This window comes from Hakea prostrata, chromosome 7 (genome assembly GCF_041222555.1).
Source record: "Hakea prostrata isolate BN-2017 chromosome 7, UWA_Hpros_2, whole genome shotgun sequence".
In the NCBI taxonomy this organism is placed as follows: Eukaryota; Viridiplantae; Streptophyta; class Magnoliopsida; order Proteales; family Proteaceae; genus Hakea; species Hakea prostrata.
This window is the reverse complement of record NC_142606.1, coordinates 68,854,804-68,926,892: the sequence shown is the minus strand read 5'-3', so window position 1 is coordinate 68,926,892 and position 72,089 is coordinate 68,854,804. Positions and strand designations below refer to the sequence as shown.

The following is a 72,089-nucleotide window of genomic DNA, read 5'->3' as shown; positions in this document are numbered from 1 at the left end:
GACTTCTCCTTTTGAAATGGTTCCCAAAGTCTTTGGAGCTGCCTTCACTTGTGGCCATTCTTACAAACTTTCTGATCAAATCCCGAAGTTGTTACACTTCTCTTCACGGGAACCTGGCTCTGATACCAATTGTTATTCCCAGATTGACACTGAGAGGGGGGTGAATCAGTGTCTTCAAAAATTCATCACAATGTGGCTGGGTCTACCAGACAGTGTACCACCACTCTGCAATCAAGGCACTCCAATATGTGCAACAAAGAAAAATAAACAAAAATGCAATGCACCAGAGTTTACGTGGTTCGGCCAAATTGCCTACATCCACGGAATAATACCCTACCTAGGGTTTCGTATATTACTCAATACACTCTTAGATATTTTGACTGCTACAACAATCCAGGAACACCAATCCCTGTTATAGTCTAAAATGCAATTCAGAAAAGGGCACCAACCCCAACCCCCTAGACAAGCTCCAACTTGCTAGGTCACACTATTTTGATCCCTCCACGCAACGACACCAATCCCTGTTATAGTCTAAAATGCAATTCAGACAAAGGCACCAACCCCAACCCCCTAGACAAGCTCCAACTTGCTAGGTCACAATGTAAACCAATAATTCAAGTTCCCCAAATTACATTCATGAGATAGATTCTTCATCACTAAACATAACCTCGAAAATAATAGACAATCACTTGTGAATACGGGTTACCTCAACTTGTGTAAGATGCATGGTAACAATACTTGTTTCTCTTTTTCTCCAACTCTTTTTTTTTTTTTTCTTTTCAATCTTTTTCAGTTTTCTCTCTTTAAAAAAGCCATACAACCATGTTCCCTTCTTTTCTTCTGCTGCTTCTCTTTTCTTCTCTTTCACTTTCTTTCTTGTTCAGCAAAACAAAAGACTTCTTATTCCCAAGCTTCAGATCTCCATAGCCAACCAACGTCTTCTGGTTCGACCTCCACGCTATTCCCAAGCTCCTCAAAACGTTCTCTTTTCTGCTGGAGTTTGTTCTCCTTTTATAGATTAATTAAACTCAGAGTTTGAATCAAACTCAGAGTTCCTATCTGACTTAAACAAGGAGTGTTTTGACGTACAAATCGGACTAACTTAGAGATCTCCAATGAACAATCCCACCGTTGGATTTGAAGTTCAAGAAGTCTTGAAGCTCTCCTCCAAAAATCGGCTCAATCGGACACTGGATGATCATCCGATGAAGAGGTTGATCAGAACTGGACTCAGAGTTTGAATCAAACTCAGAGTTCCTATCTGACTTAAACAAGGAGTGTTTTGACGTACAAATCGGACTAACTTAGAGATCTCCAATGAACAATTCCACCGTTGGATTTGAAGATCAAGAAGTCGTGAAGCTCTCCTCCAAAAATCGGCTCAATCGAACACTGGATAACCATCCGATGAAGAGGTTGATCAAAACTGGACAGAGACCCTAAAAAACGGGATTCTTGAGTTTTCTTTATTTGAATTGGATTCTTTCTCTTGGAACCTTTTTGTGTGTTGCTGTACCATATCAAAGCCCACTTAAGTTGCCAACAATGACAACACCTTCATTTTAGGCCCCCCCCCCCCCCCCCCCCCCCCCCCTTCCTCCCCCCCGTTTTTTTTTTTTCCTGTTGCCCCGCTCCCCGCCCCCCCCCCCCCCCCCCTTTCGTTCTTTTGTTTTCCCCCCCCCCCCCCCCCCCCCCCGGTGGTTTGGGGCCCTAAATCTTTCGTTAATGAAGTAGTCAAACAAGGAAAATGGGATTTTAAAGGGGATACCAATGCAATGTGGAATGAGATGGCTATGTGTATTAAGAAGATGGCTAAAGATGTCCTAGGTGAATCAAAGGGAAAGCTCCATTCTTATAGAGAGATGTGGTGGTGGGATAGTGATGTTCAAGCTGCTATTAGGAATAAAAAAGCTAGTTTTAAGACATGGCAAAGAACTAAGGATGTTGAGGATCTTCAAAGGTATAGGTTGGATGGAAATGAGGCTAAGAAAGTTGCTGGAAAAGCAAGGGAAAAGAAGTATAAAGAGTTATACGATAAGTTGGGCACGAAGGAAGGGGAAAAAATCTATTTATAAGATAGCTAAGATGAGGGATAGGAAGAGTAGAGATCTTGACCATGTTAGATGTATTAAAAATGGAGATAGTAAAGTATTAGTTAGTGAGGAGGACATTAAGAAAAGATGGGAAAACTATTTCTCTAGTTTACTAAATGAGCATTCTTCAAGCACTTATGATTCAGACGATTACACCTTTCACCATGGCACTAATGTCCGAACTTATATACGTAGAATTTCGATGTCCGAAGTAAAAGAAGCTTTAAGGAGGATGAAACTCTGCAAGACACAAGGCCCTGATAAAATCCCAATTGAAGTATGGAAGAGCTTAGGAACCCATGGACTAGTTTGGTTGACTAAGTTGTTTAATAAGATTATGAGCACAGGGAAAATGCTAGATGAATGGAGGAGAAGCGTCGTGGTTCCAATTTGCAAAAATAAAGGAGATATTCAGAGTTGTAATAACTATAGGCATTAAATTGATGAGCCATACGATGAAATTATGGGAGAGAATAATTAAAACCCGTTTGAGACACTTAACTATAGTTACGGAGAACTAATTTGGGTTTATGCCGGGAAGATCTACAACGGAGGCTATTTACCTAATTAGGAGACTTATGGAAAGGTATAGAGAATGTAGGAAAGACCTTCATATGGTATTTATTGACCTAGAAAAAGCTTATGATAGGGTCCCTAGAGCGTTAATTTGGCAAGTACTAGAGAAAAGAAGTGTTGCAAGTAAATATGTAGATATAGTTAAGGATATGTATGATGGTTTGGTGATTAGTGTTAGAACAGTGGGGGGACAAAGTAATGAATTCCCGATAACAGTTGGGCTACATCAAGGGTCAACTTTAAGCCCATATCTATTTGCACTGGTAATGGATGAATTAACCAAAGACATTCAAGATGAGGTCCCCTAGTGTATGCTTTTTGCGGATGATATTGTGTTGATTGATGAGACCCAAGTGGGGATTAATACCAAATTAGAATCATGGAGAGTAGCTTTAGAATGAAAAGGCTTTAAACTTAGTAGATCGAAGACAGAATATCTAGTTTGTAACTTTAGTCATGATCGGACAGATGATGAGGTGGTGATACTTGGCGATAAAGAGATTCCTCAGAGTGATTGCTTTAGTTATCTATGTTCAATCATAAGTAAAAGATGTGATTTAGAGGATGAGGTTTCCCAAAGAATTAAAATAGGGTGGATGAAGTGGAGATGTGCGTCCGGGGTCTTGTGTGATCAGCGTATTCCATTAAAGCTTAAAGGAAAATTTATAGGACAGTTGTTCGACTAGCTATGATGTACGGTGCAGAGTGTTGGGCTGTTAAAAAGAGTCATATAGATAAACTCAATGTAGCAGAAATGAGGATGTTAAGATGGATGAGTGGTAAAGCTAGGATGGATTAGATAAGAAATGATCACATTAGAGTTGGTCTGGGAGTTGCTCCCATAAGTGATAAGCTTCGAGAAAGTCATTTGAGGTGGCACAACCACGTTCAACGGAGACCTATAAATGCCCTTGTACGGAGAAGTGATATAATCCATATTGAAGGAACTAAAAGAGCTAGGGGTAGACCTAAGATAACCTTAGGAGAAGTGGTGAGAAATGATATGTATAGCTTAGGTCTTGTATTTAGCATGGCCTCAAACAGAACTAATTGGAGGGCAAGAATCCATGTAGCCGACCCCATTTAGTTGGGACAAGGCTTATTGTTGTATGGCATTAAATGGTGAATTTAATGGCTTGATTGACGTTTGGATAAAGATGCGCTCGAATCCCCTTACAACGTTACTTTTGCCGAGACATAGCTTCTCGGGCGCCAGACAAGGGGAATATCTGAGAAGTCCAGTGCGCTAGGTGGCAATCACAGAGACATGTCCTTTTGATCAAGCATCCTTCCGAAAAGTAATCTTTAGAGAAGCTATGCCGGGAAGTGGTGGACATACCCAACAAACCGGATTCGAGCCAAATGAGATGGCTTGTGCAGTTCACCCTGGTCCAAAGGGTTGGAATGCCACATCTATAACATTAGCCCCCTAGTTTTTGTAGCAAATCTTGGTACAAAGAATAAGTTATTGGGAGCCAACTGAATGTCACATCCACTCAGCCGGTACCCTACCTGGCATACCCGAGTGTGTGATCCACACCCTGAAGATCCAAGGATTCGAGTAAACCATCCTCCCATATTTACAATAATATAATCATGAACAGACTAAATCGAATGTTATACCACAATAATCAAAGAAGTCAAGATAATATGCAAGTAGCAATATAATCAGAGTGCGGAAAGAATGATACCAATATAATAATCAAAATATAGAGTGTGCGGAAAAGTCACTCCACAACTATAGCGGAATAGTAGATCGAAAGTCAAACTAAGCTATACATCTGGGAAACAAAAGCTAAAAGAAAGAGGAAGATTGTTTTATCAACTAAACTAAGGTCTCTTCTAACTTATAAAGAATTTCTTCATATACATAAACTTTAGAAACCAAGCACGGCCGCTTCCACTCCAAGATAGGGCTAATCCTGGTACGCAGCATGATCACACAAGGAATCTTCACCGTAATCTTCGTAACCGCTAGCACCTTGGGAGTAGTATGCATCATTGACTTGCGCTTCGTAGTATGGCCTTCATACTCGTCAGTACTGCAGGGATAATCTAACAAAGATATTTGCAAAAAGAAGTGATTGAAAAATGAGTGATTTCAAAAGAACTCAGCAAAGCAAGTTATTCCATAACAACACAAATAACATGATAGCAGAACATAACATGATGCAAGATGATCTGAAACAGACAATGCATGTATGAATCTAATTCTATGTATGCTGGTCTCCATTGGCAGACATGCTTTAAGTCATAGCACCATACTCCTCTGGGTAGGGTCCAAATCACTCTCCCTCAACCATCTTGGTATCTTGGGTTCTCCGGTTGGCAATGGGTCCCGCATCCCTCTTGGATATTCCATGGCTAGGGTTTAGGTCAACACTCTCTCACGTTTCTGTTTGGTCTCAGTATTGGCGCATGCCAAGGTCAAACCTAGCCAAATGCAAGTCTTCTACTTAGTTATATCAAGTCGAGTCAGATATTTCCATTCCTCCCCTCTCGGGGTCCTTTCTGGTATCCTTTTCACTAGAGTCAGTGTATACTATGGCTACAACCAACTCGGACTACGGACTCATCAACCCTATTGGTCATCTACAAATAATAAACGGGAAGCTCTCATGTCCTCTCATGGGTTGGCTATCGGTCTTGAGCGCCAATGGGCCCAAGTCTACTACTTGCGACCCTACCAATGAATGGCTCCTCACAATGTGATCCATGTCCTCTCACGGGCCGGTTTTGAGCGCCCACAAACCCACATTGCTGCCACGGGTTACTCGGTCTCAATACCCTTCCGAATCGGGTCTGATATAACAGGGACATCCTAGCCAAACACCACTAGACAAGCCCTAGGTATGACAACCAATAATCTGGGAAAGCGTTAAAAGGCACCATAGGAAATGTCCCATACCACTTCCATTGATGTCCAAGGACATAAATGTCAAAAGGACGTTCCCCAATTCCAAATCATACCTAATCAATCACATTCCCAATTCAATCATAACACACACAACTGATCTTTCCATATATAAAGAGATAAGCATATACATATGATCAATTGAAATAAGAAAATCATATGAATATGACCTACTGTACTTGAAGTACTTACAACAGTAATATCATAATAAAAGAATATAAGAACAGTAGTAAATCTATGAAATTCCCAATTTAGAAACTAAGATTCATGCAATCTATGTTAATGTGGAAACAACTGTCCTTAACCTTAATTAGCTTCGATGAATATCCGAATATCAAAGAGAATAGGTCCAAGGTTAGCAAACAAACCCTAAACAATCATAAATACATCATTATGAATAAACCCTAGAAGATTAGAGGTCAAACGGATCAAATCGGATGAAGAAAACCAATATTGTCAGCCTTGGTCGATTGCTTGGCAGCTTGGTCCAATCGACCAAGTAGTTGACCAAGTGAATAGTACGCAGCAGAAATCAGAGTTTTGATCCGAAACTCATCTTCCGGAATTCAAAACACTCCAACATTTTAAGGGAACATTAGGAACAATAATCTAAGACTAACTAGTATAGATTAGACACCAACAATGATAAAAAACAATACTTACTAATTTGATCAAAAACATGGTTTTCAATGAAAACAAACTATGAACTCAAGAGAGGAACTAGAGATGATGTGATCTCATTCTAGTAGAACATTAACAGTAGATCAGGGATAAGAACAACCAAGAAGATGGATCTAACATACTTGAAATTCTAAAACTATAAGATTAAATCATGCTTTCATGAAGAATACCATGATCTCTTTAAAAATCAAATATGGAGATCATAGCACCATTGGAATGAATGGAGATTCGTTCTCAGCATGGAGATTGTAGAAGAGGTATTCGCAAAGATGCAGTACCTTCTTCATAATCACAGCAATAAGAATTAGATCATGGCAAGAGTAAATTCGATAAGAAGTATAGAAGATAACCTTGATTGAAGAATGAGAGATGAACACTTCAGAGTTTGTAAGTAGATCTTCCACAACACCAAGAGAGGCTTTGAGAGGGGTTTTCCATGTTCTTTAAGGGTTTTGGAAACAAGAGGGGCTAAGAAGCATGTAGTAGAGGATCTTCACAGATTCTGTCTTTGTTGGTCGATTGGCTGGTCGATTGGCCTAATCGACCAGGCATGACAGCAAGGCCAAAATAGGGACTTCAAGGTCCAGACCTCATCCAAATCAAATGGGCTTCTCCCAACTCAACAAATGGCATATCTAGCATAGAGGAATGTCTTTAAATCATGTCCAACTATGCTTTAGATCCATCAACAAAGCTCTTCATCATCAAGGTGCAGTTTCATTTCCAAACTTGCCAAAGTTTACAAGTATGGAACACCATCATCAATTTCCATGGGTTTTGGGTCGAACACCATGTCTCCCACTGAGATGGCCCATAGTTGACTTCTTCCTTCACTTCGGGTCTTCGGACCTACAACAACAGGGTTTTCGGGTCAAGGTTAGGGCTAGATTTCACACTGAAGAAGTGCAAGAATTTGCCGAGAAGTAGAATCGCCTCCGAGAAGTAAGAGAGTCTTGATAAGCATATGTTTAAACCATTAATTTCTTTGACAGCTGTGTCAATTAATTGTGTACCCTACAATGATGTGCATGATGCTCAAAACGCCCAACATGTTGTCATGTACCTTGGGTACTGTAACGTTAAGGAAGTGAGAGCATTACCCACTGATGACTTTTGATCCAAGGAGATCTAAGCCGTGCATTTCAAATATATGCTACCTATAAATTTAACAACTTCGTCTTAATTATCCTGTTTTCTTTGCTTACTGCAATCTGCAAATTCTGAACTTCTTTGTTTAAAAAGGTTCTTGCGAAGTCTTCTTCTTCCTCAAAATCTCGTATGTTGTCTTTTGTTCAGTTGTTATCATGGGTAGAAAGTTGGTGAAGAACTGTGATTCTTATGGAAACTCAAACTCTAGAGTTCCCAACGAACCTTGGAAGGAGGTAGGGATTGGATGATATCCTTTCGAAGGTAGGTTCGCACCATCTTCTCCTGACCTAGCTTGTGGTTCAAGTAATGAACAGAGAGAAACTTTGCACGAAAGTGCAGCCTCTGGAAATTCCGCTGAAGGAGATGTAATCTTCGCAACAGATTTTGAAACCCCACTAGACAGTAGGTGTCACACCCCACCTAGCCGGATCCGGTCATACCCGAATGCCCGTGGGGGTGATACACCGCAAGATCTAGGTTCAATGACAAATCCATACAAAACATGATATAGCATAATTAAATGGACAAGAATAAATCAAGTTTCTCATATAAAGTTATCAAAACTGAAATAATGGTTACAATCATCCATTACTTCAAAATAAAAGGTATAACATTAGAGTTTTTTGAAAAGAAAAGAGAGTACTTTTATTCGCAGCGGAAAAATAAACTAAAATAGTTCTCTAATGGAATCCAATCCAAAAGAACAGTCTTGATACTGGCATGAAGCTCTATGTGCGTCCACTTCTTCTTCCATCACTCCTTCAAGAAGACATATTGGTAACGCATCCTCCATTTGGAAGAAGTCCTCATAACCTGCAGCATAATCTAATAGAAAAAAGACATATAAAAGGAATGAGTTCAACAGAACTCAGTGAGGTCAACTCAACATCATATCACACATTCATTCTCAAGATTCCACACCACACATATAACATGAATATCAATAATGTAATTAATGACAATGATATGATATTTGAATGATTATGCTCCTAACTCTATCATGAAGTCTCTATGGTAGACACACATTAAGTCATACACTAGTCTTCTTTGGGCGGTCTCATCACTCTTCCCTCACGGCTCTGATGCACGTCTGTTGGGTTCTCCGCGGTTGTTGTGTAAAGTCCTGTCAAGCCATGGTTGGGGATTAGGTCACCACTCTCTCACATCACCATTGGTATAAGATCTGGCGCGTATCAAGGATAATCCTAGGCCCAATGCAAAGTCATATGGTCTCGTACTACATATGGTCCGGATATCTCCCCTCACGCCTAGTGCTCTGTTGGTTCAATACCTTCCCACCTATGAATGGAATCCTCAATGGAGGCATCTGTTGGACCCCATTCATTAACCCAGTGGTCATCCACATATAATGGACAGGATGATCTCCATGTCCTCTCATGGGTCATTTCACCGGTCTTGAGTGTCAATGAGCCCTTATCTATTATATGCAACCCTACCTCTCTATGATGATAGTGGGCCTGCTTGACATACAGGACCCAGCCACTAACATCATGAGTTAACCGGCTTCAATACCCCTGCCGAAAGGGTAGTAGTACTCATGAGGTCACCTAACCAAAGACTTCTAGACATGCCCTAAATATGTAAATTAGTAATCGGGAAAGAGCCAAGGGCACCATAAGAATGCGTCCCATACCACCTCCTTTGGTATCCTATGGCAGAAATGCCCAAAGGGAATTCCCCATTCCCAACCACAATATAAGCAATCATATAATATCACTAGGGCAATGGGTGAACCCACAACCCTAGTAGAAAATACAAGGTAGAAGAAATAATAATATTTCTCCTCTCATACAATCACATCCCATTTCATAACAACAATAATAGATTTCAAAGCAAGGAGCAACATCAGAAGTAATAATAAACATAAATCATAGCAATTCATATTTAACAAAAGACATAAAATAACCATAAGATAATACTAAAGCAATACAAGATATCAATAATGAAAAGTAACTGACATCATTACACATGTAATATAAAGTTAAGTATATTCCTCACCTTTTACTTTATTCTTCCTCCAATGATCAGTAATTCCTTCTCACAAATTAGTGACTAAAGATATATTAACCTATTCATGCAAAAGAAATAATTATCACAAATTAGAGCCAATTTGGGTTTCAAATGATATCTTAAAATCTTCCCACAAAAACCCAAATCTGAAAACTAGGTTAAAATGGGTAGTTCTCAACCTCACTAGTGAATGGTCTTTAATTCGTCACCAATTCGAAGTCTAAACGAAACGAAATTTTGGGGAAAGCTAATTGACAACAAAAGGATCCTACGGGTACCTTCAATTTTATTAAATTTGACCCATCTCAAAAAGCCCCAAATTTGACTCTCATGAATCACCCGTGGGTGACCCGAGGAGTCAAATTCTAAAATCTTTTGCAAGGGGATAAACCATTACTCCCAAACTCAAGGGGAACCTTAATATAAGAAAAGAGGATCATCCAAAATACCAAACATGCATTTCTTTAAGATCTCTCAAAAGGAAGTAAGATAAATTGCTCCCAAAACCATGTATAAGAGAAGGATTAAATAAAACTAACCTTTCATAAAATTCCCGCAATGATTCGAGTTGCAGAACACCTTTGATTGGATGAGAAATACTCTTCTCCTTCCTTTCTCCTCTTCCCAAAGCCTCCGCCTCTTTCTAGCCTCCAAAAATGCGTTTACGGATGAGATAAAACATAAATAGGGTTTAAAAATCCGAATTTCCAATTTTGCCCCTAAACAGAAAATGGGATGGGGGTTGGTTCACCCAAACGGCTCAAACTTCTGGCTCGTGGTTGGACCCCCAAACAAACTCCGATTTTGATGATTTTAAGCTCGTTGGAAAGGTCTTTCGACGATCTTCATTTTGGTACCTTATTTGCGTCAATCGGATTCTCTATCACTGATCTACAGATATTCCAAAATTACTTTTTTTACACTATCGAGACTAATCTTCTCTCTTCACTTAAACTCTAGGAGAGTTTTTGAGTCATTATAAGGGTCATCTACCAACATTTGTTCAATTTCCAATCCTTCGGGCTTGATTTGAATGGTCCACGATTATCGCCGAATCAAGGCCCAGATTCTCGGTCTTAAAACCATGGGTTAAAGGGGTAGAAATCTGGGGGATTTCACAGTAGGCATTCATCTTTTTCTTCAAAGTCTGGCCCTCTTTTCTTTCCTTGTTTGTTTTATTCCTAACACCTGCAACTTATGAGGTCAACCTTTAGAATCCCCGCTAACTTCAAACTTAGGCTCCTTGGCCTTTTTGAGAGTTCCCTCTATACTTTGACTCTATGTGGGAGGAATGAGAGTTCCTTTCCATCCCTTTGTGATGTAGGTGTTGTATCACTTCAGAGAGAGAGAGAGAGAGAGAGAGAGAGAGAGAGAGAGAGAGAGAGAGAGAGAGAGAGAGAGAGAGGACATAGGGTTTTTAGGGGTGGTTCAAATTTAGTAGAAGAGGGACCCCCAACACCAAGTTCCAGGTCCTGGAAGACGAAACCATGCCTTCTAACAATAAGGGTTGGAGAGACAGGTACATTGCTTGTCTTCCACCTTAAGACTGTGCAGTCATAGAATGACCTAATATCACTAGTAGCATCTTGAAGAGGGTGACTCTCAAACCCATCCTATCCAGGGAAAAGAGCTCCATTTATGATATGCTTGTTAAGGGACAGAAGGTTCCTATCCATGGTAGAGAGATGGACTTTGAGGCCCCTTTGCTACCATGGGGGATAATGGATGGTGAGCCCCTTGATCCATCTTTTCCTTGCTTTGTGTCGGTTTTTGCTTGTATTCATAATGTGACTTATATATTTGTGCTGTATGCAGACCCAACAATGGCGATCAACCGCAACACCCTCATGGACAGCTACATGGCTGCAAAGGCTGCAACAAGGAATGAGAGTGAGAAGACCAGAGGTATTGAATCTGGGTCAACCCTCCCAACCTCTGCATTACCAAGTCTTGTAGCAAGGGTCCCCTCAGAATTAGAGATGAAGACCTTGGCTGAAGTTGATAGAGAAGCCAAGGAAGAGGCTGCTAAGGCTGCAAGGGCATCCTCTGAAGGAAGGAGGCCAGCTTACTCTACTTCTCGAGAAGGTGGTTCTCTAGTATCTGCTAAGGCTGGGGCCCATTCAGGAGAATTGCTGACTAGGGAGAGCCGCAAGTCCCTAGGTCACCATCTAGCAACAAGGGCAAAGAGAACGTGACTAGGACTGGTGGGTCAGGGCCCCCACCATAAGCTGCATCTCAAAGGGGTCGTGGAGGTTCCTCGAGGGAAGCTGCCGAGAAGCCACTTCCTAGAGTAACTATAGGGGAGAGAACCTCTGAGGATGCCATAATTAGGGCATTAGGGACCAGTTCAATGACCAATGTCCCTGCCTTCAATCCTTCAGACAAACCACAACCACAACAACAACAATAGCAATGACAACAAAGACAACAACAACTATAGCAGCTGCAACAATGACTGCACCTGCTACATCTGGTGTGGGTGCAGTTAGAACCACTCCTGCACCATCTCTTCCCCTACGATGGGCACCCAGGTGGAGTATCTTGGTAGGTGATGGCATTGCTAGGGATTTTGGAAGAGCCAGGCAGTGGCTAGAGTATGGGGTGCCTGTAGTGGACAAGAAACGTTGCGATGAGTTATCCCTTAGCTCCCTCCACTTGCAAGTTGCTCTGTAAGTGTCCCACCCTTCAAAGATTTAAGCCTTCTTATACTCCCTGCTATTTTACTGAACTTAACAACCTTGTGTTACAGGAGCATGTACAACTCTGCGAACATGGTGGAGGGATTGATCAGGAGGAGCCGAAATCTGGCTTATGATGTGTCAAGACTTATAGGTGACATAGGATATCAACACAAGAAGTTTGAAACCCTGCAAGCCAAGCACAAAGAAACTTGCAAGGACTTGGAGAAGGCAATGAAGGATCTAGAGGTTGTAAAACAGAGGTTGAGCGACGTTCGTGCCAACTGTGATCACTACAAGGTTGGCAGGGATGATGCTCATAAAAGGGAGGCAGAAGCAGTGAAAGCCAAGGATGATGCCATCTGTGAAAAAAAATAGGGTGGAAGCTGAATTGGTGAAGATAAGGTTGGATATGTAGAGCTTGGAGCACACCGTGGCTAAGGGATAGAATGATAACACCACCCTATCTTCATGCTGCGAGAAGCTTGACTCTGAGAAGTCATGGTTTGCAAAAAGAAAATGAACATGCATGACATAAGACAAGTCATCAACACTTAAACAAGTCATTAACTCTTACTTGCTCAAAGACATACACCTTACTCATTGATGAAAGTTCTTTAAGTGCATAACATTCTATGCATGAGTAAGCTCCCTATTTGTCTACAAATCTTTAAGCCTATAGGTTCTAGGTTGGAGTTCACGTACCACTAGGTAAGGGCCTTCCCATATGGGAGAACTTGTTTCTTCCTCTTGGGGCAGAGATATCAGCTTGCCGGAGCATTAAGTCTCCTTGCCGGAAAGTCTTACTGTGTACTTTGGAATTATAATATTTGGCAACTTTTTTTTGATAAGCCCCATTCCGGTAGAACGCTGCTTCTTGGACTTCATCAACGAACTCCAGATTAGCTTGAAGGTCCTCTTCATTTGCTGTCTCATTGTAATGAACTGACCTAAGTGACCTAACCAACACCTCTACGGGGACCAAAGCATCAGTGCGGTAAGACAAGTTAAAGGGTGTTTTCCCCGTTGGTGTTCTTGATGAAATTCTATAGGCCCAAATAACATGAGGCAACTCTTCAACCTAGGGCTGATGACTTTCTTCCAAATGCCTCTCGATGCCATTAAGCAAGGTAAGATTGGTATCCTCCACTTGTCCATTGCAGTGGAGGTAAGCTACTGTTGCTTTTCTAAAATCAATATGATAAGTTTGACAAAATTCTTTAAAAGCTGGATTATCAAATTGAGTTCCATTATCTGTCAAAAGTATTTTTGGCAGACCAAATTGATAGATGATTTTGTTAAGGGAGAACTTCTCCATTTGCCTTTCAATGATGGTTGCAACAGGTTCAACCTCCACCCACTTCGTAAAGTAATCAATGGCCACAATAAAAAATTTCCTACCACCTGAAACAAGTGGAAATGGACCCAGGATGTGCACTCCCTACCGTGCAAAAGGCATTGGGCTTAGAGAAACCAGTGGCACTATTGGAGCTCTTTGCGCTGAAGAATGTACTTGACATGGCACACAGTGATGTACATAATCTTGAGCATGCTTTGTAACAACCCCCATTTTCTAACCCGGAATCCGTATTGCAGGTCCGAGAACCCGAAGGTCTAGTCGGATTAATTTTGTGGAGTGTCCAGATAGGAGTCCATGATCCATATCCAGAACCCATGGATCTGGATTCTCTTGTTGAAGAATCTGCCTTACTAGGCAGTTGGATCTCTGGTTGAAGGCAAGTGGTGTTTGGAGATGTCCGGAATGAAGGTAAGACATCCCCCATGTGTTGTTTAGGGCTAGGTTGTATTTGGGTTTCAACCCCCTGAGCAAAGCACCCTTGTATAGCAATATACTTGGGGGCGGTTGCTAGTGGCGGTTGATTAAACCAAGCGACCGCCCGGTTCTGCTTGCGGGAAAATGCCCTATTTTGCCCCCTATTCGTTATAAATAGCATCCCTCGCCCTATTAACGCATTATTATGTTCGGGATTGCTATTTTGGGCGATTAGGCGGCAGTGGAAACATGCTAAAAGGTGGGCGAAGTGCTGTTAATGATCTGGAACCTTTTTCCTTCTATTCTTGGTGATTCTGATTAAGGTAATGAATCTCCATCTTCTATTCTCTTCTTTTTAACCTCTGATTGATATGAACCCGCCCCCATTTTGTTAGTGATTACCCAATTGATTTGTTGTATCTCCCTTTTCAATGTTCTTGATGAGATCCTGTCCATAAACGAATCCCCGCATTTGTTTAATGGATGGATCCCATCATGGGGAATGATTTGGGTAATAAATCTTTGTTAATTTTAGGGTTTCTTGTTACCCCCTTGTTCTAGACCTATTAAGCTTGAAATTCGGACTAAGATCATCCCAAAACGGATTGAAATCGGATGATAAAAAGTCTGATTTTCGGAGTTGGAAACTGTCTGAAACAGGGGCGGTCGCTTGTGGAGGTTGCTTAACTTAAGCAACCGCCACAAGCAACCGGCTGGTTTCCAGTAACTGTGTAGGTTTGAATTTTGAATTGTTTTGACTCTTGACTCTTATACATTCTTGTAACCCTATGCCTAGGTGTTCTCTGTTTCAAATAAAAGTCTTATAATAGTTTTTGGATTGCAAGTTAGAGGACTTCTACTAAATTACAGGTAAGGACATGCATTCTTATTTATATGCAATTACATATACATGATGATTCAGCTGTTCTATTTACTATTCTTTGATCATGTAACTTGCTGTAATTGTATAAAGCATGTGAGTCTTATTGTATACTTGCTGTTAGTGGTGTTCTTTGATGTACTTCATCTTTTATGATATTGCACAACTGTTCATGGTATGATAAAAAGTGATTGTAGTGTAGTTGTGATGGAAGGGGTATTCCTTTGGGATATCTTAGCTTGGGATATCGAAGAAGGTTTGTGGAATGGGACACATGCTGCTGATGTCTCCACACACTATCATGATTACTTGGATGATATACTTAGGAGTGTCTAGAATTGCATGGCTAGGTACCCCACATGCTATTACCCTTTCGGCAGGGGAATTGAAGCCGGGTGACCCGTGACAATGGTGACGTGACTATGTTTCATCCAACAGCGGTAACCAGTCCGTGCGGAGACTCAGTGGTCCACTATTGGTCATGTAATGGTAGGGTTGCATATGTTAGGGTTGGGCTCATGGACGTCCAAGGAACGGACTGGGTGTCGTGAGGAGTCATGAGAGCATCCGCCCCAATAATATGTGGATGACCATAGGGTTAAGGAGTGGAGTCCAACGGCGGTAGCCGATCCGTGAGGGTTCTCACTCCTAGGTTGCGAAGGATACTTGAACCGAGTTGGTTGGTGCCATAGGGGAAGTATCTGGACTCCATATAGTATGTTACCATTATGACCTTGCATTGGATTAGAAACCCCGACATGCGCCAGTACTCATTGCCAATGGTCGTGGTGAGAGAGTGTTGACTTAACCCCCCAGCCATGGTTTGAGAGCCAGGTGTGGACTTACCCTTTTGCCCGGGATCCCTACAGAGGTAACCGGTCCTTGCCGGATCGAGTGATGAGACTTACCCAAAGGAGGGCTGGTGTATATCTTAAAGCATGTCAGCTGATTAGAGACTTGCATAGTTAGATCTTAGTAGCATTCATATTTCTGCATATCATCCATATCATTTCATATGTGCATTCGTGGATTGTATTGACATATATATGAGAATTGCTTGTTCCTTACTGAGTTCGTTGGAACTCATTCCTTTCATTGTATGTATTATATAAACTGTACAGATGGTTGCACAATGTTGGAAGTTGGAGATGATTCATATGAAAGAGCCTTCTCGTATGAAGCTGATGTGGCACAGACAGTGATACATGAACTTGCAGAGCATGAAGCCTCCTGAAGATGAAGATTATTTAGTTATTCTTTTTGCTTCCGCTGATCTTGATATTACTTTTGATTCTTGATCTTCCTTCTTTCGTTCGTTCCTGGATATTTATTGGAGTATTTGGACTCCTGTAACCTTTTTATTGATTATTGTACTATTCTTGCTCTTGATTCATGTATTTGTATTTATTATTATTGATAGACTAAAACCATGGATCCTGTGACGGATCGCACCCACGGGTCGTCGGGCGGGTAACCAGGCCCGGCGGGCGGGGTGTGACATGCTTCACCATAGTTGGCCAATAAATGCCTTAACACAGGATTTTAAATGCTAAAGCCTTTGCTCCCATATGTGCCCTGCAAATTCATTTATGCACTTCTGCCAGAGCACATTGTGCACCTGCTGGACCAACACATTATAAAACTTGTCCTTCAATAGATCTTATATATAACAGGCCATCTACTAAAGGAAATTTGGCGGCTCTTCTTTTGATGATGCGTGCCTGAATCTGATTTGATCAGGGAGTTGATCATGCTGAAGATAAGATATCAATTCATCCATTCAAGATGGCTATGCTTCATCAATATCCATCATCTCCCAAGCATCAATACTTGGCTCTTGGATAATCTCTTGATAAATTGAAGCTTCAATATCTTCAATTCCTGCTGATGCTAGCTTGGCCAAAATATTAGCCTTTGCATTTTGTTCACGAGGAATCTGAGTAATATCACAATAAGAAAAATGAGCATTAAGTTCATTTTCTTTAACCAAATATTGTGCCATCTTGTCCTCCTTTGCCTTATAGAGACCTTGTACTTGACTCACTATAAGTCGTGAATCACTGTATATCTTTAAGCTTTTGACCCAAACGGAGCTAGCCAAGAGCAGTCCCACTAATAGAGCTTCATACTCATCTACATTATTTGTTACCGAGAAGATGAAGCGAAGGGCATAATTGGTGGTGAAACCACTGGGACTCTGCAATACGAAATTGGCTCCACTACTTGTTGCATTACTAGCTCCATCCACGAAGAGTGTCCATGTTTCCAAGGACATCTCCTGAGTATCCTCAACACGCCAACCGGTGGTGGACTCAACTACAAAATCAGCCAATGCTTGACCCTTAATAGCAGTCCTGGGTTGAAAATCAACTTGGTGTTCACTCAGCTTTATGGCCCAAGTGACCAATCTTCCTGCTAGATTTGGGTGATGCAAAATTTTTTTAAGGGTGCATTGGTGAGGATTGTTATGGGATGAGCTTGAAAGTAAGGCCTAAGTTTTTTTTATAGAAACAATTATAGCCAAAGCATGCTTCTCTACCTCTGGGTATCTAGTCTCAACATCTAAAAGAACATGAGAGACGTAGTAAACATGCTTATGGATGCCCTTCTCTTCTTGTATTAATACACCTTCCTAATGACTCGCAACCTCCTTCTCCTTCCCCACCTCATCCAAACTCTCCTCTTAACACTCATCCCATGGTAACTAGCTCCAAAGCCCACCATCCACCTAGAGCCCTACTTACATCCATCTCTAATGATACCCAAATTGAGCCTACCTCTTTCACTATTGCTAACGAATACCTTCATTGGTGAATGGCTATGGATGATGAATTTAATGCCCTAATAAAGAATGACACTTGGTCTCTTGTCCCTCCTCAGACGAATGTTATAGGTTGCAAGTGGGTATTTACATAAAATAACACCCAATGACTAGGTTGCAAGTGGGTGTTTACATAAAATAACACCCAATGACTAGGTTGCAAGTGGGTGTTTACTCATGAGTGTGGGTGTTTACATAAAACAAAAAACAGAATTCGAACTGAGTGAACTCCAGAAGAGAAATCTTCTACCTTCTCATTACCTTCAAACTCTTCTTTATTTATAGATGTACAAAAGGGAAGACAAAGGTGAATAATTTAATACAGAAGGAATTAAATAAAGATGAAATTTTAATGCAACATTGAACAAATATATATATATATATATATATATATATGCATTAATACAGATAACTTGAGAATACAGGTACCCATCCATCACAAGATACAATTAGATGCATTATATATTGATAACTTGAGAATACAGCTACCCCTCCATCACAAGATTCTTGGTCTTTCCAACCCAACCAGACTAACAGAGATTTTCTTATATAGGGTGTGTGGGTGGGGGCTTCAAAAAAACAAACACCCCCCGCTTCTCCCTTCATAGGGGTTGTTTTTTAAAACCAAAAACAAGGGGGGCCCGGGCCGTTTCCGTTTAACTGTTGGGGGGGGGGAATATGCTCTTTGAGCATGAGTGAATGTGAATGAAAATCATTCATATGGAGAGTTTGTGGAAATAAATGAATTTGTGGATATATGTCCATGGAATACCAATGGACTATTTGGTGATTCATTGCACTAAGAGAGAGGTCATGAATGAAGGGTTATGGGAATACCTATGGACTATTGGGTGTTTCATCTCCCAAGGAGAATTCATGAATGGAGGTTATGGGACCTTCTATTTCCTAACAACAAACTTCTCATTTCCCTAAGATAATTATGGAGGATTTTGGGGACTCTTGATTTCCAAGAAACTTCTCGTTTCTAGCTTGGTTATTAATAAAGCTTTTCATTTCCATAACTTAATTCATTTAGTTTGGGGAATAATGACTATGGCTTTTCATCTTTCAAGCTAGTTAAAGAGACATTGATCTCATCTATAAATAGGGATCCCTCCTTGGTGAAGATGGTTGTGTTGTGTTGTGTTTTCTTTTATGATTTAAGAAGAATGCTAAGTGTGTTTTAAGGGAAAAACAATTTGTGAGTGTTGTTAATGGTTTGAGTTTGGCTTCGAGTTTGGTTTTGTATTTGAATCGTGTGGTGATAGAAGGAAGGCACTTGTCAAGTTCGTCGTTGCGATATACTTTGTGCTAAGTACATCGTTGTTTGTCGTTGTATCCTGGGAGACAGACGTCCGTTGAATCCTCAAGCACACTGTGGAGGGGACGAATCTGTTTTAAGGAAAGCGTCTGACGCGCCTCGACGGTTTTTCCTTTATTCTTTTTTTTTCGGTTCAAGTTCTATCTTTCCGGATCTTCTCTTAATTCTTTGATTCCCCTTAGTATATTATCATTTTTGGCTAACAATCTTAAAACATATTATTTAAGGTATAAGACATGGGTTCTTGTTCCAAGCGTCAAAGAATAGAAGAAGTCCAATCTCTGGATGGGAAGATGGAAACCTTTGATGGGCTAGTTCTTGATAATCTTTTGAGTTTCTGGAAAGATAAATTACTTACTGCAGATGGTGGTGTAAATGAGTGGACAGTAGTTGTGGTTGAAATACTTAGTGATTGGTGCAAGCATGGTGAAAATCATCTTGATTTTATTGTTGAGAGGTTATCCTCTTCAATTGATTTATTAGACATCATGGTAAGGGCTGAAAGTTTCTTAGACACTTTAGCTGTTAAGAAACTCCATGAACTACTATCTAAATTGCTTGATGCTCCTTTCCTAAAGACCTAATGAAAGGGGACCATATGATATTTCCACCAATTTTGATGTTTGAAACATCAGTACAAGACTATTATATGTTTGCATGTTTTATGTAATTCTAATGAAAATCCTCATTGAGATATTACATAGTGGTTGTTGCTTTAGTATGAAAACTTTCCTTAAATTCTGAGAATGAATTTACAAGGATGACAACCATGGGTTTTCATCTATTTATTTGGTTGTTTAAAATGTTAACCTATCATTATAGGTTATAATGTTATTTACTTTACTTTCTCAATATATTTAATGTAAGGAGAAATAAAGTTGAAAGGAAGAGAAGATGATGATGTGTATGGATATATGATTTTTCATCTTCCTGTGCTAAATATGGGTAAGTAAAAGGTTTTTCCAAAGTATTGCTTACTCAAGCTAAGGGCACCATTACATTGGTTCTTATTAGTTTCAAATACTAGGTGTTTTGAAATTATTATTTCAATTAATTCATCTAATACGTATTGAATTGTGGCGGCTAAAAATCCGTTAAGAAGTATGGGAAGAAAAGAAGATTTTAAGTTCATCTTGTGAATATTATTCTTCTGTGAGATACTTTGTTCAAGGTATTTATCCAACTTTATCATGTTTTATTTAATATGATTTGCTTTTGTTGGGTTGGATGCAAAAACTCTAAATGATCAAAGTTGTTAGCCTTGAGTTTATTGTTTCAAAACAAAGTTAAAGGCATGATTCTTTTGGAACTACAACAGTTCATTGGGTTACAATTTTCATGAGAAAAATGTGTTTACTTGGTTCACGTGATTGTTATATCAAACTATATTGGTATTTCCAAAGAGAATGTTTTGGAGTTTATGGCTCCATAATTGCATTATGGAACGGATGAATTGCATAAACATATGGGCTAGATAATATTCTAGTGTGATCAATATGTGTAACTCTAATACTTTGGTATGGGATTATTGAATCATATGCATATTGCAATTTCCTATACTCATAGAGTATCTTGGCTTAAAATAGCAAAAAGAGTATGGTCTTGAAATTGGATATTGACCAAAATTAGAATTGCTATCTATTGGTATTTAATTTATGTACTCTTTCATGTAAGTGGAAATAGATGGAAAAGTTTGAAGGGTTGAACCTTAAACTTGGATATAAATGATGTTGTTTTGTTTAACAACACTATATCTAGTATGATTATTAAAAGCTAATCTTCCTACTGTTGGAGAGGTTGAGTCAAATGCATTAACGGTACAGATTTTGTTCAGGTTGAAATATGGGAGATAACACAAGTGTGAAGGCTCCTGCGGCCATGACTCAATCGGTCTCGATTCCAATAAATCACCATGAAAAGCCTGAAAAGTTTGGAAGACTAAACTTCAAAAGTTGGCAACAAAAGATGTTTTATTTAACAACTTTGAATCTTGCGAGATTCTTAAAAGAGGATCCTCCTATTGATGGGAAGGATGGTTCAAATGCTCAAACGATTGAATCATGGAAACAATTTGATTTCCTATGCCGGAACTATGTTCTGAACGGCTTGACTGATGCACTGTATAGTGTGTATAGTCCTAAGGGTTCTGCCAAGGAACTTTGGGAGTCCTTAGACCATAAGTATAGATTTGAGGATGCTGGTGCTATAAAGTTTCTTGTGGGCCAGTTCTTGAATTTCAAGATGATAGACTCAAAGACTGTGATGAGTCAAGTTCAAGAACTCCAAACGATCATTCATGAAATTCATGTTGAGGGAATGACCATGAGTGAGTCTTTCCAAGTAGTTGCAATAATTAAGAAGCTACAATCTTTGTAGAAAGACTTCAAGAAATATTGGAAGCATAAAAATAAAGAGATGATTTCATTCTCTATTGATATATGTGCAAGTGTATTTACTTGTATGTTGCACTATGCATATATGACAACCTTGGGTTGTGTTGGAAATTTTTCTTATTAATTACATTTTGTTGTAATCATATGAGATTGCATGTTGCAAATTCATCAAGTGGATTTAGAGTATGTGGATTATGGATATAGTTTGCCATGAAAAGGGTCGTAAGAGATGAAGGATGTAGCATAATTCATGCAATCCAATTCATTAGTGTTGTGTGCATGGTGCTTATGACTTACATATGGAGCACATACCAAATATATAAGGTTATAAAACTTTATATATATTAAACCCGAATTGTGGGGGGTTATGTGAATTTTCATGGAAAAATGAAAAAATTTGAGATCACGGCAGTCATGTGATAGATGACTTCTTTATCAGTTTATGACTGAAAGTAATGGATCTCGTAGAAATCCTTCAAATTAGAAGGTGGTAACCAAATTCATGATAGAATTTGAGTTTGTAGCCTTAGATAAATGTATGGCAAAGGGGCCAAACGGCAATGGAACTTCTAAGAAGATATTCCCAAGTTGGGTATATATGAGGTTATTTTTAAGGCATTCTAGTGGTTAATATTTGGTCCATTGAATTGTTATGGACTTATTATATGGATGATCATCTGGTTTAAACCACTATGATACTCTCAACTTGACCGCACCCATCCGTATGTATTAGTTGCTTAAAATACATTATTGATCATGATGGGTTTGAGAGGTGCAAGTTAAAGTTGTTTATACTATAAGAGATGTGAGGCATAGTCTCTTAATGGTTAGTGCACTTAAAATTTGTGAAGTCCATTCATGGACAGAATATGTTGATGCTCCATTAGTAGTAACTTGACAATTATGAAAGTGTATGCGCATACCTACAGACTGCCTCTATTTATAAGTTTTATCGGCAATGTGGTTTTGCAAAATTGTTTTATCTATAGTAAAAACTTATCTATTTTCATCTCGGTTTTTTGCAAAACCAGTCTTGTTTTGTTATGGCAGTTTTGTATTTTGAGTTCCCTAATTAGTTTGGAACTTTTGGTAATTGTCAAGGCAAGCTAGAAAGAAAGCTACAAGGCTTGCTAGAAGGCAAGTTAGAAAGCAAGCTAGATGGCGAGCATCTCGTGTAGGAATGGATTGTATAGCTGATCAGCTTCATACTAGAGATTTATATATCTCAAAGTTACACGGGAAATGAAATTTGTTTTGGTTTCTAGCATCTCTTATGCCTGCTATATGTATAGCTAAGCTTCTATTGAGAGAATGCAGAATGTGATGTATAACAGTGAGTCAAGACTCATATGTCGTTGACATAATACTATTGGCTAATTGATCCCGAATGAAGTCATAACATATGACTGTGTAAGGTCAAAAGAAAAAGGATTGCAGATCCGATGACCAAAGGTTGAATTGAGATCAAGTTAAACAAACATCAAGAGGAATGGGACTCAAGCCCATGAATGAATAGGTTGATTACAGTGGAAACCTAACCTAGTTGACTGGAGATCCCAAGATCTAGGTTCAATAGGACAACTAAACTGTAATGAACGAGTGAGATCACTGTGGGGGGTTCATCCTCTACTCATTCCTAAGATGAAAACAGTGATACCCGTAAGGAATAGGTTAAGCTTATGCTTTTAATGATTCTTACGCATTGGACAAACGTTGGATCCGAGCGGAGTAATGCGGGTTACTCTTAAGTAAGAAATCACCTATGTGAGAGAGAAGAGGGGCCGCTTCAAAGGAGAATTGTGAGGGCTCAATTCTCTAGAAACTCTCGCAGAACCAGGACGATGTCCACGGCCAAAATGGACATAACCATGAGAACTGTAATTGTGTCAGAGGAATGTCTGTGTGGAATATATCATCATTTACATAAATGGCAGACAGTTCAAGGACATCGCGTCTACTGATCAGCTAGTAAACTAAATATACTTTCACAAGGGAAGGTTCAAAGGCAAAACCTACCTATCCTATGCAGGCTTTTACCGTAGAATTCTATCACCTTGTCGGTCGTTGTTTATTTTGTTTTTCGTCTTCTTTTTCATTCATGTGGGGGATTGTTGGAATATGCTCTTTGAGCATGAGTGAATGTGAATGAAAATCATTCATATGGAGAGTTTGTGGAAATAAATGAATTTGTGGATATATGTGCATGGAATACCAATGGACTATTTGGTGATTCATTGCACTAAGAGAGAGGTCATGAATGAAGGGTTATGGGAATACCTATGGACTATTGGGTGTTTCATCTCCCAAGGAGAATTCATGAATGGAGGTTATGGGACCTTCTATTTCCTAACAACAAACTTCTCATTTCCCTAAGATAATTATGGAGGATTTTGGGGACTCTTGATTTCCAAGAAACTTCTCGTTTCTAGCTTGGTTATTAATAAAGCTTTTCATTTCCATAACTTAATTCATTTAGTTTGGGGAATAATGACTATGGCTTTTCATCTTTCAAGCTAGTTAAAGAGACATTGATCTCATCTATAAATAGGGATCCCTCCTTGGTGAAGATGGTTGTGTTGTGTTGTGTTTTCTTTTATGATTTAAGAAGAATGCTAAGTGTGTTTTAAGGGAAAAACGATTTGTGAGTGTTGTTAATGGTTTGAGTTTGGCTTCGAGTTTGGTTTTGTATTTGAATCGTGTGGTGATAGAAGGAAGGCACTTGTCAAGTTCGTCGTTGCGATATACTTTGTGCTAAGTACATCGTTGTTTGTCGTTGTATCCTGGGAGACAGACGTCCGTTGAATCCTCAAGCACACTGTGGAGGGGACGAATCTGTTTTAAGGAAAGCGTCTGACGCGCCTCGACGGTTTTTCCTTTATTCTTTTTTTTTTCAGTTCAAGTTCTATCTTTCCGGATCTTCTCTTAATTCTTTGATTCCCCTTATTATATTATTTTCTTTTTTTCAACCCCACCTCAACACACTAAAAATAAAATATAAACAAAATTATATCACACTCACCCACACCACCCCCCCCCCCTTTCTTTTTTTTTTTTTTTATATTTCCTACCTACTACAATTTACACCCCCCCCACCAAACACCAAAAATATTTATTAATTTTTATTCATTTTTCCCCCCTTCCCCCCCCCCCCCCCTCTCCCTCTCGCCCCCCCAAACCTAATTTTAATTACCAAAAAAAAAAAAAAAACAAAAAAAAAAAAAAAACCCTACCCCAACCCTTATACCCCCCCCCCCCCCCCTTTTTTTTTCGCGCCTTTTTTGGGGTTGGGTTTTCCCCCCCCACCCCATAACCCCCAAATTACCCCCCCCCCAGACCAACCCGTTGCCCCACGTAGTGCAACTCTGGGGCTGTAAGAAAATTTTCCATCTTTGACTCTTAATTAGGTTTTCAGAAAACCTATAATTTGTGTTGATCAAAACCTCATTTTCAGACTTTTAAAGTTGTGACTACTTTGCATATCTATGGTTAACATTTGTTTTTTGTTGTTGTTGCCGTTGTCATTGGAATTATAGGGGATGAGGATATTACACATGCCTTGGTCAGAGTCGAACCGATAACTTCTTCATTGATAGGTGTTGGTTTTTACCACTAGAACAACTCTGTGTTGGCAACTTCCTTGGACTTTATCCATCTATATAGAGGCTGCCACCTGTGGTGCTAAAAGGACATCCACTTTGTTGCTTGAGCTTAAATCCACCCCATTTCAAGAATTACTAAAACCCAATTCTATGTCAGAATGCGTTTCCAATGAGGGAGTGCAACTGTAGCTAGGAGAGCCCCAAACGTGACCACAAATCCCACCTATTTCAATGAAAGATTTCTTCCTAGAGAAAATAAAAAATTGAACTATTACTGAAATTCCAAAAGTGCCCCCTTCCTCCATCTACTCCTCCTTAAACGACACAACGATACTCGTTTGTGCTTGTTGGGGGGGGTAATCTGGTAATTGTCTTTTTAAGTCATGTACTGAACCGGTTGGGTTCATACGGTTCATAGCCTTTGTATATTATGAGGGTTGGGTTGGTTCGTGGGCAATATGCAATTCGTGTTTTTCTGATTTTTGAGGTTTTGTTCTACGAGTTCTTGGAGCTCTCTGTGTTCGTCCATGGCAGTCATCTTCGAGCATCTGCAACTTTGATTTCCAAAGGATCTTGATGAAGATTGTTGAGGGCTTTTGATCAGAGGAAGAAGACGAACACTCGATGGTATTATTGGGGCTTATTGTCACCTGTACTAGGTGTTATCACGAACTCTTCCCTTCTTCTCCTTCTCTGTAAACATCCCTAATTTAGTGCAGTTGGATTCAAACTTGAATCCCGGAGACGTAGGCAATCTTGCCGAACTCCGTAATCATCTCTTTGTCTCAATCTTGTTTAAAACCCTTGTATGTTTCGGTCCATATAGAATTAGGGCATGAGGCTAATAACGATCACAGATTGGCATCAGAGCCTTCTGGTTCATGTTCTATGTTTCATTTTAGGTTTTGTTTAGCATCTAATTCCTAAATTGATTGTTTGCTCATATGGTTTACGGTTATCTCAATTTACAATCTCAGTTTTTCTTGAGTTCTTTCGCTGCCTACCTCTGTTATATGACTCAATGTATTCGGTTTTCATAAATTCTATACAAATTTGTCGTATATGCCATCCTTATGAAATAATCTGATTTCATATGTCATGTATATGATTCGGTTTTATGAATAACTTTGCTAATATGTTTCATATGATCTTGGTATATTGTGTAAATCTGTTTGTAAATTGTTAGGTGATAATCTAGTATGAGTAGGTTGATTTTGATATGTTTAGTGCTTAATTGATCACATTAATTCTTGTTTTCTGATTATATTAGCTGTTGCCCTAATTTTCTTGTTAATATTTGATACAATACTTGGTCTATATTGATCTGTTGTGTTAACAATTTGTTAATACGGCTGCTGAAATTGTATAAAGTGTTCTTATGATTTTGTGGTTAATTAATATCTGATTATTTAATCTTTGGTTAAGATAATCTTTTATTTTCAGAATTGTATAGCAGTATTGTGAATATTTATTCTTGTATATACTGATTGTTGTATGGTACCGGCTTCAAAGTGGAGCCAGGCAAGGGGTTTAGTCTACCAGGGGAGGACACTCCTCCCAGTGTGGTCAGTGGGGTTACCACAGGCTTGAGTAGAGCAGTAGGTCTAGGGGGGAATCCTAGTTACCTAGGTTTGGATACTCCTATGGGGGGTTCCAGGGTAGATATTGAGAAGTTTGATGGCACAGGGGATTTTGGGATTTGGAAAAGAAAGGTCCGAGCCTTAATGGCTCAACAAAAGCTTCTAAGATCAATAGATGACCCAGTTGCTTTCTTTGAAAGTATTGAGCCAGTCTTGAGGACTGAAGTGATGGAGAATGCAATTGGTTGCATGCTCTGGAACATCACTGATGGGGTTATCAGGTGTCTTGATAATGATGACAATACTCCTATTAAAGTTTGGAATAAGCTTGAATAGATCTATCAGAAAAAGAATCTAGATAATGAGATTTATCTAAAGGAGAGGTTGTATGGGTTTAAGATGGACCCTACAATCAGCCTTGACAAGAACCTAGATATGTTTAAGAAGTTGATTCAAGACATAGCCAATATAGTGGAGAAGACTAAATTGGAAAACCAAGACTTGTCTATTATCCTATTGAATTCACTTCATAATGATTATCTTGTTGTTAAGAACTCAATCAAGTATGCTTGTCAAAACATTTCGTTAGAACAATTGATTGATGCCTTAAAGAATAGGGATTCTGAACTATTGGCTTCTGGTAAGACTAAGGGCAGTGGGGAAAATCTGTTTGTTAAGGGCAAAGGCTCTTACAAACATGGGAGATCCAAAGGGAAGGGAAAAATATTTGAAATCATGAAAATAACAATAAGAATAATAATGGGAACAACAAGTCTGATGCAAACCTCAAGAGATGCTTCTTTTGCAAGAAAGTAGGTCATTTTAAGAAAAATTGCTTTGCATATAAAAGGAAAATGAAGGAATTGGAGACTTCCCATTCTGATATGCCTGGACCCAAGAATGGTCAAGCCAATGTCTATGAAGACATCAGTGAGGTGCTTACCATCTCTGAGGTTAGTAGGCAAGAAGGATGGATTTTAGATTCTGGTTGTACTTATCACATGTGTCCTCACATGCACTGGTTTACACATTTGTCTGAATTAAATAATGCCAAAGTTATGATGGGAAATGATGATTTATGTGATGTAGTTGGTATTGGTTTTGTTGAATTGATGAATCACAATAAATCTATTCTCACTTTACATGATGTTAGATACATACCTGACTTGAAGAGAAACTTGATTTCAATTAGTAGCCTTGATAGTGCTGGGTTTGTAACTTGTATCTCTGGGGGTATTCTTTCTGTATCTAAGGGATCTCATGTATGTTTAAAGGGCATTTCTCAGTCTGGTTTGTATGTTTTTGATGGTAGTACATTCCTAAATGATATCTCAAATATTTTTTGTTTGTCAAGTGAGTCAACTATCACTAGTGTGTGGCATGCTAGGCTAGGACACATAAGCAATAAAGGGATGCAAACTCTAAGTAAACAAGGCCTGTTTGGCAAGGATATAATTGAAAACTTAGAGTTTTGTGAGTCATGTGTCCTAGGTAAGCAGCACAGGTTAAGCTTTGGAGCTGGGTCTCACTTATCTTGGGCTATATTAGAATATGTACATGCTGATTTGTGGGGACTTGCCTCAGTCTTGTCTTATGGTAGAAACTCTTATTTCTTATCTCTTGTTGATGACTATTCTAGGAAAGTGTGGATCTTCTTATTGAAGACCAAGGATGAAACTTTTGAAAAGTTCAAGTATTGGATTGCTTTGGTAGAAAACTTGAGTGAAAAGAAAGTTAAAACATTAAGGACTGACAATGGATTATAATTTGTTAATGAGATGTTTAATGGATTTTGTAATGACAAAGGGATTCAAAGGCATAGGACTGTTAAATATACCCCTCAGCAAAATGGCATTGCTGAAAGAATGAATAGGACAATATTAAACAAGACTAGATGTATGCTCATCAGTTCAGGGGTGCTCAAAGGTTTATGGGGTGAAGCTGTTTACAACAGTGTTCACCTAATCAATAGGAGTCCTTCTGTTACCTTAGGGTTTAAAACCCCTGAGGAAATGTGGTGGGGGAAACCCCCCAGTCTTGGCTACCTTAGGGTATTTGGGTGTGAATCCTTTGCTCACCAGAGCATTGGTAAATTAGAACCCATGAGTAAAAAGAGCATCTTTCTAGGGTATCCTAAGGGGGTGAAAGGCTATAAGCTATGGGATAGGACTGTGCCTGGTGTCAAGACCTTTGTTAGTAGGGATGTTCTCTTTAGGGAGAGTGTGTTCCCTTGTCTTTCCATTAACAATACCAATTTGAATCCACTTGATCAAAGAATGATTGACTTCACTCAATTTGATTTAGGGCAGGCTGATTTTTCCTTAAGTCCTGCTTAGACTCTTGATTCTAGTATACCTAAAGAATCCTTGACTTCCCCTCAACCTAGCTCTAGTGATGAAGAGTCTGAGGTTGTAGTTTCTGATATTGAGAGTGGGCCATTGCCCTCTCCTGAGACTTCCACTGGAGAGGTGGAAGAAGTTCCTGATCTGAGTAGTTACCAATTGGCAAGGGATAGAGTTAGGAGAGTGGTTAGGCCACCTAGAAGGTGTTTAGCCAACTTTGCTCATGAGACTGATATTTCTGTCTCTGATATTGGGTTAGATGAACCTAGTTCCTATGAAGAAGCTTTGGGTTCCAAAGATAAAGATTTATGGGTTCAAGCCATTAATGATGAATTAAATTCATTAAATAAGAACCAGATTTGGGAACTAGTTAAGAAGCCCAAGGATCAAATGTTATTACCTTGTAAGTGGATATTTAAAATCAAGGATGATGGAGTTGATAATTCCAAAAGATATAAGGCCAGACTTGTTGCAAAAGGTTTTGTTCAAAGAGAAGGGGTGGATTATGATGAAATTTTCTCTCCGGTTGCCAAGTATAAGACTATAAGATTGTTGTTGCCCCTTGTTGCTCAGAATAAAATGACTATAGAGCAATTGGATGTGAAAACTGCCTTTTTTTCATGGCAATTTAGAATAAAGGATATATATATATGCAACTTCCTTTAGGCATCTTGGCAGCTGGAGAGGAATCACAAGCTTGCTTGTTGAAGAAATCTCTCTATGGACTTAAACAGGCTCCTAGGCAATGGAACAAACGTTTTGACTCATTTGTGTTGAGTGTAGGGTTTAAGAAAAGTGTTTATGACAGTTGCCTATATTTTCTCATTTCAGATTCTATTGTGTTGTATCTAATACTTTATGTTGATGATATATTGATTGCTTGTGTTGATTCTAATCTTATTCAAGATGTTAAGGACAAGCTGAAATCTGAATTTGAGATGAAAGAACTTGGGACAACCAAGAAAATTCTAGGGATTGAGATTTATAGGGATAAGGGGGAGGAAATTATGTTCATTGGTCAAATGTTATATTTATTGAAGGTGCTTAAAAAATTTAACATGCTAAATTGTAAACATGTAAATGTTCCTTTAGCTGCACATTTTAAACTTTCAAATGATCATTGTCCTAAGAATAACTTTGAAAATATGAAATGTCAAAGATCCCTTATTCTAGTCTTTTAGGTTCTCTTATGTATCTCATGATATGTACCAGACTTGATATTGCTCATGTTGTTAGTGTACTGAGTAGGTTTATGTCTAATCCTGGTAAAGAACATTGGCTTGCTCTCAAGTGGCTCTTAAGGTATTTGAGAGGTACTGTTCATAAAGGTTTAGTGTTCAAGTCCACACCTAGTGATCTTATTCTTGAAGGATATACTGACTCTGATTATGCTAGTAATATAGATAACAGGAAATCATAATCTTCTTATTTCTTTATGTTATCTGGTAATTGCATCAGTAGGAAGGTGCAACAACAACCTATAGTTGCTTTGTCCACTACAGAGGCTGAGCTTGTTGCTGCATCTGAATGTGTTAAAGAAAATATATGGTTGAATGGTTTGTTGTGTGAACTTGGTATTTTAAAGATTAAACCTGTTGTCTTTATTGATAATCAGAGTGCTATCTATTTATATAAGAATCCGGTTTATCATGACAGAACCAAACATATAGATATTAAATACTTCTTTCTCAGGGATAAGATAACTGATGGTTCACTTTTAATTGAAAAAGTAAGTACTGAGCATAATCCTGCAGACTGTGGTACTAACTCATTGCCTCTTTCTAAATTTCTACATTGTCTTGATTTGTTGGGAATTGGTGATGTTGTCTCTTAGTACATATGTTCTGTAGTTTTGAGTTGTATATTACTTGTTTTAGATTGTGGTGTGTGTCTTGTTGTTGTTTGTTTGTTTATCAGGTTTTGCATTTGTTGCAGTTTTAGGGGAGATGCTACCTAAATTTTTTATAACTCTTTCTCTGTCTATCTCAGTTATGAGATATATGCCTGGTGTGTGCATGTGTGCTCTTCATAGTTATATAAGTGAGTTGTGAGTTATGAGTTATGATTAGGGTTTCTCTACCTGGTGCAGTTTGTTGCATGGTGTATCTGCATGGAGTCCTTAGTGTTGCATAGTTAGTATATGTCTAGGTATTTTGCATATTTATTATTTGCTTTGTACTGTGGTCTCTTTTGTTTGTGTGTGCAGGTACACTTGGATGATGATGGTTGTAATCCAGCTCACTATAGTCATTTTGGATGTACAGATTAAGGGGGAGATTGTTGGGGGGTAATCTGGTAATTGTCTTTTTTAAGTCATGTACTGAACCGGTTGGGTTCATACGGTTCATAGCCTTTGTATATTATGAGGGTTGGGTTGGTTCGTGGGCAATATGCAATTCGTGTTTTTCTGATTTTTGAGGTTCTGTTCTACGAGTTCTTGGAGCTCTCTGTGTTCGTCCATGGCAATCATCTTCGAGCATCTGCAACTTTGATTTCCAAAGGATCTTGATGAAGATTGTTGAGGGCTTTTGATCGAAGGAAGAAGACGAACACTCGATGGTATTATTGGGGCTTATTGTCACCTGTACCAGGTGTTATCACGAACTCTTCCCTTCTTCTCCTTCTTTGTAAACATCCCTGATTTAGTGCAGTTGGATTCAAACTTGAATCCCGGAGATGTAGGCAATCTTGCCGAACTCCGTAATCATCTCTCTGTCTCAATCTTGTTTAAAACCCTTGTATGTTTCGGTCCATATAGAATTAGGGCATGACGCTAATAATGATCACAGTGCTTCCTCCTTTACCAGAGCAATCTTTGCCTTTATAACTAACCCTACATGGCTACATTTTCCACTCGGTGCCCTTCACATCTACAGTAACTACATTGTGAAAGTTCGCAATCATACATAAACCTATGCATGATGGAATAAAAAACTTTGATGCACCCTAGTTCACATCGCGCCACAATAGCTAAAGTTGCAAGCTCTTTTTATGGAACAAACTGACCCTTTTTTGAATTTTGATATTTTGTTGCCTAACACCAATGAAGCTGGTAATTTTACTTGATACACAGTAACACAAGACAGTTCTTTTACACATTGCTCCTGTAACAACACACTAGTGGTTGATTATTTACTATACACCCTTTCATGCAAGCTTATTTAGTTTTCTCTTCCCAAAGACACCTTATGAAGATTTGTTAAATTCCAATTCTACAAGTAATGGAAGTTCCACTAATGCATATATACTCATTGGGATACTTGCTAGAATGACTATTGGGGAAAAGGTGCATAATCGAACCTCGTAAGGAAGCATAAACAAGACAGCTGTCACAAAAGATATCATCATCCCCACTATAGAGATGTAGAGAAACGGAAGGCCCAACACTAGTATTCAAGGCAAAGTTGACAAGAAAACTTCTTCTGCAAATCGTGAAGAGAATTTCTTTTGCAAATCCAGTTGGCTCCTTCCTCTAGTAAGTTTTTATGCTCTACCCTGAATAATGCTTTTGGAGTTTGCTCATTTTTGTCTTCGCACCAAGGATAGTTGGGATTCGTAATATATTCCACTTCCTACATGTGGATGAAAAAGAGAACTCTTAAAATTCATATACATGCATATGATGGATGATTAGGATCGCATGCCTTGACTAAAACTTTGGATGCATGCGTTGATGACTACATAAGAAGGAAAAATGAATCACCTTACTCTAGAGCAGCTCTCGTTGCATTTGAAGAGCTGCACCAAGAACTTAATTAACCTTTTAATATTAGCTGGTTTTTTGGGAGCTATATGTGACATGAAGTCTCCTGAATCCTGATTCGTCATCCTTCATCAGTGCAAGATCATTCTTCATTGGGCCTAGATGATGAATAAGCCCAAAAATCTTCGATGTCTCCAGCTCACATCACTCCACTGTACCTCTTCAATGTGATGGGTACTTAGCCTCTTATATCTCCAACTCAACAAGGATCCAAGCATAGTAACCTAGGATTCCTTGCTTCGTATGTATTAGGGACATTTCTGGAAGGACAACCAAAACCCTAGCCACCACTCTATCTCAAGTTTATGCCACTAGGGTTGCCTCTAAGGCTTCCATAGTTGATCAAACTCCAACCAGAACACTCAAGAAGGTCTCTACAATTGGTACTCACAAGGACTCTAACCAATCCAAAGAAGAGTTAGATATAGATTACAGTTTCTATAAAACCCTAGTCAATATTTTATATAATCTAAAACACCTATCTTCATGTAAATCCAAACACTGTAACTCAAGGGATCTAGAAGATCACAACTACTAGAGTCCTAGAACACTAATGAACAAGGACTCTACCTACATATAAGCAGCCATGTAAACAACTCAGTGCATAGTGGAAATATCTAAAACTCTCCCATGGATGTAGGTTGAATTCAACCGAACCACGTAAACTTTGTCTCTCTCTCTCTCTCTCTCTCTCTCGCTCAATTCCACAATTTTAGCATGGTATTAGAGCATCAAGTTCTTTCTTTCCCCCTACTTTGCTTCCCTCCTTCAACAATCTACTGGCCATTAAGCTCACTAACAACAACTACTTACTATGGAGGTCGCAACTTGTTCCTCTCTTGAAGACTAATGACTTATTTCATCTTGTGGATGGCTCCTCAATATGCCCTCCTGCAATTATCACCATTAAAGAAGACTCCATCCCTATATGCAAACCGAATCCTGCCTATAATTCATGGATTTGTCAAGACCAACTTCTCATGTGTTGGCTTATTGCCTTGGTCACATAATCTGTACATGCTCAAGTTGTTGGATGTTCTACTACCAGAGCAGTCTAGCATCATTTTGAAACTACATCTGCAACACCATCTACAATGAAGATTATGCAACTTCATCTTCAATTACAAAACATGAAACGAGGTAACAATACTATAAATGACTACCTTCTTCGCAATAGGCACACTACTAATCAACTCGCGGCTGTCGGTATGACTGTTTCAGATGATGGCGTTTGTTTGCATGTTCTCAATGGTTTGAGCCTTGATTATTTGGCCTTTGTTACTTTTATAAACACTCGTGGATTCCATGTCACTTTTGCTTGGTTAAAAGGAATGTTACTCACTTAAGAAATTAGTCTCAAGGATGACTTGGCCTGTGACTCCTCTTCACCTTTGGCTAATCTGTCTCAAACAAGCAATGTTCGACATTATTGCCCTCTCTTTTGAGGTCGATCAAACAACAGCGGTAGACCTTTTCATGGACGATCTTCTGGCTGTCGTCCTCCACTTCTTGCCACTCCACCTTCACCCTCTACTGGTGGTTACAAACAACAACAGGCGTCTCTAATTATTTGCCAAATTTGTGGTCGTCACGACCATAAAGCTTGTGATTGCTATCAATGTTACAACATGCTATCCAAGGTATGACCAATGCTTCCCCCTCTGTGCATGTTTCTGAACTTTATGGAGGCACTATTGCAGAGGTATCATTACTTTGGGGCCACACATCACACCACCAATGCCTTTGACAACCTTCAAATTGCTCACCCTTACACTAGGTCGGATAAGGTGTTAGTTGGTAACGGTGCATGCTTGCCAATCACTCACACTAGTAATTTTTCTATGCCTACAAAGCATTCTCCCATTTTTCTAAATAAAGTTCTTTATGTTCCTTCCATTCAAAATAATTCATTATCACTGTCCTAGTTTACTCCTGATAATAATGTCATTTTTGAGTTTCATCTTAACATGTTCGATGTGAAGGATCGAGCAACAAGAATTTGTCTTCTCCAGGGAACTATTAGGAATGAACTTTACTAGATGCACTTAGGCGACTATTTTCTCCACAAGTTTTCATTGGTGAACAAGCTTCTCTCTCTCAATGGCACTTCAGACTTGGACATCCTGTTTTTAAATTAGTCTATAGCATTGTTTTTAAATCTAAATTACCAATTACTTCTAAGAAAGTTCAGTTTTTATGTGATGTTTGTCAAAAGGGGAAGAGTCATAAACTTCCCTTCTCCTCTTCTAATTCAGTTTTTACAGAACCTTCGGATTTGATATATTTGGATGTGTGGGGGCCTTCTCCAATTACTTCTATTGATGAATTTCGATATTATTTAATTTTTGTGGATATCTTTAGTAAGAATACTTGGCTTTATCCTATGCATTTAAAGTCTGAGGTTGTTGGGATTCTTCAAAAGTTTAAGTTACTTGTTGAAAATTCATTTTCTCAACAGATTAAAAGATTTCAAAGTGATTGGGGGTGGAGAACACCGAACTATCTCTACTTCTCTCACCTCTTATGGGATGGGTCATTGCCTTCCCTATCCTCACATACATGAGCAAAATGGAGCTGTTGAGTGCCATCATCAACATATTGTTGAAATTGGCCTTACCTTATTAGCCTACTCCTCTTGCCCTAGAAAATTTTAGGAACTATGTTTTTGAAACTGCACAATTTGTTATCAATAGGATTCATACCATTGTTTTGGGCAATGTTTAGCCCCACTATTAACTCTTTAAAGTCCACCCTGATTATGCCTCTATAAGAGTTTTTGGTTGTGCATGATATCCTTGCTTTCTCCCTTACAACAAACATAAGCTAGACTCTAGCATGCGTGTCTCTTTTGGGTAAGATCCTCACCATCATGGTTATCGTTGCTTTAATCCTCAGACAGGTAAACTCTTAATTTCCTGCCATGTTATTTTTGATGAAAAAGAATTTCTCTTTCACCATCAATCACCTACTAAGGTTCTCCATCAAACTCAACCACCTTTAACCTCTCTCCTTGGTCCTCCTCCTGTGTTAGCTATCCCTACCCCACCTCCTCCACCTATGGTCCCACCACCCCCATCCCCACCCTTGGCCGAGTACCCCCCTTGAGCTCCATGTCTCCCCTCCCCACCCCAACTAACACCCAAATCCTCCCCTGGGCCCCACAACTCTACCTCATCTTTATCCTCTTCTCCTTTTATGGATCTCATCATTGATCTCTCTTATGATCCTCACCCTCCATCTCTTTCCCCACCTCTTCTAAGATCTTCTCTTAATACTCACCCCATGGTTACTTGCTCTAAAGCCCAACCTCTCCTTAGAGCCCTTCTTACATTTACCTTTGATGACAACCAACTTGAGTCTACTACCTCTTTCACTACTGCCAACAAATACCCTCACTGGCGAATGACTATGGATGAGAAATTTAATGTCCTAATAAAGAATGACACCTGGTCTCTTGTCCCTCTTCCTCCTTAGACTAATGTTATTGGTTGCAAGTGGGTGTTTCGAATTAAAAGGAAGGATGATGGTTTAATTGAACAATACAAAGCCCGATTGGTGGCTTTATTAAAAGGAAGGATGATGGCTTAATTGAACAATACAAAGCTCGATTGGTGGCTAAGGGGTTCAATCAACAAGAAGGTCTTGACTACAATGAAACTTTTAGTCCTGTTATCAAACCTACTACTATCTGACTTGTTTTATCTCTTGTTGTCTCCCATTCTTGGCCTATTCACCAACTAGACATGCAAAATGCTTTTTCACATGGCTTCCTTATTGAAATAGTCTCCATGAAACAACCACCAGGTTTTGTTGACTAATTATGCCTATCGTCTTCACAGATCTCTATATGGTCTCAAACAAGCCCCCCCCCCCTATGCTTGGTTTGATCGCCTTAGTTCCTTTTTACTGGAATTTGGTTTTGTTGGATCCAAAACTGACACTTATCTTTTCATTTATCATAACATTTTTGGTACACTTTATATCTTAATTTGTGTGGATGACATCATTGTTACTGGAAGTTTGAGTTGTTACTTTCTGAATTTATGACTGCTATTGCCTCTATGTTTTATGTTAAAGATCTTGGACCCTTACATTTTTTTCTTGGAATGTTTGTGTCTCCATTCGCTAATAGTCTTCATCTTTGTCAATGGCAGTACATTACTGATCTTCTTCACAGAGCCAACATGGGTGATTGCAAGCTTGTTACCAACCCTCTTTCTCCTTCTACCCAGTTGAAAATTTTTTCGTGGGAGCTCATGGCCGATCCTACCTTGTACAGAAGTATTGTGGGGGCTCTACAGTATGCCACTATGACTTGTCCTGACATCTAGTTTGTTGTCAATAAGGTGTGTTAGTTTATGCAAAGTCTGACCTTTGATCATTGGTCTGCTGTCAAAAGGATTCTGCAGTACTTAAAGGGTATTATATCTCATGGAATTTTTATCACCAAATCTCTAATATGACAATAACAACCTTTTCTAATGCTGATTGGGCTGGTTGCCCTGACGATCGTAAGTCTACCAATGGTTATGCTATCTTCTTAGGACCTGACAATGTATCTTGGAGTTCTCAAAAACAATCCATTGTTGCTCACTCCAGTACAGAGTTTGAATATCGAGCTTTCACTAATGCTACTGTTGAGCTCACTTGGCTACAATGTCTCCTCCATGAGCTTCATATTTTTTGGAGTGATGCTCTAGTCCTCTGGTGTGATAATATTGGCTCAACCTACCACACTGAAAATTCTATTTTTCATGCTCGTACCAAACATGTGGAGATTGACTTCCACTTTGTTCGTGATAAGGTTGCTAAAGGAGATCTTCAGGTTCGTTTCTTATCTACCAAGGATCAACTGGTTGACATCTTCACCAAGCCTCTCTCTACTCCACATTTCAACACCTTGCTGGCCAACCTCAAGTTCACTTCACCTCCCTTGAGTTTGCGGGTGCGTGTTATGGATATTTCTAGAAAAACAACCAATGTCCTAGCCACCACTTCATCTCAAGCTTATGCAGCTAGGGTTGCTTCTAAGGCTTCCACAGTTGATCAAACTCCAGCCACTACAGTCAAGAAGGTCTCTACAATTGGTACTAATAAGGAGTCTAACCAATCCAAAGAAGAGTTTGATACATATTACAATTTCTACAAAACCCTGGTCATTATTTTATGTAATCTAAAACACCTATCTTCATGTAAATCCAAACACTGTAACTCAGGAGATCTAGATGATCACAACTACAAGAGTCTTAGAACACTGATGAACAAGGACTCTACTGATATATAAAGAGCCATGTATACAACTCAGTGCATAGTGGAAAATATCTAAAACTCTCTTGTGGACGTAGTTTAAATTCAACCAAACCACGTAAACTTGGTCTCTCTCTCAATTCCATGATTTTAGTAATATGTTTGTCCAGCACAACTGGTCTACCAACAACTTTCTTAATGGGAAGTAGAATTCCTTCATCCTAGTACTCTAATGGCAAGTCTAGCAATCGCACCTAATAGGAATATTTCGGGAAAATTAACCAAAACCCTAGTCGCCACTCCATCTCAAGCTAATGCGGCCAAGGTTGCTTCCAAGAGTTCCACAGCTACTAGGAGTCCCACAGTTGATCAAGCACTAGCTACTACATCCAAGAAGGACTCTACAATTAGTGCTCACAAAGACTCTTCCAAGAGTTCAACAGCTGATCAAACACTAGCTACTACATCCAAGAAGGACTCTACAATTGGTACTCACAAAGACTCTAGCCAATCCAAAGAAGAGTTTGATACAGATTACAATTGCTACAAAACCCTGGTCAATATTTTATGTAATCTAAAACACTTATCTTCATGTAAATCCAAACACTGTAACCCATGGTATCTAGAAGATCACAACTACAAGAGTCCTAGAACGCTGATGAACAAAGACTCTATTTATATATAAGGAAGCCATGTACACAACTCTTCATAATAGTGAAGACATCTGAAACTCTCCCATGGACGTAGGTTGAATTCAACCGAACCACGTAAATCCTAGTGCCTCTCTCTCTCCCCCCTTCTCCTTGAACGTCTCCCTCTCTCTCTCACCCAAACCAACTTTGCTCCGGGTTGGTCCACATGCACATTGAAATCCAACCGCCACCATTGGAAAGATATCAATTGTTGACCAGCTCGAATCGGACATTGTTTCCATACCTGCTTCATATTGCTGACCAGCTCTAATCACACTCATTTCCATACCTCCCTCATATCCTCCTCTAATGCATTATCAACCTTTCTTTGTGATTCCAAGACTTTGCAGCATGCACTCGCAAATCATCCAATGACAATAATAAAAAAAATCACCCTCCCTATTAAAACAAAATGGAGATGGGCTCACTTCTATTCATAGAGGAGATTGAAGAATCACAATATGCCTGATTGATGGGGAAGGAACGAACAACTCAACCACAGTGTTGACAATAACAAAAGAAACAAATCAATTCTTCCCCTTCTTAAGTGAACCTGTAAGGAAATAGATAAATAGAGATTCCCGTAGACAATTTATCAAACAGATTGTGGGTAATTTAACAAGCACATATCACAAATGAATTTTAACGTGGAAAACCTCTGTGGTGTGAAGAGGAAAAACCAAGGGAGGTACGGACCATAGTCCACAAAAAAAAAATAAAAAAATCCACTAATCACTAAAATTGGGAATACAAGGATATTATCTAGTTAAAACTAGAGGAAAACATTAACAATTATCAACATTCATCAAGAACAATAGTTATTGATCTACACCATTAAGTGTATGAACTCCAATAATGAATGCAATTAAGAAATTTCAAATAAATCTCACCAAAATAGAGGCACAAAGGCATACAAATCGCTCGGACTTTGCGAGTTCAGATTCATGGTCCCAATGTCGGATTTAAAGACTGAGAAGTCACCAGCTTTCAATCTACCTTTCATCTTGATCGGACAGTGGGTTACCACCCAATGAAGAGTACGATCGAAACTGGACAAGGAACACTAAAAAACGGGACTAGAGATCTTTCCTCTCTATTTTTTGGGATTTATTCCGTAATTGTTTCTTCTTAAAAAAACCTGCAATTAGTACATACCAGTCTTGCTTAAAAGGAATCTCTTGCAAAATTTTCATCATCCATAGCAACCTTTTACAAGCTTTCGTTGCTGCAGTAAACTTTGCAACAGTAGTAGAAAGCACAACACATTTCTACAATCTTGATTGCCATGCCACCTCACCACCAGAGAAAGTAATCGAATAAACCTAGAATCAACACCCCAGCATATCCGTATCTGTGTAGCCAATCAAAAGAGTTTATCATTTCGAAACCCAAACTTCAAATCTGAAGAATTACGAAGATATCTCATAATGCACTTAACAACATTACAATGCTCTCTTACTGGATTTGAGAGAAAGCGACAAACAACACCAACAACATGAGCTATATCTGACCATGGCATACAAACTCCCTACTGCAGAGGCATATGGAACTCTATCCATTTCTTCCTTTTCTTCAATTGTGAAAGGACTTTGTTTAGTGATCAATTTAAAGTGAGTAGCAAGAGGAGAACTAACCACTTTAGGCTCATCCATTTTGAATTTCTGAAGGATCTTTTCAATGTATTTCTCCTGAGAAAACCACAACTTTTTCCATCTCTATCTCAAATGATTCTTATACAAAGAATTTGTTTTAATGGTCCCAAGTCTTTCATAGCAAAAGACTTGCTCAACTCCTTCTTCAACTTACAAATTCTTGTTGAATTCTTGCCAACAATTAACATATCATCCACATAGAGCAAAAGAATTATAAAATCATCATCAAATTTTTTTGAACAAAAACAAAATGATCAAAATAAGTTTTCTTGAAGCCTTGCTCCCCCATAATTGACTCAAACTTGTTATACCATTTCCTCAGTGATTGTTTCAAGCCATAAAGACTTTTTTCAACCCGCAGACATAATCTTCTTTTCCTTTTGAAATCCTATAGTTGCTCCATGTAAATTTATTCCTCTAGATCACCATGAAGGAAAGTAGTCTTCACATCCATTCGCTCAACCTCTAAGGCTAGACTAGCTGCTAGACCAAGAACAAATCAAATGGATGCCATCTTCACAGTTGGAGAAAATATCTCATCAAAGTCAATGCGTTTCCTTTGACTAAAACCCTGACAACCAATCTAGCCTTCTATCATGGAAGTAAAGAGTGTTCTTCCTATGTTACTCTATACACCCACCTGCTTTTCAAAGCCCTCTTGCCCTTAGACAACTCCACTAATTCAAATATCTGATTTTCATGCAAGGATTTCTTGCATGGCTTCAACCCACTCATTCTTATGTTCATCTACCATTACTTCTTCAAAGCACACTGGTTCTCCGCCATCTGTTAGTAATATATACTCATCAGTAGAGTATCTTGTGGAAGGCTATCAGTTTCTAGTTGAGTTTTTTAGTGGAATAGGTGATGCAGCTTCTAGTATTGGTGACTGCTCTTGAGAACTACCATTTGTCTCAATTTCTATGGGAGCATTTGCATCATCTGGACCTTGGTGTTCATCTTGAACTTCATCTCCAACCTATTCTGATGCCACTATTGGAGGAATTGGATCCAAGTCAATCAAGTCATCAGTATGCTCAGGCACTATCTTTTCCATCTTGTCAATGTCCTTTATGATCTTATTCTCCATAAAGACAACATTCTTGCTTCTGACAAATTTTTCATAAATTGGATCATACAACTTGTAACCAATTCATCTTGACCATAACCTAGAAATATACACTATTGTGTCTTAGCATCAAGTTTAGACATCTCGTCTTTGGGAACATCCATAGATGCTTTACATCCAAAAACACGAAAATGATCATAGGAAACATCCTTACCTATCCATACTCTGTTTGGCATATCAAACTATAATGGAATACATGGTGTCAGATTCAAAACATGCACAACTATACTCAAAGCCTCACCCCAAAAGGATCTTGGCAACCTTGCATGTGAAAGCAAACGTAAGACTCTCTCCACAATGTCCTAATCATTCTTTCTGCCAAACAATTCAATGGGGGATTTTTTGGAGATGTCTTTTGATGTTGAATTGGTTGTTCTCTACAATAAGCATCAAATGACCCTTTGCACTCTCACCCATTATCTGTGGGAATGCGCTTAAACTTCTTTTCAGTTTCTTTCTCAATTGAAGCTTGAAATTGTTTGAATACATCAAGTACTTGATCCTTTGTCTTCAAGGTGTAAACCCATACCTTCCTTGAGTGATCATCAATGAATGTCACAAAATAAAAAGAGTCTCTAAGTGTACCAAGTCAAGTACATGTTTCTTTCTCGAAGGAGGGGAATTTTCGAAGGAAACTCTATTTGTTTACCTACCAAGCAATGAACACACTTCTTAAAATGTGTACATTTTGTTAAGGCAACCTAGAAGGGGGTGAATAGGTTGCAACTAGTGGACTTGCTTAATTTTCGGTTTTAATTTCAAATACAAGATAAAGTTTAAATCTTAATGATAATAAAGTAATGCAATCAATCCAAAAGATAAGTATTTTATAGTGGTTCGACTTTACAAGTCTAAGTCCACTCCTCTCTTGGCATCAAGAGAGTATTCCACTAGTGATTCTCTTTTAATATAATGGGTAGAGATCAAACCTTTTACAATCGACGTTTCAATAGGGCAAGAGCACCCTTTACAATCTTTATTCTAAAGAGGGAAAGAGCACCCTCTACCAATTCTAATAAACCTAGACTAGAATTGAACAACAATACAATTTTGAAGAATTGGAAGATATTACCTAATAAGGGGTGTGACACTTTTCCCCTCATGTGAGTGTGATGCAATGATGAATGAATGCTCAATGGAAGAGATGAACTACTAATGGAGTGCCAATAACCTTCAATCATCCAAGTTTTACTCCAATAAGCTTTCTTGACAACTTTGGAATGTCCTTCAAAGTTGAGTGAAGTTAGAAGGCAAGTGATTAATGCTTGTTCACCAATTTGAGATCTTTGAGAATTGTGAGATAGTAAATGCTCAATAGGAAAGGTAGAGCCTCTCAAATGGGGGTGGTTGGGCTTATAAAGATGTCATTCAATTGCTTAGCCCAACCACCCAATGGATAGAAATTTATGGAAAATTTCAGTCCAGATGGACGTCTATCTAGATTAGACGGAGATTCATCTAAAAAATAGCCGTTGGGCTTAAGTCAGGACCAGATCTGGCTCTCTGTGACCAGAGGGACGACCGTCTGGCTCAGAAGGACAACTGTGTGGCTCAAACGGACGTCCTTTTGAAGCACAGAGTGTACAGTTAGTGCAAATAGGAACTTTATTGGGTTTTTTGTATTTCTAACCAATCTTAAGCCTCATATACTCTCCTAATATGTCTAGGTCACTCTAGTGACATGATATGCGTATAATTTAATATGACTACATATGAGTGCATGTGGAGGTGTCCTAAGTTCTGAATTTATCTAAACCTTGATATTGACTTGATTTTCGCATTTTCTTGTGCTTTGAACTTGATTCTCATCTTGATTTTGGTTCCTTGTCTAAATTTGTTTGATCTTGACTTGGACTTGAACATCCGGTGAGTTTCTTCAAATGAGTTGGATTTGGTCCACTTGCTTTTTGTAATAAGCTGGACAATCACAACTTAATATGGACATTAATAATTCATGTTTGTTATCATCAAACTAATGGAGGTTGATGTGGCAATGCTTACATGGCATTTCACAACATCTTTCATTATGGATAGGAGATTCTTCTTAAACAACATCACCATTCCTTTCTCAGTCATGTGCCATAAATCAACTGTACCTTTATTCTCATTTGCATTTATAATGCCCTTAGAGATCTTTGCCGGCATCAAATACAAGGATGAAATCTTCTTATCACTTGCCATAGCTGTAGCACCCTTGGTGAGTTTCCACTGACCATTATTAAAGGTACTACAATACCCTTCATCATCAAGCTTGCTCGTAGAAATTAAATCGGATGTCAGACATATATTTCAAATATTTGAGAATCAACCTTGTGCTGATATTGGTTTCCAAACAAACATCTCTAATGCCAATAACCTTAACTAAACTATCATTTCCCATCTTTACAACCCCATGATCACCTGGTATGTAAGATGTAAAGAAATCCTTTTGAGATGTAGTATGTATCGAAGCACCATTGTTAGTCACCCAACTAGTCTATTGACACAGAAAATTAACATCATTCTCATAGACAATGAAATCATTAGAAGTGGTGGCAACTCCTCACTCCACTTGAGTTCTCAACCTCCAAAAATCACAAACGATTTGTTTAAGAGGCAAAAGAACAATAAAATGAGGCTTCAAACATTAAATCCTGAAAAGGGCTAGGAGGCGATTAGTCAATTGAACCAACCGCCTCCTAGAGACAGCCCCTATAACTTCTTCATTCGAAAGTGGTTTCTATCGAACTTTGGTCAAGAGACTCCTCTAAACATACTTTACTCAATAATAACATTTACTTGGGCATTGGGGGTCTTCCAACCTCGGTTTTCATGCTTGCCAATTCACCTTCCCAAGCCATCCGAGTTGGCTCTCTCTTCTTCCAAAATCATTTAAGGTGGCTAGGTCAACTCCTATCTCATCCGTGTCCAATGGGTTCAGCAGTCTTGAATCGGACGGTACAAAGTTGCCTTCTACCGGCAATTCGAGTTTTTGGACCTGCAATGATGGGTTATTGGGTAGGATTCTAGGGGATTTCACAATTTTAAGCGCTTTGGTCAAGAGGTGTGATCCTTATCCATTAGCAAATCCCAACCCAAGTCAAAGTCTTCGTTTGAAGGCTATAAATATCTCATTAGTTCATTGTAATTTTCAGTTTTAGGTGAATAAAAATTTATTAAGTTTATTGTAGCCAGAGTGGTTGGCAGGGTTCCCTTGAGGGGGGGCCATGCATTGTCGTTCTATATTTTTCAAGCTTTTTCAATTCAGTTCTGCAGCTCTTGCAAGCATCTTCAGCATTCAAGCAATAATTCCAGCAACCATCCTCAACCTACAAGTAAGTATAGTAGCTTCCCCACTACTCCCTGGCTTTCCTCCTTGTCCGCATACCTTCCCCACCCTTCCCCTCTCCTGTGCAACCCTAGAAACCCCTCCCCCTTCCACTGTAGGCTTCCTGCCCCATACCTTCTTGGCCAATCCTGGAAACCCACCCCAACCCTATCGCACCTACCCCCTCTTTCTTCCCCTTCAATTACAGCTGATACAGAAGATTCCTACCCGACCGGGTTTGACCCGGATGGGGCTCCACATGCTTGTTAATCGGGACAGATGCCGATCATCCATGACCAAAAGCGTAACATACGCCACATATATAGCAATCATCCTTGATATAGAAGGTCAACTCAGCAGCTGATTGAATGGGACCAATGACAAGGAAGCATGATCCTAGGAGAAACAATAGCCCTTGTCGGGCTAACTTACCAAATACATAAAAGGTAACACTTACAATATAAAAGCATAGACATACCCCTCCGGATGCTACACTCTGAGTTTAATCTTGTGTAGCTTTTGCACGAGACCTCACTCTATTCATCATCTGACTTTGCCATCGGAGGCGGCTACCCGGCACACAAGCCGGCCCGCATCTAACCTTTCTTGCAGGGCTCATCGTCCCAAATACGAGAAAAGGCTCAGTCGGATCCAGAAGTATAATTGATCCGCATCAGTTTGGTGCCGTCTGTGGGAACGACAAAATCTTCAAGTCATGCCAAGACGAGGAGGAAATAATGGATGTTCTCGAATAGAAAATGCTTGCGGGAATCAGATTCCCGAAGATCAAACACATCAAGACGATGGAGTCCACTCAACCCGAGTGGAACATGATCCTCCCGAGGGGAACCTGGTCGTTGAAAATCCAAACGGGCAAGACACATCCCTAGGCCCTCAGGGGTATGCTACAGCAGCAGATATGGACGAGCTCCGCAAGGGAATGATCGAGATGCAAGGGGTGTTGCGAGGCTTGGTCCATCAAGTTGGAGTTGAGCAAGGACCAAGGCGTAACACTCAGACGGGAAGCCTACTGAGAGCCTTCCAAAATGCAAGAAGATCCTGGTCAAGAGGGAGGATCCTGAAAGGAAGACCTGACAAAGGTCAGAGGTCCAGTCATGCTGGTCCCGACCATCGTCAAAGAAGCCGTCGGGAAGAAATGGAGCACCAAGGAAAAAGTCATCCTCAATCAACCCGATAGAGGGTCTCAGTTGCCCGAACTCAATCCAGAAAAGAAAACAGCGCTGAATTAGGCGGGAATGGAGTTAGGCAAAATAGCCTTCGGAAGAGGATGGCAGAGGTCGAGCGCAAATTGGAGGATTGGGATCGCGACAAGGATTTGGACGTGGTTGATCGAGAACCATTCTTAGAGAGATCATGAATTTACCTCTTCCTTAGAATTTCATTATGCCTACCTTTACTCCATTTGAAGGAAAAACGAACCCGAAGGAGCATATCAGTTATTTCAAGTCAATAATGACTGTTCTAGGACGGGAAGATGAGCTACTTTGTAGAACGTTCCCGGCCTCGTTGAAGGGCCCGACCATTAAGTGGTTTAGTGGTCTTCAACCCGGATCCATCCATAACTTCAGGGAACTTGCCAGAAAATTCATAGCCCAGTTTAGAAGTGCGATCGAAAGCAAGAAGACGTCTGATAGCTTATTTGCTATAAGGCAAGGGCGGAATGAATCCATTTGGGATTTCCTGAAACGTTTCGATGAAGTAACCATTGAGATCGAGAATTTTGATGATCAGATGGCGTACAATGCACTTTGGAGTGGCATTACACACCAGGGACTTTTGGAAGTCTTACTAACAAATAAGCCCAAAACATACGGGACATTGTTACGTAAGTGCCAAAAACAAGCCAGTGTTTATGAAGCCAGTGTTTTTAGGGCAATAATTTGAATCGGGTCAATCCCGGTCATCTTGCACCTTCCATAAGGACTTGCACATTTTTTAAGGTAATAATTTGAATCGGGTCCATCCCGGTCATCTTGCACCTTCCTTAAGGACTTGCGTCTTTTTTAAGGTAATAATTTGAATCGGGTTCGTCCCGGTCAACTTGCACCTTCCTTAAGGACTTGCACCTTTTTTAAGGTAATAAATTGAATCGGGTCCATCCCGGTCAACTTGCACTTTCCCTAAGGACTTGCACCTTTTTTAAGGTAATAAATTGAATCGGGTCCATCCCGGTCATCTTGCACCTTCCTTAAGGTCTTACACCTTTTTTGAGGTAATAATTTGAATCGGGTCCATCCCGGTCAACTTGCACCTTTCTTAAGGACTTGCACCTTTTTTAAGGTAATAAATTGAATCGGGTCCATCCCGGTCATCTTGCACCTTCCTTCAGGACTTGCACCTTTTTTTAAGGTAATAAATTGAATCGGGTTCATCCCAGTCAACTTGCACCTTTTTTAAGGTAATAATTTGAATCGGGTCCATCCCAGTCATCTTGCACCTTCCTTAAAGACTTGCACATTTTTTAAGGTAATAATTTGAATCGGGTCCATCCCGGTCAACTTGCACCTTCCTTAAGGACTTGCACCTTTTTTAAGGTAATAATTTGAATCGGGTCCATCCAAGTCAACTTGCACATTTTTTAAGGCAATAATTTGAATCGAGTCAATCTCGATCAACTTGCACCTTCCTTAAGGTCTTGCACTTTTTTAATCTTCCTTGCTATCTCGCACGATGTAAACAACGTCCGGGATAGGGGGCTTATGATACGGAAGATTCCTACCCGACCGGGTCTGACCCGGATGTGGCTCCACATGCTAGTTAATCGGGACAGATGCCGATCATCCATGACCAAAAGCGTAACATACGCCACATATATAGCAATCATCCTTGATATAGAAGGTCAACTCAGCAGCTGATTGAATGGGACCAACGAAAAGGAAGCATGATCCTAGGAGAAACAGTAGCCCTTGTCGGGCTAACTTACCAAATACATAAAAGGTAACACTTACAATATAAAAGCATAGACATACCCCTCCGGATGCTACCCTCTGAGTTTAATCTTGTGTAGCTTTTGCACGAGACCTCACTCTATTCATCATCTGACTTTGCCATCGGAGGCGGCTACCCGGCACACAAGCCGGCCCACATCTAACCTTTCTTGCAGGGCTCATCGTCCAGGATACGAGAGGAGGCTCAGTCGGATCCAGAAGTATAATTGATCCGCATCAACAGCCAAGCCCAACCCTTCCCTAGCATCCATAGGCTCCTTCCCTTTTCCCCTTCTTCCTGTGATAGCAGCAGCCTATTAGATCTGCCTCCCCGACCCCTTTTAGACTCCTTTTCCCTCCCCTTAGGATTGCACTTAATCCTAGAACCTAGCCCTATCATTAATTTCACAATTAAACCTACTTTCCTTAATCCAGAAAATTTATGCACTTCATCTTCTTCCTTGGGAGTTTCGCAGAATTTTTAAAACCCTAAAATCTGGACCTCTCCACACTCCTGGCCTTACTTTATAATTCATACTTATAGATACTAGTTCTGAAATTACAGAACCAGCAAAGATAGCAGCCCTTCATCCACCCTAGCCGAACCATCACAAAACCCTAAATTATGATTTCTGCATATATCCAGGACATTATTCCCACTATAACTGAATTTGAAATTGTGAAAACCCCTCTGAAACCCTACAATTTTCATTCTTCTTTGCTGGAATTTCTGGGGCAAACCTAAATATGAGGAAATTACTTCAATACCCTTAGCCCTGGATCCTGGTTTACATCACCATACTCTCCAATATTCGTTGTATTTACTGTATATAACAAATTAATGCTCCAATCGGTAAAGTTAAGCTCTTTTTATGTAACACACTAACCCTTCTACAAATTTTGGTTGCTTTCCACTGAACTAATAAATTTTATTTTATTTTTTAAACAAAAGATCAGCTTTATTTAAAGAGGAAAAAAAAGGATTACACAGAACATAAAACATTCAAACCTACAACAATAGTTGCACCCAATAGCTGGTAAATTTTACTTAATACACAGTAACACAAGACAGTTCCTCTACACATTGTTCCTTTAACAACACACAAGTGGTTGATTAATTACTAGTACACCCTTTCATGCATGCTTATTTGGTTCTCTTCCCAAAGACGTCCGAGGAAGATGTGTTAAACACCAATTGCACAAATAATGGAAGTTCCACCAGCGCATATATACTGATTGGGATACTAGCTAGAACGACTATTGGGTAAAAGGCCCATAAACGAACCTCGTACGGAAGCATAAACAAGACAGCTGCCACAAAAGATATCATCATCCCCACTATAGAGATGAAGAGAAACGAAAGGCCCAACACTAGCATTCGAGGCAAAGTTGACAAGAAATCTTCTTCTGCAAATCGTGAAGTTATGATGGCTAGAAACATCAACAATGAAGCAACGGAAGAGCAAAGTGCTAACACATTTGATATGACAAAAGCTGTTGAAAACTTGTCTTGCACATATTTACTAGCTTCTCCTCCTCCTGTAAGAATACGGCCAGAGTCGATACCTGGTATTGTAAAAACTGCTGCAAACATGATGGTACTGATCAATGTTGCTACCACCATACATTGTGTTGATGTATCCTTCATCCATTTGGCTCCTTCCTCTAGTAAGTCTTTATGCTCTACCGTGAATAATGCTTTTGGCGTTCGCTTCTTTTTGTCTTCAAACCAATGATAGTTGGAATTCATAACATATTCCACTTCCTACATGTAAATGAAAAAAGCTCTTAAAATTCACATACATGCATCATGGTCATGACTACTCAAACTTTGAATGCGTGAATTGATGACTACATATAAGGAAAAATTATTCACCTTACTCCAGAGTAGCTCACGTTGCATTTGAAGAGCTGCACCAGGAACTTGATTCAGCCTTTCAATATTAGCTGGTTTTTTGGCAGCTAAATGTGACATGAAGTCTCCTGATTCATCATCATTCATCAATGCAAGATCATTCTTCATTGGGCCTAGATGATGAATAAGCCCAAAAATCTTTCCTTGGCGGTGTTTGATTGCGCAGTGGAATATTGTTTCATCATCATGATAGTCTGATGAAAGCGTCAAAAGTTGAGGACAGGTCTTGATACATTCTTGGATGAATTCAACAGTTCCATTCTTGGTTGCATAAAACATTGCAGAAAGGAGACCTTCCTCCACCCTCTCAACTTCATCAACTTGTACTAGCATTTTCCCCCATATTTCTTTTAGGAGCTTTAAGGCTTGAAAATGCTTCAGTTTCTCCTCATAAATGTCTTTGCAACCAGGCACTGTACACCATGCATTTTGTAGAGAGTGATTGAACATCTTTCAATGTATATGATGATGTGATGACGAGTCAATATCACCTTCCCATTGGGGTAGCATGGATTTCTCCCTGATGTTTCTCCACCACACTATAGGGGTAGGACCCATCGGGTGTCCTACATCTGAATCATTTTATTAGTATTCAAATGTGGGCTTCACACTAGCTGTGTAGTGAAGAAGCATCAGGTAATAATGTAATATGCGTTCCTCTGACAGGGAGATGATCATGACCGCCTAATGGGGAAGAGTGATGCTCCATTTCTTACCTAATTGAATAAGTATATTCTGAAGTAGCCTGCAAAAGTGTAACTTTAGAAATTGAAGACAATCGTTCTTGCCTGGACCAGAGAGGGGGCTCGTCGGTGGTACTGTCATTGTAGGTTAGAATTTGGATCCTTTCCACCCAGGTTACCTTTACAGCCATATACCCACGCTAGATATCTAGCCTTGACACAAGTAGTCCTGTGAGTGAAGATATATGGCTGTATGAGCAGGCTGGGTGAAGAGGATCTGAACTCACCAAAAGAGAGTGAAAGCGAGAGAGCGAGAGAGAAAGAGAGAGTAAGAAGAGAGAGAGAACCTTGATTGTTGTGTTTGTTAGTGTTGAAGGAATTTTCTACATCTCCCGTTATGCATGTGCGCCAACAAGTAGTTTTTGCGTTGACATGAACATCTAGCACTGCTCCAGTCATATATGTATATATATAAAGAGAGAGAGAGAGAGAACTTTTAAATCAGATGGGCAGAATGAGTCATTCTCCATTTGAGTCGATTAACAGTGGAGCTGAAATCAGCCTTAAAAAAAAAAGGGTAGACCTAAAAGTAAATACAAAATACTTACACGAGTAGATAAAATAATATGCTATGTTCCCAACACTTATGCGTGGTAATGAACTTTTGAATGCAGTTTTCTTCTCTGCGAGTATTTCCAAGGCTATCCATTCATCGTCCTCGATCAAGACTAAATGTGGATATTTCTGCACTAGATCAAGAGCTAGGCCTGCAGTACAAATAAATTATTTAACTAAATTTGAAAATTATTGGGAAACCAACATTCAATAGTAACCTAAATGATCAATTAATTTGGGTGCCTCCCACCAAAAAAATAAAAAATTTGGGTGCCTATTGATCAGACAGATCAAGTGGATTCATCAGCTCTAAATTAGAGAAGATGCTACTTCACTTACAATAGAAATCAGCCCAAAAAAATAATAAACCTTCTCAGTGTGAGATATGTATACTTACCATAGAATTCACCCCGAATTAGACAAATAAGAATCGAAGCTCTAGTTTTTTCAAGTTTGTCATCATTTTCTTGCATCTGAGTACCTACATCTTGGCATATGGTGATCCGGTAAAGATAATTCACCACACTTTTGTTGCCGGCCATTGCAGCAATGTTGACTGGAATTTTACCCCCATAGAATTCACTTTCGAGCAACGCTAGTTTCTTATCTTTTTCCACCATGGCCTTGACGATCTCTTCATTTCCATCAGAAGCAGAAATATGGATGGGTATTCTATCATTTTTTTCTTCTCTTGATAGATCATCTACAAACATCATCTTTATCAACTCTTTTGCAATTTTGACTTTTCCTTCCTGAACTGCCACATGAATTGGAAGTTCTCCTCTCGTAGTGAGCCTAGCTCTAACAGCTCCCTCATTTTTTGAGAGCAACTGAGACATAGTCTTCCAGTTGCCATCAACAATAGCTTTGTACAAAGGTAGACACCATGTGTAAGCTGTGCTCCTTGGCATTGTCACTGCGAAGATCAACCACTTTCATGTAATTAAGCTGCTGGCTGTTTATGTACATACTATATTTTATGAACATTCATAAATCACTGATGGGTTAGGCTTAAGAGTTCAGAGTATCTACCCCAACGCTTTATGAACATGAACGTTGGAGGGACCGACAGGAGAAAAAATATAAAAAAATTCACTGTGAGCCCCCTATTTTCATGGTCATAAGGCATTGGAGAAGCACTTTATGCTCTTGTCAAGGGAGATAATCTGAATTCTAAACCTAAACCTTCTTACTTTCATCATAGATCTCACAAATTGGGTCATCTAAGTTACCTACAAAAATATTACCAAGAAAAAAAAAATTACCTACAAAAATATGTTAGAATGAATCCAAATTTAGTGTTAGATACAATAAATTGGTCCACACACATAGCATTTTATAACATAAAATACAGTACGTCAATAGAAAGTTGAAATCATGCATGTACCTTGATTATTACCTAAAGTAGTATTTGTTGGATAAGTGAATTCAAACATGATAACTAGCTGGCTCCAGATATGTGTGACATTGTCTAGTTCGTCAATGTATGGTAGTGCCCTAGCTCCACATTTTTCTTTGAATACTGATATAATTTCTTCCTTCTTCTTCTGCCAATCCTCATACTCCTTGCTGGAAGTATCTTCAGGATGATATTTTGCTCCAATCACATAATCCCAAAATCCTTTCTCCTTCAAGAAGTTTTCCATGCTATCTTTCCAAGTCTTATAGTTCTCTTCTCTCAGAGTGGGAATGTCGTCAACATCATCACCTGATTCATCAGTTTCACCTAGGAAGAAAGCAAATCCATTTATATTGTAAGAGATGCTATAGTTGTTAGAACGAACACTAAGAACTCATGAGCAAATTAAAAAAAGTCAAAGGAACATAGAGATTTAACACAACTAACACAGTGTGCTACATTTACGGGCAAAGTAAAACTTTCACTATGTAAGAAGAAGATTATAATGGAGACCTCTCAATCAATCATTGTAATGATGTTGTAAGAACTCTCACTCGAAACTCTACAACAAAAAATCCCACACTCAATTCATAGGGTTTGACCAATTAGGTCGGATATTGTACTACACCAGATGGGGTATGCCCCCACCCTGCCCCCCAACTTAAAAATGAGATGAGTGATAGGCTCCTAGGTCTCTCCTTCTATCACAGATCTCACAAATTGAGTCATTTAGATTGCCTAGAAAATTATGTCCATTCAGATGAATCTTCAATGTCGGACACAAGCATCTGGTCACACATAATTAGGGGTGAAAATGGATAACCAAAATCCGCTTATGAATTCATGTTCGTATCCGTTTAGGGGTATTTATATCCATCCGCTTACTAATAAGATGCAGATATGATAATACCCTTTCCGACCTATTATTATCCGTCTGATAAAATTATCCGTGAATTACTTTTCTAGATGTGTTTTCTTATTTTAATATTTTTTTTTACTTGAGATGTGTGAATCTATTTTAAATTTATACTAAAATAAATACAAAGGATAATCTATAGTGATGAAATTCAAGAAAATCAAAGATTAAAATGAGTAGAAAAAAGAAAAGAAAAAAAATTCTTAAATTCCTAAATTTCAAACTTAATCCTCATAAATAAAATGGTAAACATATGAATAGGTAGTCAAAAATATGTATTCAATTTGTATTTGTATCCATATAGAAGAATCTATTTAAAAAATTAACTATTTGAATATCATCCAAATCCGTCCAAATATACTAAGATACTGATATGGTATTACCATTATTTGATCCAAATCTGGTCCATTATACCCGTACACAGTAAAAATAATAATAATAATAATAATAATAATAGTATTTCTGCTTTAAATGCTTACCTGCCCTTTTTGTTTTATGCATGTTAGTCAATTGGCTCCAAATATGTACCATGATGTCTTGCTTCTCAAGATTTTGTAGTTTCTCATATTCACACTTTCTCCTTAATAATGATATGATTTCTTTCTTTTTCTGCAGCCAATCCTCATATTCTTCGCTGAAAGTATTTTCAGGTTCACGTTTTTCTCCAGTCACATAATCCCAAAGTCCTTTTTTCTTCAAGAAGTTCTCCATTTCATCTTTCCATTCTTCATGGTTCTCCTCTGTCAGCATAGGAATGTCTTCATCGCTGAGCCCTTCTGTTACTGATGCCACATCATTTTCCTTCCGTCCTTCCATACCTGCATAGGAATGGATAAACCAAATTATAAATTCTTCAACTAGTATTAACAGAAACGACCTTGAAAGTAGCAGAAGAGACGTTTCCATGGATTCTGTAATTTTGTGCATTACCTTCCATGTCTTTTAGCAGTGACACAGTGCTTTTCTCCTCTTCTGATTAAGTAGTGTTGATGTAGAACAAGAAACGATGCTTGATATCGATTAAGCTAAATGGAAAGAGAAAACATTCGAATTGAGTGAACTCCAGAAGAGAAATTTTCTGTCTGCTGATTACATACGAACTCAACTTTATAGACGTGAAAGAGGAAAAGACAAACGTGAATTATTTAATACAAATAGGAATTAAATAAGGATGAAATATTAATTGAAAAATTAAACAAAGAGACTTGCATCATATATTTTTTTCAGTCATTTGTATTAAAAGTATAGAATGTGAAGTATAGAATATTGAATCATGTTTTACAAAAGAACGAAACCCTCAGCAGCCACAACATCAGTTGCATCCATTACACCCAACCTCATTGGTTTCTTATTCAAATAAATTGACATAATCTGGGATGAATAAGAACACCACCAACAATGCGTACGTTAAGAATAGGGCTACTGAAACTGAAATTTGTGTCATCTACCAAAAGCATCCTAATCTATCTCCCCATTCAGCAATTGAGACCAATGATTATCCACCTCTAGTGTCTCCAATATAGCTGATAATCCAGCTAAGTGATCAATGACCTTTTCTCTATAGCAATGTGTGATCTTCCATTCAATTTAATCTATGTACCCACTAAGACCTGTCCAACGTTGACGCATCCATGAGGGATCTCTTTTGAAAGAGCACCACAACAGTAGCTAAATTCGTTTCAATCCACCATCTCTGTAGACCAGTCTGGAATTGCACCAAATCAAAATCGGACCGAAACCACAATTTTGTTAATAGTATGTGTTTAGACTTGGTGGTTTTAGCCCAAAACCGTCCTAAATCATGCCGTTAATTGGCACCCCTAGTTGCAGCTCCAGGGGACCAGGGCTGTAATGAAACGTTTCATCCTTAGACTCTTAATTAGGTCTTCAAAAAACTTATAATTTGTTTCAATCAAAACCTGATTTTTCAACTAGTAAAGGTACAACTACTTGCATACCTGTCACGTTTGGTTGTTTGTTGCGCTATAATGTGAGACTACTACTATCATATGTATTGGTTTAAACTTAGCCTTGGAAAATAACTGAAAAAAGATTAATTTTTTTTTTTTTTTTGGTAGAACAGAGGAAAGTTTGGAAGTCTATAGAATTATAAAAGGCACATTTATTATCATATGATTGAGGTACATGACATATTATTGGTTAATTCAAACATAGTGATAATTTTTCTTTTGTCGTGTACCACTTTCATGTGAGAACAAGTTATAATAGATAATTGAAAAACTATGTATATTATAAGCATAATGAGACTATAAATCTATCTACAACATGTAACTGAATAATATAAAAGGAAGACTGAAAAAGTCTTGGTAGGTAAAAAAATTATAGTATTCATTCAATTATGGAGTTAAATTTGATTATTTTATCATACGTAATATTGGTCTTTTCCAACTAATAACTCTCATTAACAATTGTACTTCTTAAATATTTAACTTACCACCAAAAATGTAATACAAATAAGCTGGCTAGGGAACGTTGCTTGAAGGATTAAAAATGTAAGAAATAGCATGACTGAATTTTTTGCTCAAAAGATAATAAATTTGAATGAATTAAGAACCTTAATTAGAAGAATTTTTTTTTTATTTTTTTTTTTTTGATAGTCAATTAGAAGACTTTGAAGTCAAGTAGGATACAAACTCAAAATGGTGTACCTAAAACCTCTCCCCAAATTTATAATATCAGATCCAAATTAGACCATTACAATATCCAACCAATCATGTGAGATATAAGATTAAGTCACATGCATCATATATTATTTCAAAACAATTTGTACTAATGCCAGCCTAGCAATATATTATTTTAACACAAATTGTTCATATTTTTTTTTGAGGACTGGTGGTTTTATATTAGTGAGTGGGAGATTAATTAAGCAACCCTTTCACGAACATGCTACTTGCCAGCCTATCAATATTGACATGATTACAAGTTACGAGACTATAAATTTATCAACAACACGTAAGTAAAATATATAAAAGGAAGACTGACAAATTCTTGGTATGTAAAAAAAATTCATGAAGGGATCTTCATACATCTATTACTATATAAAATAAGAAAAAGTTAAATTGCGTAGTTCACCTTTCCTTTTCCATGTGTGAAATGACAAAACTTTTTCTCATCTTATTTGTTTGACCCCGTATGCCCTTTTCTTTATGGAGCCTTCTCTTATCTTATAAAATATAATAAAATTCATCATAATCATTCAGAATTACAATATTGGATTTAGTTACTAGAGGTTCTTTTCTGCTCTTACTTGAGATGTATAATGCCAATTCTTGGTTAGGTATAAGTCTAGGATTAATTATACTTAAAAACATTAGCATAAAGTCTTTTATATAAGTATACATTGTCGATAAATATGTCAAAAAACTTAGAGAAGGATCATAACTTTTAAAACACTCAAAAAATTAAAAGCATAGAGTCCAAATCCATTGTATATACTTTCAGTTTAATACACATCTATGACCTATTCACCTTATATTTTCTTTTCTTTACAACTTACAAGGGAATGATAGGTAGTTATAAAAATAAAAATATCGATTTGCTTACAGATCTGCATTTACATGGTCACATAGATGTGTACAGTAGATCAGAGCTCAAAAGCACCAACTTAACATACTTCTTTGATGATGATCCTTAGTTGTGATCAATCCACATTGCAACTTGGGCTTACTTACCTCATTAGGTGATTGTCACATATTCTTAATAGGATTTAGTACTACATATTATTAGGGATATTTCTGGAAAATCAACCACAACCCTAGTCGCCACTCCATCTCAAGTTTATGTGGCTAGGGTTGCTTCTAAGAGTTCCACAACCGATCAAACACTAGCCACTACACTCAAGAAGGTCTCTACAACTGGTTCTCACGAAGACTCTAGCCAACCTAAAGAAGAGTTTGATACAGATTACAATTGCTACAAAACCATGGTCAATATTTTATGTAATCTAAAACACTTATCTTTATGTAAATCCGAATACTGTAACTCAGGGTATCTAGAAGATCACAACTAAAAGAGTCCTATAACATGATGAACAAGGACTCTTATCTCTATATAAGGAAACCCAAGTACACAACTCTTAATATAGTGGAATATATCTGAAACTCTCTCGTGGAGGTTGAATTCACCCGAACCAGGTAAATCTCTTGCCTTCTCTCTCTCTCTCTCTCTCTCTCTCTCTCACACGCACCTCTCTCTCTCTCCTCACGTTTCTCTCTCTCTCTCTCTCTCTCTCCCCTTGCACACCTCTCTCTTTCTCTCTTTAACCACCTTTTCTAGCACTTATGAATATGAGCTAGTTATGTTTTAATTAAAAGCACTATATCATATTAGTATTATAAAAGCATGAACTCAAGGGACACAACTACATTTTTGTTTCCTTAAAACCTTTGTCTATTCAATGAATTAGATATAATAAATGACGCCTGAAGTTGTAATTTTCATTGTCAAATATAGTAATAATTTTTTGCATTCCAAATGTAACAACCCTCGTATTTCTAACCCGGAATCCGTATTGTAGGTTCGATAACCTGAAGGTCAAGCTGGATTAAGTTGTGGAGCATCTGGATTGAAGTCCATGATCCATACCTTTAATCCAAGGATTTGGATTCGCTTGATAAAGAACTTGCCTTGCTGGGAAAGTGAACTTCCAGTCGGAGTCAAGTGGTGTTTGAAGATGTCAGGAACGAAGGTAAGACCTCCCCCATGTGTTTTTAGGGTTAAGTTGGAGTTGGGAATCAACCCCTTGAGCAAATCACCCATGTACTGAAAAGTACTAGGGGCGGTTGATTGGGTCAATCAACTACCCCAACCGACCGCCATGGTCTGCTTGTGGGATTTTGCCCTAATTTGCCCCCTGTTCTCTATAAATAGTAAACCCTATCATTTTACTCATTATTATATTCGGGATTGCTGCTGTGGACAGTTAGGAGGCAGAAGACATGTACTGGAAGGTGAGAGAAGTGTGGATTGTGATTTGGATCCATTCCCCTGTTTGTTTTGCGAATCTGGAAGAGGTAAGTCATCTCCCTTCACTCCATTCTCTTCCCTCAGCTTTGAAATGGTGTAGATCAATTTCCTTTATGTTGGGGTGACTTAATTGTGATTGGTTCTATTCCCTAATCAATGATTTTGAGAAGATCCTGTCCGAAAATGAATCCCTACATTCGAATAAAGGATGGATCTAATCATGGGAAATGAATTAGGTAGTGAATCTTTAGAATTTTGGGTTATTGATTTGCACCTTTGTTATAGACTTATTAAGATTGAAATTCGGATTAAAATCATCCTGAAATCGGATTGAAATTGAATGGTTGGAAGTCAAAATTTCAGATCTGGTAGACTGTCTATAACAAGGGCAGTCGCTTGACCCAATCGACCGGCTGGGTCACAGTGGCTATGTGAGATTTGTTTTTACTTTGATTTGACTCATGTCCTTAATATGTTCTTGTAACCTTATGTATAGGTGTTCTCTGAGTCTACTAGAATTTTTGTAATTGTGGTTTGATTGTATTCTAGTAAGGTTTTACATAATTACATGTAAGGACACACTTTCTTGTTTATATGCAATGACATGTTATATGATGAATTAGTTGTTTCTTACATTATTCATTAATCATGTAACCTGTTGTAGTTGTATAAGTCATTGTTATACTGTTGTATACTTGCTGTATGTGATGTTTCTATATATTTTATCTCTTCATGATATTGAATGAATGGTTATGATATGATCTTAAATGATGTGATGTAGTTATGATGGAAAGGTATCCAATTGGATATCCTAGCTTAAGATATCAGAGGGCTGTGATATTGGACTTATGCTAACTGATGACTCCAGCACTATCATGAATGCTGGATGACATACCTATGGAGTCTAGAATTGCATGGTTAAAAACCCTTACATACTACTACCCTTTCGGTAAGGGAATTGAAGCCGAATGACCCGTGATAATAGTGACATGACTCTGTTTCATCTTACAGCGGTAACCAGTCCATATGGAGACTCAGTGGTCCACTGTTGATCATACAATGGTAGGGTTGGATATGTTAGGGTTTGGGCTCATGGACATCCAAGGAGCGGCCCAGCAGTCGTGAGGGGTCATGAGAGCATCTGCTCCAATAATATGTGGATAACCATAGGGTTAGGGAGTGGAGTTCAACAGCGGTAGCCAGTCCATGAGGGTTCTCATTCCTAAGTTGCAAAGGATACGGAATCGAGTTGGTTGATGCCATAGGGGAAGTATCTAGACTTCATGTGTTATCAGTATGACCTTGCATTGGATTAGAAACCCCGACATGCGTCAGTACTCATGCCAATGGTTGTGGTAGAGAGTGTTGACTTAAAGCCCAGCCATGGATGCTTGATGAGGACTTTATCCCTTTACTCGAGATCCCAATAGAGATAACCAGTCCGCGAGGGATCAGAGTGACACAACTACCTAGAGGAGGGTTGTGTTATATCTTAAAGCATGTCAACTATCTAGAGACTTGCATAGTTAGATCTTAGTCGCATTCATATTATTGTATATCATTCATTTCATGTATGCATTGCTGATTATATTGACATATGTATGAGAAATGTATTATCCTTACTGAGTTCGTCATAATTCATTCCTTTATTTGTATGTTGTATTAAACTGTACAAATGGTAGCATGTTGTCAGAAACCAGAGAAGTTCTATATGGGTCGAATATCATATATGAAGAAGATGTGGTACTGTCAATGGGAGACGGAGATGTATTCCATGAAGCCTCCTGCAGATGCTTAGAGTGCGCTTATAGCACCCATTGATGGTAGAAGAAGGCAGATCATCATACATTTTGAGAAGTCTCTGGAAAAGAACTGGAGGACTCCCTATCTTATTGTTTTAGAAGAGAAGACTTTAGTTTTAGAAAAGAAAACTGGAAAGAAACTCATTTAGTTTATTTGATTGCTTCCACTGAACTCGTTAACTTTTGATTCATGATTTCTTTCATTTGATTCCTTCTTTTGATTTGTTATTGGAGTATTTGGACTCCTGTAATTCTTTTGATTAATTATTTGAACTTGCTCTTACTTTTAATTATCTATTTTTTGCATTTATTATTATTGATGGGTAAGACCATGGATCTTGTGACGAATCGCACCCACGGGTTATCGGGCGGGTAACTAAGACCGGCGGATGGGGTGTGACACCGAAACCATCTCTTTTATTGGAAAGATGCAATAAACAATGCCCAAAATTCCATATTAATTTTCATTCCCAATTGCATTTGATAATTCTTTATTCATTGGGGGGGGGTTTCTGCAGGTCTTTTTATTCGGAAAATTTATTAATAAAGAAGTATAAATATTTTGACATAGTAATAATAATTGTTTCCATTCCCAAAATTGAAATCTCATTATAGAATCTTCTATTAGAAAGACGCCATAAATCATGGCCAAACCAATGAAGATTTATGAACTTCTGAATTCTATGTTATTCAATAAATTTGCTGCAAAAAATATTCCTTCAAAAAAAATTATGAATAATACATCCATAACCAAAATCTTCCAATTTTCCTATTTATCTGTTCTCTATTTTCTTTAAAGAATCTTTAATATTCAAATTCCTTATTAGATATTCCTTAAATGACAATTTACTAATAAGGTATAATTCCGTACTTTTATTGTTCTCATCATGGAAAACTCTTTAATTTTTTGGAGAAAGGCTTTTTTTTTTTTTTTTTTTATTGAGTAAAAACAACAACAGGGGTTGGTTTGTTGGGCCCCCCCCCCCTTGCCGCCCTTCCCCCACTTTTTGGGAAACTCTTTAATCTCGGATAACTGTATCAAAGTGGTGGGAATTTGATTTGATTATAACTATAGAAATTTTGTCAATTCTTCAATGACGATTGAGATCCCAGTAAGCTTAAGAAAGCTCTTCCACTTCTTCACCATTGAAGGCAAGTACCAAGCACCAGAATATTCTCTGAGTTGTTTCATTTTTGTTCTTCTACCTTTTGTTCCAAACCCACTGTTGAAGATGATTTTGTAAGGTTGTTAGCTCTACAACTTCTCTGTCTTTTTTCTTTGTCTATGAAATTATGTTATCTCCTTACTTTCAACCATCAATCACTCTATTAATTATTTGTATGTTTTTTTGTGTCTGCTAGGTTAATTTCAGAAATCAAAGGAGATGGATGAAGTTAGTGAGTAATTAGTGAAGTAATCAACCGAATCTAAATTCCCATGTATCTTAATCTATCTTTTATCTCACAATTTTCCACACATCCTCAACCTATTAGTGTCCTTTCAATTTTGTCCTTTCAGTTTACATTTCACTAATCTGCATTTCCATCTTAATCTATTGTTTATCTCTCTTGTATGTAGATTACTTTCTTCAATTTTTTATTAAATGTGATATTTGTAGATATATTCATATTCATGCACTCCTATTTTGGGTGGCTAATGTTGGTTGTTTTTGGTTCCCTAAATCAGAGGGAAATTAATGGCTGAAAGTTGTAGTGATTTCAAGAAGCAGTAATTAGGTGTGCCCAAGCATTTTATCCATAATAACAGCTTGCAAGAATTCACCCAAAAAGCAGTCATTGCACTCCTGGTATATCAAACCATAAATAAAGGATCTCCCCATGCTCCAAGGTTTAGAGCTACCATCATTTGAGACGTTTTTGAATGTTAAGAGAGGCAGACTGTTGCAAAATATGCCCTTGAACAAGTATTAGGAAAGATAAAGAATGATGGATTGTATCTACTTAGCAAGGATACACTTTGGCGAACAGATCCGTTCCTTCTTCGTCACTAGTCCATCTGCACCATCTGCAATTCCATCCAAATAAATAAATATCTCTATGCCTTCAATAATCGAAATTCTTACATTATAGAAAATATTTGTTCCACTTGATTGAAATTAGTCAACATGAATGACATTGTTGAGAACTCTATAGTACTAAGGGATTTTGTAAGATCAATTTTCAGAGTAGATGTGATTTTGTTTTTGGATTAGTCCTCTCATTCGATGTATATTATTTGAAACGTTTGATTTTAGCTTTATGTATCATTTTACATATTGAATATTTTTTTTGGACAGAAATATATTGGACTTATTGGTAGCTGGCAAAGAAGATCACCTAGGACAAATAAAGAAGAAATAGGAAAAAAAATATAATTTAAATTAATATAATTAATTTTAAAGAAGCGAAAAATACCTCGTGCATATGCACGTGAATTTTTACTAGTATATATACACATTAAAGAGAGGGTAGCAGGCTGTTGGAGAGGAGAGTTTTGAAGGAGATTTTGAACTCATGATCTCTTACTTCTAAGATTTGCACTCACGAATGGTTCATATTAATTTTGGCGCTGTTAATTGTGTAATTCGTCAATTTTGTCTTCCTTCTTCTGGTTCAAGACATGGAACTGTATGTGGACATTGTCAGCTTGCAAAAGCTTATAAACTCCCTCTTGATAGATGCACCACACACACCACAACACCTTTGCAATTAATTTTCTCTGATGTTTAGGGTCTTGCATATGTTGCTTCGACTAGTGGATCGTTATTTTGTTTTGTTTGTTGATGATTTCCAAAGATTTACCTGAATTTACATTTTCACTGTGTGATCTGAGGTTTTTAATATTTTCAAGGGTTCAAAACGTTTGTAGAGAATCAGTTCTCCACATTAATTAAGGGGTTGCAAACAGATTAGGGCGATGAGTTTTGTGGTCTCACTCGACTATTTAAAACTTTTGGAATTGAACATCGTTTGTCTTGCCCCCACACCTCAGAACAGAATGGTCGGGTTGAACGCCGTCATTGGCAAATTGTTGAAATGGATTTTCCATGTTGTCACAAGCAGGTATGCCATGGAAGTATTGGGTTGATGCCTTCACTACTGCGGTTTTTGTTATGAATCATTTACCTTATGCAGCCTTGCAATTTTAGTCTCCTTATAATAGACTGTTCACTAGAGATCCTGATTGCAAGTTTTTGAGAATTTTGGGTGCTGGTGTTACCAGTTTTTGCAGTCGTTAATAGCCAAAAGTTAGATTATAGATCCTCTTCATGTGCGTTTATTGGTTATAGTCCATTTCATCATGGTTACAAATGGCTTGATGTGGCTTCAGGCAAAATCATAGTGCCAAGACATGTTGTCTTTGACGAATTGGTTTTTCCATTTCGTGGGATGTAAGCATCTTCTCCGGCACAGGCTATAGTTCAATCTGCTTCTCCATACCAATTCTAGTGGGTTTCTTTAATGGTCAAAGGGTAAATTCTAGCAGGCTTGCTCCATAATGAACCACAAGTTGAGTCCACTTTAATCCTTGCTAGTCCACCAAATATCAGTATCCATACTCCACCTGGCACTTCTAATGGATTGTCTGATCCAATATCTTATGTTGTTGAGATGTTTCCTCCAGCTTTCTCCACTTTGACCGAGTTCCCTCAAATTGCCTCCACTTGTAAACACTAACCCACTATTTCTCATAGTCAAGGGCGCACACATCATATGGTTACACGATCCATTGATGGCACTTGCATTCTGAAACATCCTAAGAGCTACTTTGCCACTAAGTACCCACTTCCAATTGGTCTTCTTACAACTGGGCCTACAGATTATGGACTTACTTGTTACAGTCAAGCTTCAAAATATGTAGTTTGGAGGACTACAATGGATGCTGAATTTAATGCTTTAATTTCTAACAACACGTGGGAACTCACTTCTCCACCATTGGATGGTCATATTATTGGATGCAAATGGTTGTTTAGAATAAAACGTAAATCGGATGGTACTATTAATTGTTATAAAGCTCGGCTAGTGGCAAAAGGGATACACTCAAGAATTATGATGAGACTTTTAGCTCAGTTATATTCATCTTATTCTTTCCTTGATAGTTTCTTCAAATGGGTGGTTCATCAATTAGAAGTTAGCAATGCATTCTTGCATGGCCACCATCTCGGAAAATGTTTACATGCAACAACCACCGAGGTACTTGGACTCTCGATACCTTTCACATATGTGCAAATTGAAGAAATCCTTGTATGGGCTTAAACAAGAACCTAGGGCTTGGTTTCAGAGGTTGAGTAGTTATTTGATTGGACTTGGTTTTGTGGGCTCCAAAACAAACTCTTCTTTGTTTATCAAACATAGCCCAACTGCACCTTTATATGTTTTAAACTATGTAGATGATCTAATAATAACTGGGCCATCAACTTTTGTTGTTACTACCCTTATTACAACAATTTCCTCTAAGTTCCACTTAACAATTTGGGTCTTGCTCGATTCTTTCTTGGAATTGAATTGATTCCCATGCATTCTAGCATCCTCTTGTCACAACAAAAATGCATACATGGGTTGTTTGATCGTGCTGGGTTAATAGATGCTAAGCCTTATATCTACACCCTTGACCCCATCGGTTCATCTTTCAAAGGAGGCTGGTTCCCCTATGTCTGATCCGTCTCTATATAGGAGCCTTGTTGGTGCCCTTCAATATGTGACACTCACTTGGCTGGACTTGTCATATTTTCTCAACAAACTTTGGGAGTTTTTGGTAGCCCCTACAGATGAACATTGAATTGCTCTAAAACGATTTCTTCGGTATCTTAAAGGAACGATCTTATATGGACTTCATCATACACCATCTACTACTTGTACTATTGAGGCATTTAGTGATGCAAATTAGGAAGGGTGCCAGGATGATCGGAAGTCTCAAGGCGGATATCTTATCTTTATAGGTGATAATTTGATTTCTTGGCAACCTCGTAATAAGACGACTGTTGCCCGGTCCAATACTAAGAATGAATATTGGGCTTTGGCTCAAGCTACAACTAAGGTTATCTGGCAACAATCACTACTTTTTGAATTGGATATTCCTTGGACTTCTCCACTTGTGTTATGGTGTGATAGTATTGGGGCAACATATCTCTTTGATAATCCTCTTTTTCATTATGTACAAAGCATATTGAAATCGATTTCCATTTTGTATGTGACAAAGTGGCTAACAAGGATATTACTGTTTGTTTTCTCTCCACTTTAGATCAACCTACTGATATATTGACTAAGAGTCTCCCTGTGTCTCGCTTCCGCTTGCTTCGGTCCAAACTCAAGCTCCTTGAAGGACCCTTGACTTTGAGGGAGGGTGTTAGGGAGTAGAGACTAGTTGTAATCTCCATGGTCAATATATTGTATAAAGTAGGTTGTATGCTATTGAGTTATTTTCCTATAAATAAAGGCATGTGATCTCACTTTGAGATCATGGGTTTCTCTCATTTGCACATGATTCACATATACACAAGGGTAGTTCAATAAAATGATATTAGGGGGATATTTTGGTAATTTCATTTTGAGTTATAGCTGAGATTAAATGAGACTATTAGTAACTTAGTTGTGTGCTAGATGTAGTATTGAATTAATGAGTTACATGTAATATAAGATTGAGTTATATGTAATATAACCTACCTAAGGAAGGCAACAAGAGTTTCAGCCCAATTTAAGTGACATACATGTAAAAACTCCAAGTAAAATCTATCATCCACCATCAACAAGTTTGAGGTACTTTAATGGCAGGTTATGGAAGATAAAAAGAAAGAAGATCCAAAATGACATAGAGTATCTTCCTCATAAAATTACTACATTAACAGTTTTGGTTAACCAACTAATAAGTGTCCTTTTTAGTCATTTTTTGAAATCACCGAGAAGCCAGATGCAAAAGGGATTTTTTTTTTTTTAAGACTAAAAGTGACTTGGTCTAAACCTAGGTGTTCAGATGAAAATCATAACTAATACCTCAACAGTTTGATCAAAGTTCAAAGGATCCTTTCAATAACAACATGACAGCAGTTGAACTATCCCAAGATCAGCTTCTGTGCCTTAATGGAATTAAGGGTTCGCCATTCAAACTTGTCTCTTTAGTCTTCGTCGACATAGGTAAATTGAACAAGCCACGACATATGTCACTTGCAGAAAGGAGTTCCTAAGATCAGCAGTAGCTTTAAGTCCTGTGCTTATTACATTATTGAGAGCTTCAAGCCTTCAAGTATTCCAGAAGCCAATGACGCCATGATCTTCCAGGGTTGACAAAGACTGAAATTGATAACAATCACCAGGTGAATTCAAGGAATTGGGTGGTAAACAGTATGAGAAAAATGGGCTTCGCATTTGAATCTATTCGCAGCTTCTAAAGAAACTCAAATAACATTAGAAATTAACTTCAACATGGAAAAAATTAATCGTGGGAGACATCGTGAGTGAAATCTTTTCCCTTTCTCTTTTTCCAATTGATTACTTTATGTTCCTCAGGAGGACTAAACATGATATACGTTTATACATAAACTGAATAATGAATTGGGCAGATTACGAAAAAAAAAAATCAATTGGGCATACAACCATGTGGTCAAACTCTCTGCGTGGTACAAGAAGAATCCCAAACACAAAGCCCAACAAAAATAGAAGTTAATCAAGAAAATCTAATAATTAAAAATAATATCTCGTAAAGTAGTTGCAAATGTGTTCTTGGTTGTGGAAGCAAATCAAGAAGATCTGATTCTAAATGCTTTTTAATATTTTCTTCTTTCTTCTGCTCATCATCTGCGTTTCTTTTGCCCTTTAGTTCACCTAGAGCTGGATGTGCACACAGCGAGAACCAACGTCGTTGCATGGGACTTGGCTTTAGCTTTTGGTGATGCTTACAAGAAATCATGATCTTATAGTTCACTCTTTGAGAATATTGAAAGATTAGATTGCCTTTCACCCCATCTTGTCTTTGCATTTTGTTGGTCACAAATCTTAAATAGATCTCCAACAAGTTCTCTACTTTTGAGAGAATTATAGATTCTAAGGATAACCCATAAGCGGAAAACAAATTAAAAGAGAGAAAAGCAGGTTTTTTTTTCCTTCTCCAACCCCTAAAGAAGGAACTTGACAAAGGTAAAGATAAAGAAGATTTGATTTTGTGATTCATGAGAGAGAATCTGATGCTTTCCTCTCTCTCTCTTTCCCATAATTTGATCATCTTCCAACTGGAGTAAAAGTGAAGAGGAGAAAGAAGAGAATTGGAAAGAGAAACAAGAAGGCTATTGAAGAATAAAGAAAGTTTCAATCGTAAAATTGTTGACCATGCCAATAGTGTGAAAGGTAAACTTTCTTACAAAAAGGAAAAGTAAACTTGGGATATATTAAAACGAAAAGCTTTCACTTAGATTCTATTCGATTCAGTAACAACTCAGTAAACCAGTTTGGTAGAATTGTTTAAGTCAAACACTCTAACGGTGGGCAGATTTGAAAGGTTTAGTAAGGGATGGATACCTGGATTTAAAATTGGGAGCCAAATAATAAAACCACATGAAAGAGGGACAAATGCCAGTATTTTTTGGTGGAAAAGAAAATGCTAGTATTTCACGTATGAAAAGAGGGCCAAAGAGGTCACTCTACAGAAATTTCAAAAAAATGGGGGATCCAGGTCTAGAAGGGTTTTCAAAAAATCAAAAGGGGGGGATGGCCTTCCCTGGCCCCTGGGGTAGCTTTGACCCTCAGCTTAGTTTGAAATCCTTAGGTAATTTGGAAGTGTAGGACAAGAAATGCAATTTGGATTTCCGTTTTTTTTTTCTTTGGGATCTGAGGTTCATCTGGGCCAACTTATGTGCACCTTGACTACATCCTCAAGGTAGAATTAAATTAATATAAGTGGGGCTTCACCCTAGCCCCAAGGAGATTTGAACTCTGACCTCCTACATGGAACCGTTGGTCTTTTGCCGACTAAGACATCCCTTGAGGTTAATATTCCAATTTCACTTGTTATAATTTATACGAAAAGAGTTTCCATTTGTTCATGTTTTTTGTAGGGAGTGTAGTCCTTTACATCCATAAAGGCCAATGAGAGTACATAAATTGGTGATGTGGTTAAAACAACACCAAACCGGGTTTAACCACGATCGGGTCATAGATTCCAGTCGGGAGCGGCTCAAGTGCGGTCGGGACTAGTTCAAGGTTTAAACCCACCAGTAAAGTAGGGGAAAAGGATCTTTACAGTTGTGAAGATGAGTGTGATCCCGTAGGATTCGAGGCATGTGATCGTGTTATAGAAGGTAACTACCATTAATACGAGATGGGCGATCGTGCAAAGTAAGGAAACTACCCTTACCACCGAAAGAAGGGTAAAACCCTAAGATCAAATGGCCACCAAGAGAAAGCATGAACAAACCCAACGATTAGGGAAAGAAGGTAAACCCTATATAAATCATAGGTTCATGTACAATTTAGGTATCTGATTCATTTCCCTCCATTATCATTTTCAATCCAAGCTCTGCAACCAGTCAGAGCCCTGTGGTGTTCCACTTTCTAACTTAACCTTTAGAGGTGGCTGCCTGACCATGCGGTTGGCCCACATCTCACTCCTGTTTGCAGGCCAACTTTAAGGAATCTGAGGGTCAAACAGATTTTGGACGCCCCATATGGCACCGTCTGTGGGAAACGCTTCAAAAAGCTGTGGTGGATACCAAATCAGCAACACTGAGGAATCAGAATCTTAATCCTCCTCCAGGAGGACAACCCCTTGAAGGAAAATCGTGTTTAGGACGGAGAAATCCATGAAGAGGGATAAGTTGCCAAAAGAGTTTACTGGAAAAACCCGAATGATGATGCTCAAATGGCACCTATAACATAGGAAGAGATGAACTAGATGCATATCCTATTTTGGGAAATGCAGCAAATGTTTCGGACGATGGCTAGACGTCTAGGAGCACCAAGACACCCTAATCTCCATGATCGAGAAGAAGCTCGAGGACGAGCACGAAGGGCTAGGATAAGAGTTTCACCAGTCAGAGGACGTTCTCCTCAAAGAAACAGACAACAAACATAAGGTCAGAACTTTGTGCAGGAACGAAACCAAAATCCATAAGGAGTTTGGAAGAGTGACCGGGAGTGAAAAAAACTGGGGAATTGCCCAGAAGAGATTATTAGAACATTCAAGATCGGGCACAGGGGAGTCGAACTGGGACTCTCACTAGACTCAAACATGGGGTACGCACACATACGGCAACATCTCAACATTCAAGTCATGATAGCGTTTGATCAGATGGTACTTGGGCAGTACACATCGATCGAGAACTAGCGGATATTAACTAGAAATTAGGACAACTCATGAGGGGTAGGAGGTTTGATGATTTACTCAATCATCATAAAACCCAGTCCGTGTTCAAGTCTTCACTTACAGGAACAGCACAGAAGTGGTTCTCGAATCTGCCTTCAGAAAGAATTATTGATTTTGATGAACTAGCCCGAAAGTTCATTGGTCAATTCCAGAGTGGAATCCAAACCAAGAAGAAAAAAGAGACGTTATTCATTGTCAAGCAAGGAAGGAATGAGTCTATTTGGGACTACTTGCAAAGGTTCAACAAAGCTACTATGGAGATCAAGAACTTGGATGCACAAGTAGCCAAAACAGCTCTCTTCATAGGCCTTTCCAACAAGCGACTCTTGGAATTGTTGTTACTAGATATGCCAGCCACATATCTAGAACTTGTACAGAGATGTCAAAAGCAGGCTGAAGTGACAGAGATCCTTGAAGCTCAGCAAGGAGAAATAAAGGCAACTAATAAAGAATAGAAGGCGTATAAAAGAGGCCAAGGGTCGAAGATGCCTAACAACAATCAAGGAAGAAAAGCGCGTTCGGGGTGGATGTAACGTTTGCCTGATCATTTGGAGTATACACCATTAAATACTCCACAATCAGAGATCGTAATGCAAATTAAAGATCAGGACATCCTAAAATGGCCATCGAAGATGATAGCTAAACCTCAATGAATGAATATGGAAAAGTACTATTGTTTCCATAAGGATGATGGACATTACATGAATGAATGCATGCATTTAAAGGCGGACATTGAAAGATTGATATCCCAAGGGCATTTGTCCAACTTTGTAAAAGGCAGAAGTGATGACCTGGACAAGAGAACCACTGGTGAAAAAAGAAGGAAGCGCTCGGGAAGTAGTGACCATCGGGTTGAAGCTCCCCAATCCAAGAAAGGAAAAGGGATTGTAGGAGCTAGCCGATCTCCAATCCTCACCATATTTGGAGGTTCAGAGCCTGAATCCCTTAGAAAGTTGAAAGCAAAGTCTAAATTCTTGGGGTTCAAGAGAAGCATTAAAAATAAAAATAAATAAAAAATTGAATATAAAGGAGAGCATCATTTTCAATGAAGAGGACGAGAGAGGTGTTTGCACACCTTATGACGACTCTATCGTGATCAAGGTCGAGATTAGCCGTCGGGAGGTACATAGAGTTTTAGTGGATGCACGATCATCTGCAAACCTTCTATCATGTGATGCATATCAAAAATTGAAAATGGAGGAGGATCTACTAAATCCATCTTCCACTCACCTATATGGATTTCTGGATCATCAGCAATTGCAGATGGATCAGTACAATTGGATCTGACAGTTGAAAATTTTCCCAAAGAAGTTACTGTTCGGTAAACTTCTTAGTTGTTCAAGAACTCCCAGCATACAATGTCATACTTGGGAGGCCATCCGTCACGAAGTTGGGAGCAATTGTATCAACTAGGCACATGAAGATCAAATTTGCAACCGACAAAGGGGTAGGAGAGGTAACTTCTGATCAGAAAACCTCTCAATAGTGTTACATTTTGTATTTGGAAGATAAAGCTGGGCCCAGAAAAGCTACAGCCTTGTCAATCGAAGTTTGTGATAATCGGGACGAAGATGTAATGCAGAGGTCAAAACCTGTTGAAAAGTTAGAACGAATCCAATTGGATTCTAATAATGAAGAAAGAACAACATTCATCAGGTTAGAGCAAACAAAGGACTTCAAAGAAGAATTGAAGGGCTTTCTTTGGGAAAATATTGATGTATTCACATGGTCAACAAATGACATGCCTGGCATAGACCGATCAATAGCAGAACACAAGTTATGGATAGATATATCCTAAAGGCAAACCTATAATACAAAGAAGAAGGAATTTCTCGTTTGAAAAGCACGAGGCCATCAGGAGTGAAGTGGAGAAGCTACAGAGTTTGGGATTTATCCAGTCGATCGAGTGCCCAACTTGGTTGGCCAATGTTGTGATGGTCAAGAAGTCAAACGGGAAATGGAGGATGTGTACCAATTATATAGACCTCAACAAGGCATGCCCGAAGGATTGTTACCCTTTGCCCTGAATAGATCTTTTGATCGATGCCACAGCCATAAATGAAACTTTAAGTTTCATGGACACAAATTGGGGATACAATCAGATCCTGATGAACGTGGAGGATGAAAAGTTTACTGTGTTCATGACCGATCGCGAAAGCTTTTACTACAGAGTCATGTTGTTCGGGTTGAAGAATGCGGGTGCAACTTATCAAAGAGATGTGAACTAAATCTTCAAAGATCTAGTCGGGAAGAACACGGAAGCTTATGTGGACGACATGCTTGTGAAGAGCCTACAACATTCAAGGCACATAGCATATTCGATAAAAGTGTTTTCTATCTTAAGGAAATATTATATGAAGTTGAATCCCAAGAAGTGTGCCTTTGAGGTGTCTTCGGGTAAGTTTTTGGGCTTCATGGTTTCCCAACGAGGGATTGAAGCAAATCTAATAAAGATACAGACTTTGATCAATATGGAGCCTCCAAAGACTGTTCAAGACGTACAATGCTTAAAAGGTAGAGTAGCAGTTTTGAACCGATTCATAGCACAATCGAAGGGAAAATGCTTACCTTTGTTCAAAGATCTGAAAGATCTGAAAGGGAGCAAGGAAATGTGATGGATGGAAGAGTGCCAAACAACTTTCAAGAACTTGAAGATGATGCTCAGGAAACCACCCTTGTTATCTCGAGTAGAGAAAGGTGAAACCTTACAAGTATACTTGGCAACTTCGCCTTCGGCTGTAAGTGCAGTTCTTGTTCAGGAGAAGGACAAGAAGCAGTGGCCAATTTACTATGTTAGCCACGTACTCTTTGATGCTGAAACAAGGTATTTGGAAATTGAAAAGCAAGCTTT

At 38.6% G+C, this 72,089-nt stretch overlaps 3 protein-coding genes across 4 annotated transcripts in view; 2 read left to right on the top strand and 1 right to left on the bottom strand.

Annotated features, from left to right (window-relative positions):
• Positions 1 to 20,760: 20,760 nt before the first annotated feature.
• LOC149011857 (uncharacterized) lies at positions 20,761 to 21,294 on the top strand. Its single transcript, XM_089162777.1, has one exon. It carries the CDS (start codon positions 20,761 to 20,763, stop codon positions 21,292 to 21,294), a length of 534 nt encoding a protein of 177 aa, XP_089018903.1.
• Positions 21,295 to 48,528: 27,234 nt separating this feature from the next.
• On the bottom strand, positions 48,529 to 54,163 carry LOC149011856 (uncharacterized). Of its 2 annotated transcripts, none has more exons than XM_089162040.1 (9): positions 54,029 to 54,163; positions 53,578 to 53,916; positions 52,171 to 52,509; positions 51,181 to 51,699; positions 50,777 to 50,935; positions 50,516 to 50,614; positions 50,202 to 50,273; positions 49,447 to 49,898; positions 48,529 to 49,335 (listed from the first exon to the last, which is right to left on the bottom strand). In XM_089162040.1, the coding sequence occupies exons 1-9, from the start codon at positions 54,033 to 54,035 to the stop codon at positions 48,715 to 48,717; spliced, it is 2,607 nt and encodes an 868-aa protein (XP_089018166.1). In that variant the 5' UTR covers positions 54,036 to 54,163; the 3' UTR covers positions 48,529 to 48,714. The 2 variants fall into 2 exon arrangements, with proteins under 2 accessions (XP_089018166.1, XP_089018167.1); XM_089162041.1 differs by having other exon boundaries at positions 52,183 to 52,509.
• Positions 54,164 to 71,856: 17,693 nt separating this feature from the next.
• LOC149011855 (uncharacterized) overlaps positions 71,857 to 72,089 on the top strand; it is a 4,103-nt gene continuing 3,870 nt past the window's right edge. The window contains exon 1 of the mRNA XM_089162776.1: positions 71,857 to 72,089. This exon is cut by the window's right edge and continues 58 nt beyond it. Coding sequence (XP_089018902.1) covers positions 71,857 to 72,089 — 233 coding nt within the window.

Bases quoted from the DNA above. Each gene is read 5' to 3' on its own strand.
- LOC149011857 (XM_089162777.1), top strand. From the start codon at position 20,761: ATGGGAGATAACACAAGTGTGAAGGCTCCTGCGGCCATGACTCAATCG.
- LOC149011856 (XM_089162040.1), bottom strand. The intron at 52,510-53,577 runs GTAAGCATTTAA...CTTTCTTCCTAG, and splicing joins GCATAAAACAAAAAGGGCAG to GTGAAACTGATGAATCAGGT. The intron at 50,936-51,180 runs GTAAGTATACAT...TTTGTACTGCAG, and splicing joins AATTCGGGGTGAATTCTATG to GCCTAGCTCTTGATCTAGTG.